The 66,863-nt window shown below is 43.4% G+C and overlaps 1 long non-coding RNA gene and 1 pseudogene across 1 annotated transcript; both read right to left on the bottom strand.

Moving 5' to 3' along the window:
• Nucleotides 1-1,035: 1,035 nt before the first annotated feature.
• On the bottom strand, nt 1,036-6,326 carry LOC144455023 (nucleolin pseudogene; annotated as a pseudogene).
• Nucleotides 6,327-17,403: 11,077 nt separating this feature from the next.
• On the bottom strand, nt 17,404-32,739 carry LOC144454959 (uncharacterized). Its single transcript, XR_013483505.1, has 5 exons — nt 32,179-32,739; nt 31,913-31,973; nt 28,359-28,685; nt 24,587-25,941; nt 17,404-18,597 (listed from the first exon to the last, which is right to left on the bottom strand). It is a non-coding gene; the product is annotated as an uncharacterized LOC144454959 (long non-coding RNA).
• Nucleotides 32,740-66,863: the final 34,124 nt, after the last annotated feature.

The raw sequence follows: 66,863 nt of genomic DNA on the forward strand, positions 1-66,863 counted from the left end.
TTTTCCTGCAACATTCTCATTTCCTTTCTTAATTTTTCGCATACTTCTCAATTTTTGATTTTTTCAATATGTTTTCCTAAGTGTGAGGCCACCTCAATCTCTTCTGTGCGGATTTGCATTCTTATTATATTGTTTGGTGTGTTCTTCAAAGTTGTGTTCCTAGTTTCATTGTCTCTATGGAGAAGTTTTTTCCTTCTTCATAAGTTTTGTGACTTATTTCTTGACTCCAGTGTTATGTCCAGTTGGCCTCTTCTCCCCATTTAGATAATGTTCCATGTTTCACATATTTGTACTTTTGTTTTCGAGGTACCTCGAGTGATCTGTAAGTTGTTTTGTTTCTCCAGAGAGGTATGATCTAAGCAGAGGTGTGCTCCATGTTCTCCTGGCCTGTCCCCTGTTATCTGATCCACCACAAGCCCTATTTTCTGCCTTGTAACTGTGCCCAGGCTCCCCGCTTCTGCTAATTTTCCTCGTTGCTATGTCATTGTGCCCTTGAATTCTGTATGGGCAGTCAAGTCCTAATCCCGGTGCCAACTAAGGTTTGCTTGTATTCCCCTTCTGACCAGATGTCAGAGCCCCTTACTTTTTGTGGCTTGACAGTTCCTGAAAGTGCCACCACTCACTCAGCCATCCCATGATGGCCCCTTTGTCCTCCAAAACCACCAGTCTTGGCCTAGTTACGTTGTGTCCATCGATCTCCCTGTCTTCCATGCACTCTGTTGCAAATTTAGGTTCTTGTTTTGAGTTGATGTCCATAAAATTTAACCCTTTAGTTGACCCTATCCTCCTCTCTGTGACTATCCTGGCAGCCACAGAGCTGTGAAATGAATCATTCATATTTTCTTCTGTCTTGTCTTCATACAGTCCTTTGAAGAACAAGATTTTGTTGGAATGTCTCCTTGGTGGTGTGTTAACTGTCTTGTTTTCCTTTAGTTCCAGCTGATAGCTCTGCCTTCAGTTACTCTGTTGTTCCAGGAATTCAAAGCTCCTTTCACATCTTCCACAGAGGCAAATTCAATGAATGTGTGCCTTTTGGGTCCTCCTTGGTTTTTCTGGGGCAAGCTGAGGAACGCTTCCTGTGGACTTTCTTCAGCTGAGCTCATGGTGGGGCTATTCATCACCATTTTCTTTCAGTCTCCCATGCAGCGCTTATTCCTTCTTCAGGAATTTTTCTCCCCACACCTCTTGAGTTCTCTTGTCCTTGACTTTTCTTCCCTTTGTATTCCAGAATAAGCACTTGACTGTCAATCTCAGTTCCTTGTTTCTCTTCTAAGGCCTTGTCCATGTCTGCTTTTGACTCAAATTCTATCTTAAATAGGCAGTTTTGGGGATGTCCCATCCTTGGTGCATACAAGTGTGACTTTAGCAGAATCTTCAAAGACTTCCTGGAGTTCTTTTATATGGCAGATTCTTGACAAAGAGTGTCCTTGTGTCACAATCTTTCTTGTTGTCTTTTGCTTTTTCTACCTTCATTTCAGAGCTTAGCACTTGGAGCCACTGAGTTCCAGAGCCTTTTCTGTGTCTTCAGTGGATTTGAATTTCACATAGCCAAATTTCTTGGTGGTACCGATGGTGAGCTCCTTTTTTGCAAAGATATCCGTGATGCCAGTTTTAGCTCCAAAGTGGTTTTGTTGAAGTTCAGGTTACGAGCAAAGAGATTGAAATTAGTAGACACTTCAGCTTCCAATCTCTGTCTCTTGGCTTTGGGAGGTTTCTGCCTGTCCTTTTCCTTTTCCTCTTTCCTGGCGCTTCTTTGACAGGCACTTTGTCGTCGTAGTTGTCCTCCTCCTCCTCTTCCTCTGATTCTTTGATGCTCCCAGCTTTCCCAGTGTGACCCCCATAGCGTCTTCTTCAGCCTCATTACTATCATCTTCCTCTTCATCCTCAGATGTGTGTTTGGCTGGAGCCAGTCCCATTTTGGAGGCTTTGGGTGGCTCACATTCTTTGTCCTCTTCATCTTCACCATCCTCTTCTTCAGATTCAGTGTCTTCTTTCTTGGCATTCCTTCCATTTTTTTGCCCTTTTCATCAGGGGTGGGCGGGGGTCGGAGTGGCTCTTGCCTTTGCTAGGATGGCTGCTGCGTTAGCTGGAGTGGCTCCTTTCTTGCCCGGTGTGATGCCAGCTTTGGCTGGGGTAGCCACTTTCTTGGCTGGTGTGGTGGCAATGATAGCTTTTTTTGGCTGGTGCTACCTTCTTTGCTGGTGTAGCCACAGCCTCTTTCCCTTCTTCTGAAGGATCACAAGCTCTTCTCCACTGCTTTTTTTCATCTTTTGCCATGTCCCCATACTGATTGTCTTCTTTCTTCTTTGATTTTTAGCAGCCTTCCCAAACTTCACCATGATGGTGGCACATGGCTAGGGGGCAGAGGCCCAGGCAATGTAGCTGGTGGCAGAGAGCTTGAGGAGGAGCCTCCCATTGGTGTCCCAGTGCTGAAGTTTCTACATTAATAAATCTCTCACAGTCTAAGTCTTTCTACTCCTCCATCACTCAGAGATTAGCTTTCTCTCTGCATATAGCTCCTACTCTCTCCATTAGTTCACCCATTCATCCCTCATACAGATGGTCTTTCTAAGCAGCCAAACATCACTTATATTTATCTCCCTCACTGGATCACTAGAAATATTGCATACTTAATTCTCAGCATTTCCCTTCCATCCTTTCGGGGCTTTTGCTACATTCTCAGGTATCCATTCATCCTTCGCTGCTAAGGCTTCTGCTTTCACACATTCCATGTCACACATGCAGCACTCTCATGCAATGTGGTTCTCTTTCCTTACACCTTTTACACTCTTGGTCTCTTTCCAGCCATCTCTCATTTGCCACTTTCTCCATTCATCCATCTCTTCCTCTTTAGGTCTTTCTTACACTTGTTCTTTACCTTTATGTTCTAAACCTAGGTTCATCTCTTCCCCTCTAGATCTATACAATCATTTTTCTCACGATGCTGAAGTATCTCCATTCATACAGTCTCTCACTCTTTAGGCCTTAACCTGCAATAATTTCTCCCACTCTGAAACTTTGAAACAGCCTGACCCACATTCCTCTTTGGCTGCCTCTCCCCAGTCATTCTTCGCTTCCTTGCTTCTTCTCAATTCAGACACTTCACATTGTACACTTCTCATTATTCATCCATTTCTTCCTCTCTGGCTTTGACTCTCAATTCACCTATCAGCTTTTGGATCTCCTTCCACCCTTTTTTGTGCCTGTGTATCACCCATACTCACCCTTTTCCCTTCTCAATCTGTTCTTCTCTCTGTGTTTCTCTTCATTCCTTCATTTATCACCTTCTATTGATACCTATTCATCCAGCATTCTGAGATTAGCTTTCTCTCTGCATGCTGTTCCCACTCAGAACATGAGCTCGCCCCTCCATGTCTCACTCAGTTGGTCTTTCTAAACAGCTAAGTATCACCTGTGCTCATCTTGATTCACTTATATCGCACTCAGTGGTTCACTAGAAATATTACAGATCTGATTCTCAACATCTCTCCTTACTCTTTCCTGGTTATCTCATGTTTTCTCAGCTGTCCATCCTTCATTCCTAAAGTTGCTTTTTTCATGCATACCTGAATGTGCAGGTGTTTCTAGCCATGAATCTAACGTTCTCTCCATATGTCTCTCACTCTCTTGGTCAAATTTACCATCAGTCTCTCTTTTCCCCTCCTTTCTCCATTCATCCATTTCTTATTGTCTGTTTCTCTCTCATTCATTCTTTGCTTTTGAGTTCTAAACCCGGATTTAGCTCTCCCTGTCTACATCTATACAACCGTTCATTTCACAATGCTGAAGTGCCTACATTCATCCATCTCTTCCGTTTGAGGCCTCAGCATGAATTCCTTCCTTCCTCTCTGTGAGTTCTCCTGTTGCATCTTGCCAATACAATTTCACATGTCATACCTTCATACATCAGAGTTTGCTTTTCTCCTTTTTTCTTGCCTGTGCATCACCCCCTTTCACCCTTTCCCTTTTTGCCTGTCTCAGTCCATTCTTTTCTTCCTGTTTCTCTTCATTCATTCTCTCACTGCCTAGGTATACTCATTCATCCACCACTCAAGTGATAGCTTTCATCATGCATACAACTTCCCCTTGGTACAATAATTAACCCACTCATCTCTCACTCAGGTGGTCTTCTTGGGTATCCAAATATCACTTCTACTTATGTCTACTCAGGTGTCTCTTACTCACTGGTTTGTTCTGCACATCGTTTATCTAAATTCCACCATCTCCACTTTCATACTTTCCTGGCTTTCTCTGTTTCCTGAGCTGTTCGTGCTTCACTGCTAAGGCTTCTCCTTTGAAACCTACCTCAGTGTACAAGAATTTATAGCCAGGAATCTGTCTCTACCTCAAAACCTATCCCATCCTTCTCTCACTTTCCCTCTTTCTCCATTCATCCTTCTTTTGCTCTGTTGTTCACTCTTGTTTGTCCCCTTTTCGTCTGGGACATTCATTATTCTCTGCCTCTGTAAATCGATGCCACCATTAGTCTCCTTAGCTTTGTGACCCTGAACAATCACAGAACCTCTGTCTGCCTCAGTTTCCTCATTCCAAAATGAGGATGATAGTAGCACTTGCCTTACGGGTTTATTTGAAGATCTAATGAGATAATACTTGTAAAGTGTTTATCACAGTGCCTGGCACATAATAGGTTCTTAATCAATGCTTATTTCCTTTTCTCCTCCTTCCCTCTCCTTCCATTTCTTTTGACCCTGTTACATTCTGTGCACATTTATAGAGTTGACTCTGTGATGTTGTAGCAATTCCAGATGACATCAGTGTTTGTTTCAGGAAGTTCCATATCTGATCGACATTCCAAGTCACTAATCATAAGAGAAATACAAATTAAAACACCTCTGAGATTTCATTGATTAACAAAGATGAAAACAAGACAAAAATGCTGAATATCACCAGATTGTGTGTGAGAAGCCAAGCAGTGAGTAGAGCTGTGAGGCGTTTCTCATGATTTGAGGAAACATTTTGCAAGTATCAGATAAGTCATTAAACCATACATACCGTGTGAGCTAGATATACCAGCATTAGCCATATAAATGTACGATCTATAGATCCACCTCCCAGGCATATATTCACATGTGTGTGTGGTCACACACCCTACAGATATGAAAGAGAGCCAAGGAGAAAGTACCCATTCTCATGGTAGCAGAGCAGGGGAAAGAAAGTCACACAGTCTTGGGAATGGCCATGGGGTGCGGAGGTCATGGAGTCTCATTATTCTGTTAAAAAAAAAAAAAAGGAGGATTCAGAGAAAATGAAGAAGCTTTGTATGAATGAGCTGGTGCAGAACAAAGTAAGCAGAAAGTAGGAGAGTACATTACATGATGGCCACAAGAATATTCAGTAAAACAACACTGAAAAACTTCCGAGTTCTTCAGTAGCTCAAAAGAAATGTGAAATGCTCAGACTTAGAGACATCCCCATCCCAAATACTCAGACTCTTTGTACCTGGCCTGTGGTAGAGCCTTCTGAGCTCACACTGGTCTGATCAGCTACAGCTGGACCCACTGGACCTTGATCCCAACACAGTGAAGTCATTTTGGTCCTTTCCGAGCGCGAAGGACAACAATCAGTCCACATCTGTATTTCCCCTCAGGTATGTATCCCTCCATCTGTGTACATTCCTGTAGTCTGTGTGTGTCCCCCATCTGCATCTTTTCATCTGTCTGTTTGTGCCCATATCTTCATTGTTGTCTGTGACCCTGTCTGTCTTCTCCTATTTGTTCATATGTCTGCATCTGTGTGTCTACATGTTTCTATGTTCACCCTTCCTGTCTGTGTCCCCATCTATGTGTTCCATTCTGTTGGTACATGCCTATGTGTCTCTCTCTCTCATTTCCCCCACCCGTGTCCCCCAGCTATCTCTGTCCTATGTCTGTGTATCCCCCATTTGTCCCCCATGTGAATGTTTCCCATATATCTCTGATATGCTTGACATGTCTCCCATCTGTCTGTCTGTATCTCACTACCAGTGTGTGTGTGTGTCTCCATCTGTTTGTTTTCCCATGTATGTGTTTTGTTCTATCTCTGTGTTCCCCCTAGTCTGCCTGTGTATCTATCTGACCCGCCATCTGCCCATAGGTCCCCATTGCCATGTCTCTGTATTCACCCTACTTGCCATGTGTCTACCTGTCTTTGTGTGTAACACCATGTTTCTGTGTCCACTTTGCCTATCTGTGTGTCCCTGTGGCTCCTCATCTGTGCTGTTCTCTGTCTTTCGGTCTTCTTTGTTCCCATCCATTGTGTATGTCCTCATCTAAGTCCCACTCTCTGTGCATCTCACTTGTCTGTTTATCTTCCTTCTGTTCGCGCATGTCTTCATCAAAGTCCCTCTGTCTCTGTATCATATCTGTCTGTCCTCCATCTGTTTGTCTCCAAATTCCACTATTAGAATCTGTTCCCCATCTGTCTGTGGCCCATATCCGTCAGTCCCTCCTTCTGTTTGTGTGTCCTTATCTCTGAGTATGTTTCTATCTGTGTTCCTTTCCCCCAATCTGTGGGTACCTCTGTCTGTGTTCACTCTTGTCACTGTGTGTCTCTCCTCTGTATATACATGCAGGTATCTGCCATCCGTGCACGTCTCCCTCTGTGTCTGTTCACTGTGCCTGTTTGTGTGTGTGCCCCATCTTTCTGCACGTTCCCCTGCTTGTCTCTGTGTGTGTTTCATTGCACTGTATGCCCTTCTCTCTGTTCCTGTCTGCGTATATATTTCTGTCTCTGTCTCCCATCTTCCAGTCCCCCCCATCTGTCTGTGTCCCCCATCTGTATCCCCTGGTCTGTCTGTCAGTTCTTCTCTCTGTCTAGATGGAACCGCATCTGTTCACTCCTCTGTGTGTTCTCATCTGTCTCTGGATTCCCTCCATCTCTGTCAGTGTCTCCCCATGTCTGTGTCCTCATAGTGTCTTTGCTTCTGTGTGTCCCCATATATCTGTTCACTTCTCTCTGTAGTGTCCTAGTTTCTTTGTGTCCCCCAGATGTCTTTTGCCCCCCCCCATTTTTCTGGGTTGTCTGTTTGCCTGAATGTCTCCATCTCGTTGTGTATCTCCAGCTAGATTGTTGTCCTGCCCAGTGTGTGTCCCTGTCTCTCTGTGTCCTTCTGGCCATCTTCCTGTCTAGTTCCCTCATGTCTGTTCAGGTCCTGCTCCCCCTCCACACTAGTGCCTTCCCTCTGGTGTTTGGTGCCATTTTCCCCATCTACACCTTGTTTATATATAGTTGTTTTCTTGTTGTCTCCCCCTTTAGACTGGGAGCTCCTGGAGAGCAAGGGCTGGCTTTTACCTTTCTTTGTATCCTCATTGCTTAGTACAGTGCTTAACACCTGCTTCCTTCCTTCCTTGGGTCCCTTTCTCTTCTCATCTCTGTGTGTCCCTCATCTCTTTGCATCCTCACCTTCCATCTTTGGTCTCCATGGCCTCTTCTGTGTTTCCCTATCTGGCCACATTACAACCTGCTTTGCTTATGTGTTCTCCTCTGTCACAACTACTGACATGTTTGTCAATGTCATCCCGTCCCTACATCATGTGCCTTCTCCATCTGTTGGCGACTCCCTTCTGTCTCTGCATCCCTTGGCCTTTCTGTCACCTTAGTCTTGTCCCCCATCAATCTGTGTGCACCCAAATATGTGTTTACTTTTTTGGGGGCAAGGCAATTGAGGGTTAAGTGACTTGCTCAGAGGCACACAGCTAGTACGTATCAAGTGTTTGGTCTGAGGCCAGACTTGAACTCAAGTTCTCCTGACTTCAGGGCTGGTGCTCTATCCACTTGCTACTATGTGTTTACTTCTGTCTGTGTCCCACATGTCTTTTTGGCCTCTCATCTGTGTCCCAGTCTCTGTTTGTCCTCATCAATGTATTCGTTTCTGTCTGTCAGTCAACAAGCATTAAGTGCTTACAATGTGCCAGGCACTGTGCTAAGCCCTGATGATTACAAAGAAAGGCAAAAACAGGCCCTGTCCTTAAGGGACTTAGAAAGAGACAACATGCAAGCAACTATATCCAAACAGGAGAGGTACAGGACAGATCAGAGAGAATCTTAGAGGGAAAGTGCTAGCAGCTGGGGAGACTAGGAAGGAGCTGCAGAAGGAGGGATATGAGCTGAGGTGAAGGAAGGTAGAGGTCAGGAAGGAGAGCAGTCCAGGACTGGTGCATAGACAGTGCAAATACATGGAGATAGAAGATGGAGTATGGTATGGGCCAGGCTGGATAGCTGAGTGTGTGGAGAGGATTAAGTCAAAGATTGGAAAGGGTCTGTGTAGTTTAAATGCTCAGCAGAAAAGTTGATGTGATCTTGGAGGTGACAGACAGCTTCTGGAGTTAGTTGAGTAGGAGATAGCATGGTCAGTGGAATGGTGGATGGATTGGAGTGGGAAGAGACTTGAGGCAGGAAGACCAACCAGAAGGCAACTGTAATAATTCAGGAGAGGGTGAAGAGGGCCTCAACCCAGGTGCTGGCTATTTGAGAGGAAAGGTGACAATAGAAACAAGATTTCCCCATGGATTGGGTTGAGTGCAAGCCTGGAAGACTGAGAGCGTGATACGGAGGTTAAGACGAGGGGAGAGATCATAAGTTTTGTTTTGGACATTTTGAGTTTGTGATATCAATGCAGGATATTCCTTAAGAGGTCAGGAGAAAGGTTAGGACTGGGTATATGGATCTGGAAACCATCTGTAGAGACAGGTTTGTGAAGTACCTACTTATGTTATCTCATTTGATCCTCACGACTTTAGCCCCATTTTACAGAAGAGAAAACTGAGGCTAGCAAGGTTCAGCGACTTGCCCAAGGTCACACAGCTGGTAAGTGTCTGAGGCAGGATTAGAACTCAGGTCTTTCTGGTTCCAAGTCCGACACTCTACCCACTGCAGCCCTTAGCTGCCTTGATGAATGATAAGTGAACCCATGGGAACTGATGAGATCAGGAGACCAGAGTGCCAACAGAGCCTTGGGGGACACCCAGAGTTACTGATGAGCCAGCGAAGGAGACTGAGGAGCAGCAGTCGGCTCAGTTTGCCTGTCCCCATCGCTCTCTTTCTCTCCGTGTGGTTCCAGCAGCCTGCATGCCCCTGCACGTCCATGTCTGTGTCTGTCTCCTGTTCCGTCGGCCTTCCGTCTGCTTTCTTCCCATTCTGTGTGGCCCTTGTACACCTGTCTTATGTATATATGTACGATCTCAGTCTGGACGCTCTGCTGTCTGTGCATCCCTTTTGTCTGGGCCCCATCTGTTTAAGATCCACCATCTGTCTCGGTGTCCTCTATTTCCTCCTCTGTTCCTGTATGTCCGTGTTTCCTCATGTATTAACGTGTTCTCACTGTCTGTGTGTGCCCTTGTCCAGGTCACCTCATCTCTCTGCCCCCATATCCACCGGTCTGTCCCTCTATCTGGCTGTGTCCCCCATCAGTCCATGCGTTCCTGGGTGAGTTAATATGGATTGCTCTGTAGGTCTCTGCTCCTCTAGTTGCCCGCCATCCCACTCCACATCTGTATCCACATTTAAGTGTTCCCCTTTTTCTCTCTGGCCCTTTCTGTCTCTGTCTCGCAAGTGTTTGTTTCTGTGTCATCCCTCTACATGTCCTGCTACCTGTCCATGATTCTCCTTGTCTGTCTGTATGTTCCTGTCTGTCTTCTCTCTCAAAGTCCCCTCTATCCATCTGTCTGTGTCTCGTCCTTTTGCTCCTCAGCTGGGTCCATTTCATCTACGTGTCTTCTCTTTGTCTGTAGGTAGAACCCTTCTGACTGTATGTGTGTTTCATCCTCAGCCTCTGTCTGTCAGTCTTTGTCTCCCCAATCTGCATGGGTGCCTCTGTCTATCTGCGTGTGCTCCCCACTTGTTTCCTTATTTGTGTCTCCCTGAATATCCATATGCCCACTCCCATTTAGGTGTGTGTCCACAGTGTGTCTATATGCTCCATATTTCTGTGTCTGCTCTCGTATGTGTGTGCTGCCCCTATCTGTCTGGGTGTCCCTGTCCGTCGGTGTGTTCCCATCTCTGTATTCACTTCTGTTACCACTTAGATCTACTTGCTTCTCCGCCTCCATCTCTTTTTGTCCCCCAATATGGATGTCCCCATACATCTGTGCCCCCTGTTTAAAGCCCCCCATCTCTCTGTGTCCCCATCTCAGTCTGTGTTTTATCTCACATTTATCTGTGTCTACCTCATGTTTGTGTGGCCCAGCCTCTATGTGTCCCCACTGTCTGTCATCCTCTGGCTCCTTGTCTGTCTACCTGCCTTTCCCTCTGTCCTTCACCATCACTGAATCTATCTGGGTGGGCTTTTACGTTACTTCATTTTTGTCTGTGTCTCCCCCACACATATTTATATATGTATATATATATATATATATGTGTGTGTGTGTGTGTATATCTGTCTCCATCCATACATTCTCATGTTTGTATGTGTCCTTCTGTACAGCCATCTCCCAGGCTGTCAGCTTCCAGCCTGCCAGCCTTGTCTGGGGCGCCAGCTGTGTGCAACACTGTCTCTACGTCTCTCTGTCTTGGGCCCCCAGTCTTTCTGCATGCCCCCATCTATGGCCTTGCTTCCATGTGTCCCCATCTGCCTGTCTGTCTGTCCCTGCACCTCTGTGCTCCTTCTTTCCATGCTTCCCCTTGTGTGTCTTTGTGTCTGTGCTCTCCTCTGTCCACATGGTGCCCTTTCTGTCTTGGTTCCCCTATTCCTGTGTCTGACTCATCTTTGTTCCCCTCCTGCTCCATATGGCTCTTGTGTGTGGGGGTACTACAGCTGTCTGGGTTCCATCCTCCCCCCTTCTCTTTGTTCCCTCTCCATGTTCCCAGCGTGTTTAGGCTCTACAGTGAGGCTGTATATCTCTTCTTAGGTGCCCCTTTCTACCTACGTGTCTCCAGGTCTGTTTCCTCACCTGTGTATCCCTGTGTCCATTCCCATCTGTGTTTGGGTCCCCTCTTCTCAGTGTGTCCCCATTTATATTCCCCTTTCTGCTGGGCCCCATCATCTGTCCCTCTAGGTATCTCCCTGTCACTTTACTGTCTCTTCTGTGCCTGTCACCCATGTGGGGCTGTCCCATCTGTGTGCCTTTGGTCACTCTGTGGGTAGACCTTCTTCCTGTCTGTCCCATCAGCTGGGCATGGGCCCCCATCTAACTCTGGCCCCTGGCTGTGTCTCTAGTGTGTCCACGTCCTCCAGGCAAACCTTAACTCCCCATGTGGGCATCCCTTATTGTCTGTGTGTTTGCTCCCATCTATGTGGGTCCCTGCCTGTCTTTGTGTTCTCCTGTTTATCTCTGTAGATGTGTCCCTGTCTGTGTACCCCATCTGGCTGTCCTTTTGTTCCCCTTTTTTGTGTCCCTGTCTCTATGACCCACATCAGTCTGTGTAACTCCACCTGTCTGTCCACGTATCTCTGTTTCTTTCTCTGTGCCCCCAACTATATCTTTCCTTCTGTGTATCCCATCGGTGTCTCATTGTCTGTCCGTGGTTTCTCTTGTCTGTCTGTTGTTCCTTGGCTGTATGGCACTGTGTCTCTCCCATCAGTGTGCCCAGTCCCTTCTCTGGCTGTCATGTCTGTGTGGCCCTTGTCTATGGATACACCCATTCTGGCCATGTGTCCCTCCTCATTTCTGTGTTTTCCTGTATATGAATGGGTGTGGCCCCATCTGTGCAGACCTCCTTGTCTGGGCCATTCCCTAGTTCTTGGCCTCCACGTGCCCATGTTTCCACCTGTGTCTCTAGTCATCTTAGCTTCACTGCCTATGTTGATCCCTACATTTTCCCCTTTCCTCTGTAGTCCCATGTGTGTCTTTAAGGGTCCTTCTGGTATGCCTTTGGCCCCTGTGTGGTCTTTGTCCCATGTCAATCCACAGATCATCTCTGGGCCCCCGTGTCTGTGTCCCCTCTGTGTGTCCCTCTCTCGTTCCCTGTCTTTCAGTTTGTGTTCCCATCTGTCTATGTCCTTGTCTGGGCCCTTCCACATGTCCCTCTCTGGGTGTCTCCCTCTAGCCGTGTGCCATCCCATCTTGTGTCTCCCATCTATGTGTTTGCTTATGTACATCCTCTCCATTTGTCAGTGCCCTTCTCACATAGCTAAAGATCCCCATCCACGTGGCCTCACCCATCCATGTTTACCCTTGTCTTTCTCTATGTCCCCCCAGCTCTGTCTCTTTCGTCTGTGTCATATCTGGGGCCCTGTGTCTGTGGATCCCCCTGGCTATGTATGGGAACCTCAGTTACATCTAGGTCCTCCTGTTGGTTTGTGTGGCCCCTGTTTATCTCTTTTCCCTTCCTTGGATCCCTGTCTACGTATTCACTCCCAACTACGTGGGTGTTTCCCATCATGTGGGTGTTTACTGTGCATGTGAGCCCACCCTGAGCACTCTCATTTCCAGTCTAAGGACCCCCAGTTCCTTTAATCAGGTCTTATATGGTATGGACTTGAGACCTTTTACCCTACTGGCTGCCTTCCCTTAGACACTTTCCAGCTAATCAACATTCTTCATAAACAATTGGGGCCAGGATCAGGTGTGGTGAGGGCAGAGGATCATGGGGTCTACCGCTCTCCATTCCTAGAAGCTATGCCTCTCTTAATGTAGTGCCTCAGCTTGTTTGGCTTCCTCATCACACTCCTGACTCACATTGATTGCAGACCACTAAAGGCTCTGGATCGTTTTTATCTCTATCTCTCCAGCCTTTTTGTGACTCTCTTCACTCTGTGTGTCTCCCTACTACTGTGACTCCCATACCTCTCTGTGTCCACCCATGTCTCAGTGTCCTCTTTTGCTATAGGCTCCTTTCTGTATGTCCTCCTGTCTCCCACCCTCTGGCTACCCTCTCCTTCCATGTCTCTGCCTATCTCTGTGTCCCTCATGTGTTCCTTTCTATGTCCCTATCTGAGTGGCTGCCTTTCTCTGGGAGCCCCTCTCCCACCAGGCACAAAGCATTTTGCAAACCTTAAATACCTATATAAAGGTGAGATGTTATTATTTTTGCTATGGTCAGCATCCCTAGGACATTCCACTCAAAACTTCCAAATTGGTATCAGCCCATTCATGACCCCTACTTTGCTCTTGTCATTCAACCACTTTGAATGCACCTGATGATACCATCACCTAGTATATCCATCACTCCATCTTTTCCCCCAGAGCAGCATAAGATACTTGGTCAAATACAAATACATGGCTAAAATATAAGTAAATTATAAATTACATGCCTGGATTCAGCAATCTAGTAACCCTTTTCTCTGTTACCTGATTTACCTTGTGGGTTCCAGTAGCCTGAATGTACCTTTGGAGATTTGGCCATGAGACACTGTTGTTGTTCAGTGACCCCTGAACTCCAGCATGCCAGGCCCTTCTGTCCTCCGCTGGCTCCCGAAGTCTGTCCACACTCACGTTTGTTGTTTCCAGATGCTCTCTATCCAGCTCATCCCCTGCCGGCCCCTTTTCCTTTGGCCTTCAATCTTTCTCAACATCAGGGTCTTTTCCAGTGAGTCCTGTCTTCTCATTATGTGGCCAAAGGATTTAAGCTTCAGCCTCAGTGTTTGTCCTTCTAAAGAAAGACATTACAGAAAGAAGCAAAGCTAGTTCACAGAGATGACAGGTTAGAGGGGACATTCATTTCATCCTCTCCTTTTTAAGGGAACTCTTTGATAAGGTGAGTGGCAGGGCCAGGATCAGAGGACCTGACCGAAGCCATCTTCCCGAGACAAGTGTGCTTGAGAGGCTCTGTCACCCACTTAGTTGCCAGCTGATATTCTCAAGTCCCATTGAAGCTCCAGCCTTGTATTTCAGACCTCCAGGAGAAGATTCTAAGTGGCACAGAAGGAGAGAACACCTCTGGATTGGAGGGATTTGGGGGAACTTTGGTCACTTGGACGGCAGCTTTCCTGAAAATCTGTCTCCACTTCAAAGTGGAGTAAGAAGGGAAGCCCTGGCCAGAGGAAGGGGGTGGAGGGAATCCCATTGAATTCTAGTGTTACCCAGCCAACTGCAACAAGGAGCCACTGCAGCAGCCAGGAGAAATCTTTCACTCTTAGTCTCCTAACAGCTGCTTTCACTTGGGCTCCTCCCTGAGCTCTCTGTGCCAAAGCTGCTACTCACTGCAAGCGGCCAGTGGGGCATGGCAGCAATCAGGAGAATGGGTAACTGTCCAACGTGGCAAAAGCTTTCCACCTTCATAGGAATTGGATCAAAGTGAACTCCAAAGGCGATTTGGAAGTCCATAGGGAGAAATGTGATACCGAAGCTTCTCTCCATCTGGATTATGTGAACCAATGTTCAGAATCACTAATAATAAGAAAAATACAAATGAAAAGTTTTAAGGACTGACCTCACACCCATGAGATTAACAAAGATAACAAAATGTGAAAACAATAAATTGCTAGACAGGCACACTAATATACTGTTGGTGCACCTGCAGATTGCTACAACCATTCTGGAAAACTATTTGGAATTATAGTAAGTCCCTAAACTGTACATTCCCTTAGACTCAGACGTACCATTCACTACTAGGCATGTTGGTTGTTGTCCTTTGTTCTCAAAGAGAACCAAAATGACATCACTACGCTAGAGTCAAGTTACGGAGTGTCGGATTGTGGCTGGTCAGACCAACATGAGCTCAGAATGTTCTACCACAGGTCGGGCACAAAAAGTCCATGTGAACATTTGGGGTGGGTTCTCTAAATTTGCGCATCTCACATCTCTTGTGAGCTACTTCAATTCTGCTTTGCTCATAGAGCACAGCAACTTCTCTGATGTGGGCATACCATGCTGAGTGGTCCTGTGCCAGTGTCTCCTATGTCACACAGTCAGTTCCAAAGTTGGGATGCTGGGCATGGGCACTTCCTTTTCTTAACATTCATTTTTAATTTTCAGTTCCAAATTCTCTCCTTCCCTGCAGCCTATCTCCCACACCTTGAGAAGGCAAGCAATATGATACCCACTATATGTGTAAAGTCATGCAAAACATATTTCCATTTTGGGGGGAGGGGAAACAAGAAAAATAAAGTGAAAAATATGCTTCAATCTACACTCAGTTCATTGTTCTGTCTCTGGAGGTAAATAGCATTTTTCATCACAAGTCTTTTGGAATTGTCTTAGATCATCGTGTTGATCAGAATAGCTAAGTCTTTCATAGCTGGTCGTTACTACAATGTTGCTATTACTGTATACAGTGTTCTGGTTCTGTTCATTTCACTTTGCATCAGTTCATATAACTCTTCCCAAGTTTTTCAGAAACCATCCTGCTCATTATTTCTTATAATAGTATTTCATTACAATCATATATCACAGCTTGTACAACCATTCCCCAAATAATGGGCATCTCCTCAGTTTCCAGTTCTTTGCCACTACAAAAAAAAAGAGCTGCTATAAATATTTTTGTATTGTGGCAGGTGAACTTAGCCATAAATTCCCTTCTCCTAAAGGACCTCTCTCCATTAGGATCTGCCATGGTACACATAGGTCCTTTCCCTTTCTCTTTGAGATACAGACCTAGTAGAGGTATTGCTGGGTCAAAGGATATGCACAGTTTTATAGCCTATTGTTCATGGTTCCAAATTGGTCTCCAGAATGGTTGGACTAGTTCACAACTCCACTCATAGTGCATTAGTGTCACTATTTTTCCACATCCCCTCCAGCATTTGTTCTTTTCCTTTTCTGTCATATTAGCCAGTCTGATAGGTGCAAAGTGATACCTCAGAGTTCTTTTAATTTGTATTTTTCTAATCAATAGTGATTTAGAACATTTTATCACATGACTATTGATAATTTTGGTTTCTTCTTCTGAAAATTGCCTGTTCATATCCTTTTACCATTTATCAATTGGTGAATGGCTCATATTTTTATAAATTTGGCTCAATTTGCGATGTGTTTGAGAAATGAGGCCTTTATCAGAGAAATTTGCTGTAAAATCCCCCCCCACACCCTAGTTTCCTGCTTTCCTTCTAATATTGGCTGCATTTTTTTGTGCAAAAGCTTTTTAATTTAATGCAATCAAAATTACCCATTTTGCCTCCCGTGATCCTTTTCATCTCCTGTTTTGATCATAAATTCTTCCCTTATCCATAGATCTGGTGGGTAACTTTTTTCTTGCTCTCCTAATTTGCTTATGGTATCACCTTTTATGTCTAAATCATGTATCCATTTTGACCTTATCTTAGTTTATACAGTATGAGATGTTGGTATATGGATCTATACCTAGTTTCTACCAGACTACTTTCCAGTTTTCCCAACAATTTCTGTCAAATAGTGAGTTCTTGCCCCAGATGACTGGATCTTTGGGTTTATCAAACACTATATTACTATTGTCATTTACCTCTGTTTATTGGGTTCTTAATTTAGTCTTCTAATCAACCACTTTATTTCTTAGCCAGTACAAAATGGTTTTGATGATTACCACTTTGTGTGGTGTGAAATTCAGTATGGCTAGGCTGCTTTCACATTGTTTTTCATTGATTCCCTTGATATTTTTTATTTTTTGTTCTTCTAGATGAATTTTGTTCGTTTTTCTAGCTCTATGAAATAAATGTTTTTGGTAATTTGTTTGATATGGCACTGGATAAGTAAATTAATTTAGGTAGAAATGTCATTTTTATTACATTGGCTCAGTCTTTGTTGTTGTCTAGTTGTTTCTGACCCTTTGTGACCCCATTTTTTGGGGGGGGAGGGGTTTTTTAGGGGCTCATTGATGGCTTGTTAAATTTCTTTTTCTAAGATAGGGTTATTTAAGTATTCCATTTCCTCTTCTGTTAATCTGGGCAATTGATATTTATTGGTTCAATTTTTTAAAACACTTTTATTAATTTAATTTAATTTTATTAATCCTTTGGTTTTTAGGATTCCTATTATGGTGTTTAATTGGAGATTTTTAATATGTTCTTTCTCTGTTTTTTTTCCCTTTGGTTCATGCTGAATTCATTGATATGGTTTTGTTCTCTTTTTTATTATTTATAAGCCTTTAGAGATATGTTTTTTTCTTAAGTATAGCTTTGGCTACATTCCACAACTTTTGGTATGTTGTCTCATTGTTATTACTATCCTTAATGAATTTATTGGTTCTATGGTTCTTTGGCTCACCTAATTCTTAGGACTGGATTATTGAATTTCCAATTAATTTTTAATCTATGCTTCCAAACTCTTTATTGAATGTAATTTTTACTGTCTTGTGATCCAAAAAGCCTACATTTGACATTTCTGAGTTTCTGCATTTGTTTGTGAGGTTTTTATGCCTTTTCTGCCTGTCAGTTTCTGTGAGGGTACCATATATAGCTAAGAAAAAGGTATATTCTTTTGTGTTCCCATTCACTTTTCTCCAGAGATATATCAAACTTAACTTTTCTAACATTCTGTTCATCTCCTTAACTTCTTATTTATTTTATGGTTAGATGTATCTAGTTCTAAGAGGGGTAAATTAAGGTCCCCCTAGTGTAGTTTTATTATTTCCTCCTGTAACTCATTTAACTTGTCCTTAATCCGGAGAGGCCCCTGCTATCTTGCAATGTCAAGTGCTAGTGTTCACCTTTTTACCATGAAGTAGGGCCCCTGTTTTCTCTCTCTCTGCCCTGGAACTGTGACCAGGGACCCTATTTCCTTGTGACGACAGATGTTTTTCTCCACCCTGGAACTGCAACCAGGGCCTCTGCTCCATTGTGATGGCATCTGTGTCCTGGAACTGGGTAATGGTCAATGGAGTTGCCAAGTAGTACCCAGTCCTGTGCCCAGTGCCCACACAGAGGTCCTCTGTAATCTCTTTCTGACTAGTTGTTCAATCCTCTTACTGCCTATGGGCAGCGAGAGCTTCTAGAACTGTTGCAGCTGTTGCTGCTGCTATCACCACAGCTGCCATAGCCTTCAAGGTCCATAGCAGGTGTTGACCACCACATCACCCTCTGAGCCAGGCTCCACCCCAGTGTCACAAACCTCTCCTTCTAATGTCCCAAGTTATTTTAGGCTGGAAAAATTTTTGTTTGCTGTGCTGTTCCAGAATTTGATTTTTTGATGTGTTATTTTCAAATTGCTTGGAGGGGCATATTGGTGGAGTTCAGCTGGAATGTTCCTTCTACTCTACCATGTTGGCATTTTCTTTGAGCAAGGGTTTTTCTGCCAGAAACAAGTTAAAGCAGTTCTCCCTAAGAATGAGGACAAGGGGATATGATGAGGAAACTGTGTCAACATCTATAGATGCATCTGAGTGACCTGGCATTCTTTGTCAGCTATGTTTGAGGAAGTACACCATGGGGAGGAGGTCTCACACCAGCCATAATAGTAATTTAGCAGTGTTTGTTTTAAGAAACTGTTAGAACAATTGACTCTGGACACTGGGTGCAAAAGCTGGGAATGCTGGGTTCCATTCTTGAGTTTGGCCCTCAGGTTTTTGTCAAAGTTTTCCTAGACAGAAGGCTTCACCTTAGGGAAAATGGAAACTCAAGACAACTGGCTTGAATCTCTAGGGAGTTTGTAGACTGGAAGGTAAAACAGAACTTGCCCAAGCCCAGTAGGCAATCTCAAGTAGTTTAGAATCCTAATGGCACTGGCAGTGTTGAGCAGCATCGAATGTCCCTTTGTGACCACAGGTCATGCTACTTCTGTAGATGTGACTACTTGACTTCAGAAACAGGACCTAGAAAAACAGAAGCAAGAGTCACAAAGTTAAAATCTACAAACCAAAGTAGTTAGCCATTCACTTCAAAATTCTAGGATTGCATATGTGTATTCACTAAGAACAAGTTATACATCAAAGGAAGCTTGAGATCATCTGCTCCTACCTTTTCATTTTTTTAACTTTCTGTTTTATTATGAACTTAGTGAACAAAAACATTAACATTTCAATAGAGGAAGAACAAAAAAGAAAATTGCATATGAAGCTGTGAATGTTTCACATTTCTGAATACGTCCCTCCCAGCACAAAGCTTTCCCCTGTAACAAATATAAAAGAAGGAAATAAAGCAGTATAGGAGAGCCAAGCACCATCTCGATCTGACTATGCAGCATTCCACACTGATATATTCCTTTACCTGTAATCATGATGAGGGAGGTATATTTTCTAAATTTTTCTCTGTGCAACCCCTTTGTTTTCATGCCATGCTAACTTCCTTTCCTTGTTTTTCCCCTAACAGGGTGACCTAGACTATCTCTCTATAGCCATAGTGTATCTGGATTTCAACCAGGCATTTAACAGGGGCTCTTGTGACAGCGCTGTGGAAAAGCTGAAGAGAGAGATGTGTGCTGCAGAGATTTCTGGGGGCAGAGCCAAGATGGCAGTGTAAAAGCAGTGACTTGCTTGAGCTCTCCCTCCAAACCCCTCCAAATACCTATAAAAAATGGCTCTAAACAAATTCTAAAGCAGCAGAACCCACAAAAAGAGTGAAACAAATTTCCAGCCCAACACAACCTGGATGGTTGATCGGAAAGGTATATTGTGCTGGGAGAGGAGCTCAGTTAGGTGTGGGCGTGCAGGCCTCAGTGAACCTGGACCAGTCCTCAGAGGACTGAATTGCGGGCAGCTGTGGCGGTTTCCAGAATGCCAGAGAAAACTTAGAAGGTCAGTGGGAAAAGTCTGTGTCTACGGTGAGAGAGAGAGAAGCGTGGTGGTCTTAGCTCCAGTCCCCAAGCTTGGCCTCGGGGTGGCAGCTGTTTCCTGAGCTTCCCCCGGCCCACAGACTGAGGGGGAATCAAGTGGCTGATCAGAGGGGGATTGTAGAGATCTCTTTGCTGGTGCAGGATTCTCTTGCTTTACCTGTGCTTCGATCTGAGTCACAGTTCTGGGTGGCGGTCCTGGGGTGAGGAGGAGCACTGGCATGGTGGAGCTTGTACTGGTGGTGAAGAGAAAATCCTCCTCACAGTTCCAAGACAGAAAAGAGTGCTTGTGGTCACTCATAGACCAGAGCACAGGCCAGGAAAGGAGTAAACACCTTGCCCTTGATCATAACACCTTGGAAGAACTGAAAATTTTCAGGACCCTAGAAGTATCTCTGAAAATAGCTGCACAAAATCCCTGAAGCTTGGGACAGTACATTCTCCACACTGGAAACAGACCCCTACTTTAATAAAGAGATGTTGAAATAGAGAGGAGGATTTGGCAAAGAAAAAGAGTTGGTCATTAGAGCCCAATGACCACCTAGTTGGTGTGGTCACTGATCTCAGCAGTCTCAGGAGAGTTGATGAGTTACCTTCATTTTATTTCCTCACCCCAGGGGAATCAATCAGCCCTCCCCACCAGACACTTCACTAGGACCAGAGAGATGGAAGCTGGTCCAAGGACTTCAGGTGAGGGTAAAGGGGGTGAGAGATCCAAGGGACTTTTTCCCTTTCCAATCTTGGCTCTCCTGGTACTTATCCTCCCCTCCCACTGCCTCCTTCCCCCCGCCCATCTGGCTCCTGTGCCCTCCCTCTCTGATCTCTGTGCTCCTGGTTCCTACCCCTCCCATCTACCTCCTTCTTGCTATCCTCTCCCCCCATCTCCTTCCAGTTCATCTCTCCTCTTCTCCTTCCTACCTCATTTCTCCCCCTCCCATCTAGTTCCTGTCGCCTCTTCCTTCTCCTTCCATCTTCCTCTTCCTGTCTTTCTTTCTCATCTAGCTCCTTCTGGCTCCTCTTCCCAGCTGCCTCTTTTCCCCTCCCTCCCACTTCTGTTCTCCTATCAGCTATCCCTTCTGCTCTCCCTCCTAGCTCCCTCCTCCATCCAGCTCCTGTTGTCTCCTTTCCCATCTACTTCCTTCTCCCTCCCGACATCATCTCTGCAATAGAAGGTGGACTCTTCCCTCAGTCCCAAACCATTCTGAGCCAAGGTAAGCCCCCATATCATTGGGGAAGTTGCAGCTTTTACTTGTCTGTTTGTATTTGTGAAAAAATCAGCAATAGAAAACTTGGGAAATTCCCCGAAGGGACTGAACCCTTAGAGAATTTTTTCCTTCTTCAAGTGGGGCTCCTGTTTTAAATGATGAGGGTTCATAAGGCATGCACTATCAATGCCCCTTCCGGGAAGTAATTACTGAACCCTTGGGAAATTTTCTCTTATATGGGGACTCTTGGTTCAAGCTGGAAGGGATATTGAACCCTTGGAGGAATATTTCCTCCTTCGAGGGGGGGGTTCCTGGTCCAAGCCCAAATTGTGTGCACTGATTTTATTGAATGGTTTTGTGTCTGTCTTGTCACTGGTATTTAATGTCTATATCTGTCTTGTGGCTACAATCCCTCATATCATTATATTTGATTACTGTGAAGAGTGAGACATTCTTCAGGTTTTGCCATCATGCTATTCTGTCTTAGCCATAAACTGGGTACCTAGACAGGGACTTAATCTTTTGGCAGCTGCACCTAGACTGGGGGGATATGGCACTGTAAACCCAGCTGAAGAAACCAAAGATCCACAGAGGAACCCAACCACCTCCCAGGAGGGTATCCTTTGTACCCACAGGCCTTTCTTTAGGCATAAGCAGATAACTTGTTCTGGCACTATGATTGGCAGCAGCCTTCCTAAGGCTGTTTTGAGCATGGCTCTGTGATAGACGTCTCAAAAGCAAGGGCTGCCTATTGAAATGCCATGAACTGTCAGGAGGGATTTCCTGTTAGAATTTCCTGGATTTCTTCTGGAATTATGAACCAAGAACCAGGTCTGTGACTGGGCTACTCAGCTGAACCACATGACCCCTTAGCAGGGATTCCTGGGGAATGAGTAAAACCCTAGCAGGGCAATTCTGAAAGTCATGTCCCTCTTTATAAATAGCTACACCAATCTTTTCAATGGCATTGGTGAAGATTTTTGCGAATAAATTTTGTAGTAGAAAAATAACTTCACCAGACGAGAGAGTACTTTGCCTAAAAGGAGAAGTAAAGTTGGCCCAACATCATTAAGTTATCCTCAATAAAGGATCCTTGCATTTGTTACCTTGGCTGGGACTTGTAGGGGACACCCTACAGAAGTCCATCAGCCTTGTGCCTGTTTATTTGTGTTTCTGTCTGTGGTTTTATACCTTATATACTTTGTTTTCCTTTTCTGTTGCCTGACCTTAGAAATCATTTAGAATAATAGGAAATAATAATAGCAAGCTAGATTATAGTGTGCCAAAAGAAATCCTCTTTGAAAAATTTCTCATAGCATAGGACAAAGGGGAGCTCCCAGGAGAGCCAGTAATGACAAAGAAGCACACAATTAAGTTATGTAAAATCTGGTCTAAATCTGTTAGAGATCTGGCTGATAATTTGTTTTGGCCTCAATTTGGTACCTTTGAGGATTATAAATTGAAGGACTTAAGGCTCACTATAAGGGTCATTAAAGTCAGATCTCCATTACTGGTACCTTCTCTCTACTCTGCCTTGTCTGCACCTTCTCCTGCTCTTTTGCAGCCTCTTTTGGCTACTTCACCTTGCCTTCCTTGCCAGCAGCTCTTTCTCCTCCTCCTCCCCCTCCCTCTTCTCCCCCCACATCACCTTCTATGCCTCCATCTTATTCTCCTCTTGCAAAAGCTGGGGATTTAGTTTCTTCTGAAGTTGAGGGAGAGCCTGCTAGTATTTTTCCCTCTTCAGGAAAGGCTTAGTTTTGACCACTCTACCTGGAGGAGAGACACCCAAAATCTGATGAAGACCCTGGGGTGGTTATTACCCAATTTCAGGCCATTTTAGGGGTTATAACTCCATTGGGGAGATGTTACCAATCTTATGGAAACTATTCTTTCCTCTGGAAAAAGAGCTGCCATCATAGAGGCAGTTAGGGGATTGTCCCTTATTCTAGAAGGCCCTCCAGACCCTGCAGGTCTTCCTAATTGGCCACTATAAGATCCCTGTTGGAATCCCAGTGTTCAGGCCCATTACACTAGGTTGGCACAAGCCAAAGATACCTTGAAACTGGCAATGGACGCTTGTGTCACCAGACCAGAAAACTGGGTAAATTCCGAGAGACATTACAAGAAGAAAAAGAAACCCCTGTTTTTTATGCTGGATTGTGCCTGAGTACTAAGTGGTATGCAAGAGGAGAGCACTCCAGCCCCGAGATGCACATATCATTAGTACACATTTTATTAGTCAATCCCTGCCTGAAATATGAAAACATCTCTATAAGACATGCTCTCAATGGCATGAATTGACTACTGACCAACTTAAGAGCATTGGCCTATCTGTTTATGAAGGAAAGGATAAGGAAAATGAAAAACAAGTAGAGGAGAAACCTACAGAGAAAGATCAAACCATTCTTGCTCCCGTGCAGGCTATTTCAAAGCCCTGTGACCTGCGTAAAACATGTGAAACACACTAATCTTTTTACTGCAACATGAAGGGTCATATTGTCCATGACTGTAACAAGAAAAAAAAGTGATCTCTGGAATAACAGGAAGGGTGGACCTAGAACTTCCCAGGGAAGTTTTGTTGCATGAAGGTGTGGGGGAGGGGCTATGGATTCTAGAGAGGACTCTTTGGTTTTCCTTGATGCTGCCATCCTGGCCTCAGATTGGTGATACAATCTATGATTGCTTCCTGGATGATAGAGCCTCTAATTCAGTTGTAATGAGTAAGCCTGATTCCAGCTATACCTCTATAGGGTCTCTGAGTGTGGTCAGAGTCTCAGGAAAGCCTCCAAATGTTTTGGAGTTGTCCCATCTCGCTATTCCCATCGGCCCCCTTTTGTTGAATATGCATTCCTCTTCATGCCCAAATCCCTCATGAAAGGGGCAGCTAGGTGACGCAGTGGATAGAGCTCCAAGCCTTGGAGTCAAGAGGACCTGGGCTCAAATCCGGCCTCAGGCACTTGACACTTACTAGCTATGTGACCCTGGGCAAGTCACTTAACCCTGATTGCCTCACCAAAAAAAAAAAAAAAAAGAGTGGGGACTGTTTGGGGCAGCTAGGGGGCACAGTGGATAGAGCACTGGCCCTGAAGTCAGGAGGTCCTGAGTTCAAATCCGGCCTCAGACCAAACACTTGACACTTACTAGCTGTGTGACCCTGGGCAAGTCACTTAACCCCAATTGCCTAAAAAAACCAAACCAAAACAAAACAAAAAAAACAAATCCCTCATGAATCGGTTGGGGCATGATCTCTTAAGCAAATTTAGGGCTACTATTACCTGTTCTCCCAATGGTTTTCTTTCCCTGCAGCTGCCTGAAGATTCCCTCTCCTTATTCCCCATTGTTATTCAGAATGACCAAAAGACCCTCAGGGATGCTTTTAGCATCCTATCTGACATCCCCCACTCCCTATGGGTCTCTTCATTTTCAGATTTGGAACTCCAAAAATCTGCCATCCTTATTACCATCCAAGTTAGGGGAGACCCTCCACCCAGTACCCTTTATCCAGGGAGGCTATCGAGGGCATTTCACCTATCACTGACTCTTTAAGAGACCAAAGTATTATTGTACCCTGCAAATCTCCATGTGACATGCCAATCCTCCCTTTTAAGAAACCCAAACCAGGTCCCTCTGGCAAGCCTTTTCATCATTTTGTGCAGGATTTGCGTTCCATTAATGCTTACATTATACTTAGACATCCAGTGACACCTAATCCTACTTCCATGGTTTCCCCAATCCTCGTGAGGCTACCTGCTTTACGGTAGTAGGTCTTTGCTCAGCAGTTTTTCCAGTTCTCATTCACCTAGATTGCCAGTACCTGTTTGTTTTTACCTTGAAGAGTTCGCAGTGGACGTGGACTTGAGGCTTCAATGATATGTAGCAAGCCCCATTTTATTCTTGCCAATTTTATCGCAGGATTTTGGTTCCATTATTTTTAAGGGCACCACCTTGGTTCATTACGTGGTTGATCTGCTTCTAGTTGCTCCAGATGCTGAGGTTTGTCATCATCTATTACTTGAGCTTCACCCAAGGGGCCAGAAAGTCTGTAAGTCAAAAGTCCAGTGGTGATTTCCACAGATGGAATGTTTCGGCTTTATTTTGACTGCTGGGACTCATTCTGAATGGCTTTAGGCATTCAGACCATTTAACAACTCTGCACCTACCACCAAGTGGCAGCTGTATGCCATGCTTTGAGTGGCCAGATCCTGGAGGCAGTGGATTCTTTCCTTTGGTGAGATTACCAAGCCCCCTGTCTCTCTGACTAAAGACTCTGTTCTGGAACCTTTGCAGCTCAACACTCAACATCTCTCTGCCCCTGTGGGCCTTGGCATCTGCACGAGGGCTCGATTAGAGTAAGTCCTTTTCTCTTTTTATACACAAGCAAAAGGGGTGGCTTCTGGTGTTCTGACTCCAACATTCGGACCCACTCTGTGCCCACTGGATTATTATTCTACCCAGCTTGATTCTGTGGCTGCTGGAGCACCACCCTTTTAGTAGAGAAGGCTTGTGATTTGGTTTGGGGTTCCAAGTTCATAGTGCAGTGACCCCATGAAGTAGAGGCCTCCTTACTTTGACACTGAGCTTAGGCCTTTTCAGATCAGAGACCTGCCAAATGTGAAGTGTCCTTGCTCAGCAAAGAAAATCTCCCACAAACACTGTGCCAGTCTCGGGGGAGCCACTCCATGACTGTGCCTTAGTAATAGACTTGGTCACTTTTGGATCGCCCCTTGCACGATCCTGATTATGTTTTGCATGCCAATGGGTTCTCTTTTATGAGAGATGGTGCTGGCCTTTCTGACTATGCCACTGTCCGAGCACCTTTGCTGCCTCTCAGTCTCAGCATCCAAGCTGTTGAGTGTGTTGCCTTGCCAAAGGCAAAAGCACCATCGTTTATATTGATTCACAGAATGCCTTTGGTGGCTGGCAGCCTGTTGGGATGCTTTGGTTATGGAGGGCTTTTTTGACTTCTGCTGCGAAGGTCAATGCAAATGTAGATTTCATCTCTTCTGCTCTGAAACTCCCCACTGCCTTGGCCATTGGCCATTGCCCTGTCCACACCATTTTGCAAGGAAATGACTGTGCTGATGGCACACCACAACTTGCAGCCCTGGAAGGCTCTGCGCAGATTTCCAATTTCTTGCCTTCTTGTGATGACAATATTTCTCTTTCCTATAATGACTCTGAAACTGAGAAACAGATACAAGTTGAAGGTTAGACAGGGTGATGATGGAGGGCAAGCCTCCGCCCCCCGAGTTGCTGTCACCAGGTATGTCTGTCTGTTCAGAAGAGGAGCTATGCTGGCCCTCAGGGAGTTGGGAAACCAATGAGGAGGTGTCCCCAGTGCAGCTGCCCCTGCAGGTGCCTCTTGCCCTACTTGCCTGACATATGATCAGCATGCCTTTTGTGCTGTTGTCAAGGTGGGCATCCCCTAGCTTATATGCCCTTTGAACACTTGCAGAGCGATTTCATTTGTATGCCTAAGTCTGGCCACTATAGGCTCTGTCCCGTTAATGTTGACCAGCTAACCTGGTGGGTGGGGGCCTCTCCTGGCTGTCAGGCAACAACTGAATTTCTTGCTAAGGATCTCCTAAAAGAAATTGTTCCTCACTTCAGTCCACTGGCATGCACCAATTCTGACAAGGGCAGCCACTTTGCCAACTGTATTCTGCCCAGGTCTACTCCTGCCCATGGAGTAGTTCCTCAATTTCCTATACCCTCCACCCCCAAAGCTCAGGCCAAGTTGAGACTTTGACTAAGGAGGCGAAATAGCCTGATGTCCTTCCTCTGGCCTTGTTCTCATCTCTGCAGCTACAGACCAAGGCAGGAATGACATATATGGCATTTGGAAATGCTCCTCCCCTTCCAACTCCCTAGCCTGGTCCTGCCCCCTCCCCACCCTAGCTCCTTCCCGTCTCCTGCTGGCTTCCCCTCTGCTCTAGTCATGCACCCAGAGGTCAGAGCTGCCTCCTCCCATCTCTGGCAGGTCCTTCCACCTCTGTCTCACCCCCACCCCACCCTATTTCCTGCTCCTGCCACCAAGCTGTCATTGCCCGATGCCCTCTCTCTCTCTTTAGCTCACAGCCCAGCCAAGCTTCTCTTTCTCACTCTGTTTTCCTGCTTCTTCTGCTCACTCCCTTTTCTTTATCATGTAGCTCTCTCCTCCTACCTTCTGTCCTTGCCAGCACTCCCTCTCTCCTCTCAGTCTCACTCTGCTGCTCCGAGGCCCTGCCCTCTTCCTCCAGCCTCCAGCCTTCTGCGCTGCCTCTCTCCAAACCTTCCCTCCCTTTTATGACCCTAACATTTCTGCAAGCATTTCTGCCTATGGTTTTTATTGTTGTACTTCAGCTAGTCAGTCATCTCTGACTCTCTTGACCCATGGGTTTTCTTGGCAAAGATGCTGGAGTGGTTTTCTGTTTGCTTCTCTAGTGGATCCTTTCTGTAAGGCAATCAAAGGTGAAGTGACTTGCCCAGGGTCACCCAGCTAGGAAGTGTCTGAGGCTGGATTTGAACTCTGGTCTTCCCGACTCCAGGCCCAGTGCTTTAGCCACTGAGCCACCCACTGCTGTACTTCCCCCGCTCCTTGGTCCTCTCTCCCTTCCCTCAGTCCCCTCCTTCTTCGGATCTGCCCTCTGTCTGCCTTTCTCCTCTCATATTCCTTAACCCGTCCTCCTCTCCCCTGACCTCTCCTGACCCCCTCCCCCCACTCAATGTCTCTGCCCCAGCTCTAGGAGGCTCTGCTTATCTGCTTCTCCATGGCCTCCCCCATCAAGTACATTTCTCATGCAGCCTTGATTTGCTTGAATTAAATTACATTTTTCATGAATTTCATAATTTTTAATCACTTACTAGCTAATATATTTTCAAATGAAGTATTTTACACTGCATATAAAATCATTTTTGTTGGACTACCATGGTTCTTTTGTGCAGAATTAAACTTGTCCATAGCCTTGAGTGGAGTCACCATCTGCCACTTTGTAGATTAGGCAGCCTGTCTGCAGATAGGCTCATTTCCTACATATCGGCAGATGCAGACATGTTTGTCCATAGCTAATGTACAACATACATAGTTTGTACATCGACCCAGAGCCCTGAATTTAGGGAGCAAACAAGACACTGGGGTTACCACCTGCCTTCCCAAGGGGATGGGCTGGCTGGGTGTGGGGGGGGTAAGAAATCACTGTGGCTCAGTGGCAGAGAATGAAGCTTTTTACCCACCACTCTCCACTATGGACACTGGGCTCCAGCCTTCTCCCCTTTCCCTCAGTAGACCACCCTAACTCTTAATAATGTTCCCCCTCACTGAGCAGGCCTTCTCCCTCTACTTCCAGGTCCCGCTCATTCCCAGAAGGCTTAGGCAGCCCCCTGAGGCCCACTCAGATCTCCTGCCCTCCTTTGCCATGACTTTTGTCTGTCCTGCTCCTTGAGGAACTTCGCCTCATACTTCTCTGCCCTCTGACTCCCCTGTTTCATGCAGACCTGCAGTCCCGTACCCTCAGCTAGACTGTAAGCCCCCAGAAAGGGGGAACCATGTCTAATTTTCTGCCAGATCACCTGATGAGTACCTAGGGGCTACATAAGTAGCAGTTGTTCAATGTTACCTTACCAAAGAAAGCTCACACTGACCTGGAACAACATGGTGGCAGTGATGACAGCGATGACAACTTTTATGACGACGGCAGCATCGACGGTGATGATGACGATGATGATGGCAGCGATGACAACGATGATGACAACAGTGGTGACGATGACGGCAGCGATGATGACGATGACAGCCGCGATGATGCCAACAATGGCAGCGATGACGACGACGACGATGACGACGATGACCACAGGCCCAAGTCACCACAGAAAGCACTTTCTGAGACCCATGTTCTCATGCTGGTGTCCATTCCCTGGCTGCGGATCCTGGAACTCTGTGGTTGGGCAAACACTATCAAAGGCCAAGGCAAGACACAAATCCACAGCAGTCAGTCAACAAGCATTATCGGGCACCTGCCATGAGCTGGCACTGTGCCGAGCACTGGGGAAACAAAGAAGGGAAAAAACATGGTCCCTGCCCCCTCCAGAAGCTCCCACTCTAATGGGGGAGACAACATGCAGAAACTGATAGACGCAGAAAATATCTACAGTGTAAAGATGATAGGACATCTCTGAGGGAAGGCACTGGAAGCTGGGCTAATGAGAAAGGCCTCTTGTAGAAGGTGGGATGTGAGCCAAGTCTTAAGGGAGCCAGAGAAGCTAGGTGCCAGAGGTGAGGGAGGACAGCATTCCAGGCATGGGGCACAGCCAGTGCAAAGGGCTGGAGGTGGAGTGTCATGCTCGAGGAACAGCCAGAAGAGGCCAGTAATGCTGGGTGACAGAGCATGAGAAGGGGAGTAAAGCATAAGAAGGCCAGCAAGGTCAGAGGGGGCCAGGATGTGAAGGGCTTTAAAGGCCAAACAGAGGGTTTTAAACTTGATCTTGGAGCTGATAGGGAGCTGCTGGAGTTTATTGTGGGAGGAGGCGATGACTGGTCAGACTGGCGCAGATCACTTTGCTATCAGACAGGAGGCTGGACTCTAGTGGGGAGAGGCTGGAGGCAGCCAGACTCCCCAGCAGGGTATTGTGATAGTACAGGTGTGAGGGAAGGAGAGCCTCCACCTGGGTACAGGCCTTGTCCGAGATGACAAGGAGGCATATTCAAGAGATGCTGGAAAGGTAGAAAGGACAAGACTTGGCAGCAGATGGCAGTGTGGGGTCAGTGTGAAAGAGGAGACCAGGATGACCCTGAAGTTGTGAGGCCTGGTGACTGGGAGAATGGGGGGGCTTCCTTCAACAGTAATAGAGAAGTGGGGAAAAGGGGAGAGTTGGGGAAGAAAAATAATACTGCTTTCAGTGTAGGACCTGTTGCCTTTGAGATGTCTCTGGGCCGTCCAGGTCAAGATATCCAAAAGGCAGCTGGGAATGTGAGACAGGAAGGATCTCAGAAGGCAGGGGAGGGCCAGAGAGGGAGATCTGGGAATCATCTGTGTGGGAAGATGGTGAGCAAAGCCATGGGAGCTAATGAGATCCATGGGCAAGATATGAGAGAGGGAGAAGAGATGGGGGCCCAGGACAGAACCCCAGGGGACCCTCCCCACCCTGTGGGCATGACCTTGAGGAAAATCTGGCAAATGAGACGGAGAAGGAGCTGCCCGAGGAGGAGAACCAGGACAGAGAGCAGGGCCTAGAAAACCTGCAGAGGAGCCACACATTTCTCTAGTGCTATTCCCCTCGACTGCCCTGCTCTGGTGGCCAGGCAAGTAATACTATCCTCGTTGGACTGATAAGGAAACTGAGGCTCGGCAGTGAGGTTGTAAGGGAGGTCCCATTGGAATTTCTGAAGTGCTGGCCTAAAGTTCAAAGCTAATGAAAAGAGAGAGGGGAGGGAACTCCTCATCCCAGGTCCTTCAGCTTTGGAAGTGTCAGAAATAGTACTGAAAGCCAGACTTTGTGACACTCAGGGCTGCTCCCACAGCCCTTCTCACTTGCCCAAGAGGCTACAGCTAGAACCCAGTGAGGACGAGCCTTGCCAAGTGAAAAAGAACATGTATGAAAGCAGCAAGGTGTTGGGGCAAAGGACAGAAGCCCATCCAGGGGAGGAGGCTGAAGGAGCTTCCAGGCTCTTAGCGCTGGAAGAGGGGAGCCAGGAGGGGCTCTTGTCCTGATTTATAAGAAAAGAGGGGCGATGGCTTTATCTAGCCATTGTGTACCTCCACCTCTTTTTTTTTTAACTTATCATCTAGGTCTGCCAGAGAAGAGATTCCCCTCAGTCCAGGCTCAGGACACAGAAGAGGTCAGTGGAGGAGATGGCCTGTTTGCCAGGAGGGGCATCGTGAAGAAAAAAAAGAGTCCTCATCCACAGAATTTCACAGGAATGGGTCCACTGCCCCACCTCAAGTGTGTGAATTCCTGTGGCACTGGAAGGTAAAGGGGGGGTGGCCAGGGGTAAAGGGAGAGGTCAGTGGACAGGCCACCTGGCTAGGTGGGCAGCTATGAAGGATGGGCTTTGGAGGACCCTATCAGAAGCTGTTGAGTAGATTGGTCCAGGCTACCGAGTCCAGCCTGGCCCCTCTACAAGGGAATACGTGGCATGCATGGCCACTTCAGGGGGGGCAGAGGCTGGAGTGTAGGCAAGGACATCCACCTATCTCTGTGTCTGGGAAAGGCAGGGCAAAGGAATAGAGAGTGTCCCTGGCAGGAGCAGGGGGAAAGATGGAGGCAGGAGGCCAGATGGCTGGGAACCCACGAGGGAGAAGCCAGCTGAGTGCTGAGGAAGAATGAGGCAGTAGGGGACAAAATCTCTCCTGCCATTAACGTGCCATCCTAGCCATAATCCAGTGTGCCTCAAATTGAATAATTATTAGGATTTGCACTATTAACAATGGCGGTGATGATGGTGATAACAATACCTTAATATATACATACAAACATACATACATACATATATACGTATATATACGTGTGTTTTTGTTCATTTTTCAGTCGTGTCTGACTCTTTGTGACCCCTTTTGGGATTTTCTTGGCAGAGATACTGGAGTGAATTGCCATTTCCTTCTCTAGCTCATTTTATAGATAAGGAAGCTGAGGCAAACAAGGTGTTGTGACTTACCCAGGGTCTCACAACTAGTAAGTGTCTGAGTCTGGGTTTGAACAAACTGCAGAGCATCATAAAGGAATGGGTGTTGGACACAGAGAGGCCAAGGAAGATCAGGACAGAAGCAGGCCATTGGATTTGGAGATAAGGAGGTATGTGGTGGGGATTCTTAATCTGGTCCAGACTAGACTAAAAAGCCTTTAAAGCCCATTCCATCTCTGAAATTCTGGGATTCTGGGAGGTTATTAGTGCCTTTCTCTGAGCTGTTTACAAGTGGTTAAGGAATTAAATGGTGGTGAGGAAGTGTCCAATTGGCCAGTAAAAGGAAAGAGTGATGGAATCTATACTGAGACTGGGGCAGGAACAAGGGAAGGTGTTTTGCACGTTGGTTTTGTTTTTTTTTTTTTGAACAAGAGGGGCTGAGGTGAAGAACCCAAGAGTGAGAAATCAGGGATGCCTGAGAAAGAGGTACTTTTCTTGTCATTTTGATCTTTATTTAAATACAACCAAATATACAATAGGAATCAGTAAAATAACCCTACCTTCTGTAGACTGAAGAAATCAGGTTTCCAGATTTGATGATTTTTCAAGTGTCGGTAAATTCTGTTGTGATAAAATACAAAGCTTTTGTCCAAGTGTTACTGACCTCATAGAAGCTTCTTGTCATCGATTTTCTTTCTTTTCAGAATTATTTTATTGATTTGTGTTTTATACTCCTGCCATATGCCAATAGCTGCTCTGTCCTGCCCCCCAGCCCACCCCCATGACAAAGGAGGATTGCGGCCCAGCAAGTGCCACCATTCCATACCTGGCATCTCCATTTCTGATTTGAGATGGCCTGGGTTCCATCCTCACGCGCTGGATTTCCTTCACGTTCTAATGTGCTTTAGTGCTGGCTTTCACATACATTATCAAAGTCATTGTATATGTTCTCCGGCTTCTGCTTTCTTCACTTAAATCTCAGTTCAGACAAGTCTTCTCATGTTCAGCAATTTCCAAGTCATCCTCAACATTATTTCTTATTATTCTTATTTCTGTTGCGGTCACCACCCAGGTCTGCAAGCCTTGCAAGTCAGCCTTGCCCCTTCCTTCACTCTCACTCACTCCTCATATTCAATCAGTTTAAAATCTCATCAATGCCCCCCCACCCCCAACCCTTTCCTCCATTCACACCACAGCCATCCTTGTTCAGGCTCCCTAGTATCCCACTCAAAGGGGTCAGTCAGCCATAAGGCAGGGACCTGGATCCTTAAGCATGATCTTCCCCTGCTCAAGACACCTTGGTACTTTCCTGTCGGCAATGGTCCTCCACAATCTGGCTCCAGCCCAGCTTCCCACAGGCATTCCCCGTTACAGCCAACCTGATTGCTTGTTCCCTGTACTCTCCCCTCTCCCTCCCACCTTCATTCCTCTGTACCAGGAAGGCATCCCCCCCACCCCACCCCCACCCCCAGCCTGGAATGCTCTTTGTCCTCACCTCTGCCTCTCAGGACCTTTCTTTCCCTTTAAGGCTTAGCTCAAATGCCTGCTTCTTCAAGAGGCCCCTCCCTCTCCTGATTACCCCAATGGTTAATGCTTGGATTGATTTTGTATCTAGCTTGTAATGGCTTATATGTGTACAGGTTATATGGAACTCCTCAACAGAACTCGAGTAACTTGGGGGTAAGAACTGTCTTATTGGTGCACCGAGCACAAAGCCTTACACATACTAATGTGCCCAGATAGCATTGCTTGGAATTCCTCATCTTTGTCATTTCTCAGGCCGTAATGAATACTCTCTTATGTTTACATGCCACAATTTGTACAGCAATTTATTCACCTACCAATGGGCACCCACTTCAGTTCGAGTTTTTTCTTCTACAAAATGAATATTTTGGTATATGCAGAGCTTTTCTTTTTGTCTTTGTCCTTCTTGGGGCATATATTGGACACAGTGCCCAGCACCTCGTCCCTTGGATGCCCTGTCTTCATGCTGGCTCCTTGTCCTCCTTCCATTGTATAAATAGCAATATTCCCCAAGGTTCTGTCCTGGACCTTCCTGTCCTGTCCTCTTGTATTCTCTCCTCGGGATGGGGGTGGGGGAACAACTAATCTGCTAATTACATTTTCTGTGCAAGTGATTACACTGAAATCCACATATCCATCTATGCCTTCTCCCCCCAGCTTCAGTCCAGGATTTCTTACTGCCTCTTGGATATCCTGCCAGCATCACAGAGTCAACATCTCTAATAATCAACATCCTCCCCCCTCCCTCCAAACCTGTGCTTTCCCATAAGGCCTTGATTTCTGTTCATGGCACCACTACCATCTTCACAGTCACACAAGCTTCTAACCTCAGAACCATCTTGGACTCTTCCCCATTCCTGATAAGCCCCTCCCCCTATCCAATATACTGCCAAGCCCTCAAAGATCTCTCCCATCCTTCTCTCCAGTGCCAATACAACCAACCATCCTCCTTCAGGTCCTCATTTCTTTTGGTGGAGACTACAGAGATAACTTCCTAATTGGTCATCTTCCTTTGAGTCTCTCCTCTAATCAATCCATCTTCCCCACTGCTTCCCCTCCCCCCTTTTTAAATTTTTTTATGATTTCATTAATTTATTTTGATTTATCAGCAATCACTTCCATAAGTTTTTGAGTTTTAAATTTTTCTCCCCCTCCCTCCCCAAGACGGCGCACAATCTGATATATGCTATACTACATTCCTATTAAATATATTTTTACATTAGTCATGTTGTAAGTAAGAATTACAGTCAATAGGAGGAACCACCAGAAAGAGGAAACAAAACACAACAGAAGAAAAAAAAAATAGCAAATAATCTGCTTCAATCTGCATTCAAACTCCATAGTTTGTTCTTCATATGTGGATAGCATTTTCCATCATGAGACCTTTGGAGATGTCTTAGATCCTTGCATTGCTGAGAAGGGCTAAGTCTATCAACGTTAGTCATCGAACAATGTGGCTGTTACTGTGTACAATGTTCTCCTGGTTTTGCTCACTTCAGTCAGTATCAGACCATACAAGTCTTTCCAGGTTTTTCTGAAGTCAGCCTGTTCATCATTTCTTGTAGCACCATAGTATTCCATTCCATTCATATACCACAACTTGTTCAGCCATTCCCCAATGGATGGGCATCCCCTCAATTTCTAATTCTTTGCCACCACAAAAAGAGCTGCTATACATATTTTTTTACATGTGGGTCCTTTTCCCATTTTTGTGATCTCTTTAGGATATAGCCCTAGAAGTGCTATTGCTGGGTCAAAGGGTATGCACATTTTTAGAGCCCTTAAGGCATAGTTCCAAATTTCTCTCGAGAATGGTTGGATCAGTTCACAACTCCACCAACAATGCATTAGTGTTCCAATTTTCCCACATCATTTTCCTGTTTTGTCATATTGGCCAATCTGATGGGTGTGATGTGGTACCTCAGAGTTGTTTTGATTTACATTTCTCTAATCAATAGTGATTTAGAGCATTTTTTTCATATGACTGTAGATGGCTTTAATTTCATCATCTGAGAACTGCCTGTTCATATCCTTTGACCATTTATCAATTGCTCCCCCCTTTTTTAAAATAAAGTTTACTTCTTTTTCAGTTAAAAAAAAATGTTTTCTTTCTCTCTCTCTTTACCCCTCCCCCACCCTATTTGGAAAAAAAGCAAAATTCTTGGAACAAATATGTATAATCAAACAAAACAAAATTCTACATTGGCCATGTCCAAAAACATTATCTCAATATGCAGCTTGAGGTATCACTTCTCTGTCAGAAGGTGGGTAGAATGTTTCATCATAGGCCCTCTGGTATCATCATTTACTGTGATGATCAGATTTCTTAAGTCTTTCAAATCTGTTTGTCTTTATAAAGTTGTTACTACTGTATGAATGGTTCTACTGGTTTTGCTCACTTCACTCTGCATCAGTTCTTACACATCTTCCCAGGTTTCTCTGAATCTATCCCCTTTGTCATCTCTTATTACACAGTAATACTCCATTACGTTCATATAGGGCAGCTGGCTAGAGCACCAGGCCTGGAGTCAAGATAGATCTGAGTTCAAATCCAGCCTCAGACACTTACTAGCTATGTGACCCTAGGCAAGTCACTTAACTCTTTTGCCTCTGTTTCCTCATGTGTAAAATGAGCTGGAGGAGGCAATGGAAAACCACTCTAGTTTCTTTGCTAAGAAAACTCTAAATTGGGTCACAGAGAGTCGAACGTGACAGAAGAATGACTGAACAACACCTTCATATAGCGTAATTTGTTTAGCCATTCTCCAAATCATCGACGCTCCCTTAGTTTCCAGTTTGTTTCTTCTGCCACCACAAAGAGAGCTGCTATAAATACTTTTTGTACATATGGTCTTTTCCCTTCCTTCCCGCCTTTTTTGCACCAGTGTTCGTTAGGGATATTGATCTATTTTTCTTTCTGTTTTTACTCTTTTTTGGTTTAGGTTAACAAGCCCACATTTACATCAGAAGATAAATTTTGTTGAACTCTCTAATTTTTTCAAATACCATATGTAATACTGGAATTAATTATTCATTGAATATTTTATAGAATTTACTTATAAAGTCATCTCATCCTAAGGATTTCCCCCCTTTGGGAGGTCATTTATGGCTTAATTTCTTTTTATGAACGATGTTATTTCAGCCCTTTAGTTCTTGTTCTGTTAATCTGGATATTTTATATTTTTGTAAATATTCATCCATTTTATTTAAAGTTGTCAGTTATACTCACATGTAATTGGGCAAAAATTCATTTCTATGACTTCTCCTTTTTCACTTTCAGTATTGGTAAGTTGGTTTTTCTCTCTTTTTAAAAATCAAATGAGCTAAGGGTTTATCTATTTTGGTTTTTCTTCTTTAACAAATCAGCTTCCAGTTTTACTTATTAATTCACTGAACCTCTTCCTAATCATACCAGTTGTTTGGCTAAAAACATTATGAAATGATCTGTAGGTGTGTGGGGGGGGCGGTTATTGCTGTAATGACATACTTGACCTTTGACTGTACAGGGTGTCCCAAAGGTCTTACTGTAGCTTTCATCTATTAAAGCTTAAAACTGCCGTAAGATTTTTAGAATCCCCTGTACATGGCATACAGAAATCCCACTGTTCTTAGATGTCTGTTCTCTAATAATATATTCTAAGAATTTTTTCAGGAATTGAAATGGCACTCACAGGCTTACAGGCTGCCGACTCCATAGGGGAGCATGGAAAAATCAGGCCAATGTCTAACCAACACCAGTTCTGCAGTGCCTTTGTTTTCCAGGATAGACCACTGATACTGGTTGGGGAATCCCATAGAATAATTCTTTCAGAACTGCACCCAAGAATGTCATTTATTTGGGCCAAGTCATTTGGACTCATCAAGGGTTCTATGTGATTGCTTTTATGTCCTTTCTTAAGTATCAAATCTGCAGTATCCACTTCGAGGCTGTCCTTTCCAATCCAAAGTTCATTCTTTTTTGCAGAAAAAGGAGAAGCAAAGTCTGAATTGCATAATTCTGTATTTTCTTATCAGTTATCGTCCCATCTCCCCCAAGCGTTGGTCATATGTACATCCTCTTCTTTTCTCAAGTATAGCTTCCCCAAATCCCTGGTTATTATCCTTAGCTCTCCTTGCCATGAGGTTCTAAACCTCATTCAGGGGTTAGGGAATGCCAGACAGTCATCTTAAAAGAATGTGCCACATTTTGGATCCATCCTTCAATTACCTTCCTTGTCCTTAAAAAAAATCATTTAAAATGAACAATCAACAAATATTAAATAATTGGTGCTTTTATTTGTGCATCGAAATCATGTCTCGATATATCCTGTCCCCCACCACCTACCCCCCCCAATCCCTTTGGAGTAAAAGAAAACAATTCAACAAAACAAATTTGCACAGTGGCTGCATCTGATAGTGTATGTAATCGTCCACACCTGTAGCCTCCTACCTCTCTAGTGAAAGGAAGGTACGTTTCATAATCTGTTCTCTAGGGCCAAGGTGAGGCATTACAATTACTCAGTATCTGGCTTCATTTAAATATTTGACATTATTGTAGTCTGTATATGTGTTGTATATTTAGCAGTGCAGGATGTGATAGAGTGTTGGACCTGGAGTCAGGAAGACCTGAGTTCAAATCTGGACTCAGATACTTACTAGTTTTGTAACCAGGGCCAAACCTTGGTCTGACTGTTTCCTAATGGGTAAAATAGGGGTAATATTAATAGCACCTCTCTGCAGAGTCATTATGAGGATAAAATGAGATCGTATTTATAAAGAATCCTGTAGACTTTAAAGCACTAAATTATAGTTACCATCATCATCATTATGATTGTTCCCATGGCCCATGTTTCAGAATTTTACATATTCATCATTTTTATAATAAATAATATCCTGCTACATTCATATATCACATTTTGTTTATCCATTTCCTAAGAGAGGAGTAGCAGTTTCATTTTGAGAATTTCCTCCTAGAAAAAAGACTAGGAATATTTTGGTATACATGGAACCTTTCTGCTCCAATTTTTATGTGACCTTTTATATTAATGGCATATAGCCATTTCAGGCTACATGGTTGGTTACATGGTATAAAATGCTGGTCCAAAGCTATTTCCCAGTTTTCCCAAGAACTCTTGGAAAAGGACTATATACTATATCCAGTATTTGATTTTCTTGGGTTTACAAAACACTGGACAATGGTAACCTTTGCTTTTAGGTCCTGTTTGTTTAGTCTGTTACATATATCTACTGTCCTTTTTCTTAAGCCATATCAAATAGCGGCTATTACAAATTGCTTTGTAATATCATTTGAGATCTGGTAATGCTAAGCTCCCTTCATTATTAGATTTTTTCATTGTTTCCCTTGAAATGAATGAACTTTCATCATGACTTTATCTGGTCCTATAAAGTAACCCCTTGATAGTATATTGCTTAAAAAACCCTCAATTTACAAATTACTTAAAATAGTATCATAATTTTTAACATATTGGCATGCTCCAACCATGAATAATGACTCTCTCTCCCATTTAATTTTCTTATAGAACACTGTCAAAAATGCTTTCTGGCAGTATTTCAATCACTCAGAAGTGTGTCTCAGTCTCTTAAATCCCAAACTTTTTTATGCATCATAGAGGATTTAGTAGAATTTATCTGTCCATCTCTTCCTCTGATGTAGACAAGGGGTGATGACTTTTGGAGTTTCATTTTACATCTCCCTACTTTAATGGGGCTATTATTTTAATGAATGTTGTTCCTGAAACCCCAGAGTTCTTGAAGTAAAACATCATTTTGTCTGCCAATGGAAGCAGTCTTATTCCTCCTTGTTAGACACCTGCTCCCTGAGCCACTTTTCATCATCAATGCTATAGGAGCATTTCTAGGAATAATAATGGAGACAGTAATCTCATATGATCTCATTGGGAAAGCCACTGGTGTTACTCGATTACAAATAAAACTAGCTCTTGATTTTATAGACTTTTGATGACATTAAGGAAATGTAATTTATGTTATCACTGAAAATCAGAAATAAAAGTCGATTTTCCAAGAGGCCTTTTTGCCTCGGAATTGAAATGATCACGTGATTTTATTTATTAATATATGTCATAAACATGCATGTATAGTTTTCCAAATATAGGGCATTTTTGAGGCAACCTTCTATTTCTGGTGTAAATCTAACCTGGTCATAGTGAATCATTTTAAATCTATTATGACTCCTTGGCTAGTATTTTTGCATCAATATGCATTAGTGATATTGGTCTGCAGATTGCTTTATTGGCTTTAACTATCCCTGACTTGGTTTGATTCTCAGGACCATATTTGTCTCATAGAAGGATTTTTGGAAAGGTGACATATTACTCTTTTTTTGTGAATAACTTATGTAGCAGAGTGATTAACTGTTCTTTAAATGTTTGATAAAATTCACAATTAAACCAAAGGTCTTGCTTTGGATTTCATTTAGGACTTATTCAAATTTTCAGTCTGAGATAAGCTTGTTTATATTTGTTATTTCTTATATTTTTATAAATATTCATCCATTTCATTTTATTTTCAGTTTTGTTGGCATGAAGGTAAGAGAGTTTCTAATAATTCTATTTCATCTCCATTTATTGAGAATTTCACCTCATTTCCAGTTTTGGTTCTCATGCTCTCTGTGTGTCTCTCTGTCTCTTTCTTTCTTTCTCACCAACTCTCCTTTTCTCTCTTCCTCTCACACAATTTCTGTTTTTCACTCTCTCACCTCTTTTTCACTCTTTTGCTGTCTCCCACTCTTTTTCTCTCTCAGTCTCTCTTTCTGCCTTGCTTTCGCTCATTCTTTCTCTCTTTCCCTTTCTCTCTATTTCTGTCTCTTTCTTTATTTCTCCTCTTCTCTCTCTCTGTTCTCTCTCTCCTAATCTATCTCTTCTCTTTTCTCCCTCTGTCCTCTTCTTCACTGTCTCTTTCTGTTTTTCTTTCTTTCTTCCTCTCTCCCTTTGTCTATTTCTTTCCCTCCTCTTTCACACTCTCTATTTTTGTCTCTCCTTCTCTTTCTCTCTCCTCCTTCTCTGCCTTTCTCAGTTTCTCTTGCTCAGTCTCTCTCTCTTTCCCACTCTTTTTTTACTCTCTTTCTCTCTCATTCTCAGACACATTCTATCTCTTTTTTCTCTCATCCTCTTTTACTTTATCTGTCTCACTCTCTCATCCTCTTTCTCTTTCTCTCCGTCTCACTCTCTCCCATTTTCTTGCACTCTTTCTACCTCATTCATTCTTTCTCCCTCTTTCTCTGTCTCACTCTTTCATTTTCTTTCTCTGCCATTCTCCTACTTTCTCTCTCTCTCTCTCTCTCTCTCTCTCAATCTCTCACTTGCTTTTCTTGATTTTTCTTTCACTCTCTTTTTCTCTTTCCCTCTCGTTCTCTTCCTCATCCATTTCACTTTGATGGTTAGATTTGTTGGTATAACTGGGCAAAATAACTCCTAATAATTACTTTAATTTAATCTTCATTGGTGGTGAACTCACCCTTTAATTTTTGATACTGGTAATTTGGTTTTCTTCTTTTTTTAGATTCAAATTAACTAACGGTTTATGTATTTTGTTGGAGTTTTTCTGTAAAAACCAACTCTTAGTTTTATTATTAGTTTGATAGTTTTCTTATTTTCAGTTTTTAAAATCTCTTCTTTGATTTGCAGCATTTCCAATTTGGTGTTTGAGGTTTTTTAGTTTGTTCTTTTTCTAGTTTTTTTTTTTAGTTGCATGCCCAATTCACTGATCTGCTTTTTCTCTATTTTATTAATGTGAGTATTTAGAGACATAAATTTCCCCCTTAGTGCTGCTTTGACTGCATCCCATAAATTTTGGTATGTTGTCTCATTGTTGTCATTCTCCTTAATGAAATTATTGATAATTTCTATTTGTTCTTTGACCCACTCATTCTTTAGGATTGGATTATTTAATTTCCAATTTCTCACTTTTTTCTCACTCTCACACTCTTTCCCTTTCTCCCTATTTCCCTCTCTGTCTCACATTCTTTCTCTCTACCTGCCTTGGTCTCTTTCTCTACCTCTTTTTCTCCTCCCTCTCTCACTCTCTCATTTTCTTTTGTGCTCTTTCTCTTTATTTCTCTCGTTCTGTCTCCTATTCTTTTTTCTCTCTCCCAATCTTTTTTCTTTCCTTTTGATTCTCTCCCCCTCTTTCTCTCTTTCCCACTCTTTTCTCTCTGCCTCTTTTTTCTCTCTCCCTTTTTTTTGCTCTTTCTGTCTCTCTCCCATTCTCTCTTTCTTGATCTCTCTCCCTCTTTCTGTCTTATTCATTCTCTATTTCCCACTCTTTCTCTATCACTCTCTCACATTCTCTCCCTTTCTCTGTCTCTGTGTTTATCTCTCTCCCTCTTTCCCTCTTTTTCTCACTCTCCTTTTTATCTCCCTCTTTTACTTTCTGTCTCACTCTCATTCTCTATTTCTTTTTTTTTTTTTTTGGCTAGGCAGTGGGGTTAAGTGACTTGTCCAGAGTAACACAGCTAGTAAGTGTTATGTGTCTGAGGCCAGATTTGAACTCAGGTCCTCCTGAATCCAAGGCTGGTGCTCTATCCACTGCACCACCTAGCTGCCCCCTCTTTCTCTATATCTCTCACTCTGTTTTGGACCATCTCCTGCTTTTTTCTCTTTCTCTCTCCCTTTGTCTCTACTTCTCTCTCCCTTACTCTCTTTCTGTGTATCTCTCTTGCCTCTTTTCTTTTTCCTTTTATCACTCTTTCCACCTTTTCTGTGTCTTTCTCTGCCTCTCTCTTTCTCTTTCTTCCTCTTTCTCTCTATCTCTATTTCTCTTTCCTTTTTTCTCTCTCCCCTGGTCTTTCTCTCCTCCCTCTTTCTCATTTTCTCTTTCTGTGTGTATCTCCCCCCGTCACTTTCTCTATTTCCCTTTCTCTACCTCTTTCTGTATCTCCTCTATTTTTTTCACTTTTTTCTCTTTCCCTCTTTCTCTATCTTTCACATTCTCTCTCTTTTCTCTCTATCCCTTTCCCTTTTTGTCTCTCTCTCCTTCACTTTCTCTCTGTCTCCCTTTTTTGCTTTCTCCATCTCTCTCTCTGTCCTATTTCTTTCTCTCACTGTCAATTTGTCTGTCTTTCTCTCTCCTGCCACTGTGTGTCTCTCTCTCTGTTTCTTATTCTCTCTCCTCTTTCACTCTGTCCTTCTGTCTCTCCTGTGTCTCTCTCTTACAATTTCCCTCATTCTTTCTTTGGCCCTCAATCTTTCTCTATCTATCCTACTCCTTTTCACTTTCATACTCTTTTGATCAATCTCTTTCTCCCTTCCCTGCCTTCTCTCTGCCACTCTCTCTTTTTATCAGTTTCTCTTGCTCTGTCTCTCACTCTTTTTTCTCTGTCTCCATCTCGCTCTCTCATTCTCTCTCCTATTTTCTCTTTTTCTCTTTCACTCTATTTCTCTTTCTCACTCTGTCCCTCATCCTCAGTTTCTCTCATTGTCTTTCTTTCTCTGTCTCCCACTCTTTCTTAGTCTCCTCTCCCATTCTCTTTTGCTCTTGCTCTCTTTCTCACTCTCATTCTTTCTTTCTTGCTCTATTTGTCCCTCTTTCTCTCTCTTTCTCTTGATGTCTCTTTTTCTTTCTCATCTTATTCCTTTCTCTTACCCTTTCACTCTCTCCCACTCTCATTCTCTTTCCTTCTCTATTTCTTTCTTCCTCTCTCCATCTTTTGCTATCTCTCCCACTCTGTTTCTCTCACTGTTTCTGTCTTTCTGTCTCCTACTCTTTTCTCTCTCTCTCCCACACTTTTTCTTCCTCTCTTTCCTATTTTCCTCTCTCTCCCTCTCTTCCTCACTGTCATTTAGTCTTTCCATTTTTCTCTCTCTCATTCTGTCATTCCCTTTTTCTTTCTCACTTTTTCTCTCCCACTTTCACTCACTGTGTCTATCTCTTTTTCTCTGTCTCACTCATCCTCTTTCTCTCTCTTGCTTTCTAATGTTCTCTCTCTCCTCCTCATTCTCCCTCTTTTGCTGTCTCACTCTCTCATTCTCTTTCTTATGCTCATTCTCTCTCCCTCTTGCTCTCACTCTCAATCTTTCTCAACCTTTTCTTGCACTCTCTCCTTCTTACTCTTTTTCTCTTTCACTCCCTCTTTTTCTCTCTCACTCTCTGACTTCTCTGTTTCACTGTTTCTTTCTGTCTCCCACACTTTTTTCTCTTGCTTTCCCTTTATCTCTATTTCTCTCTACCCTCTAATTCTCTCTTCCTCTTTTTTCCTCTCATTCTCTTTCTTTCTGTCTCTTATTTTCTCTCAATTTCTGTTTTTCTCTTCTAATCTTTCTTTCTCTCTCATCCTCTCTCACTCAATCCCTCTCTAACTCTGTCTTCCCCTCTACCTTTCTCTCTTTCTCAATTTCTCTCACTGTCTCTCTTTCCCTCTCTCTTTCTCCCTCTTTCCCATTCTTCTCTCTCTTCCTTGCTGTCACTCTCTCTGTCTACCTTTGTCTCTCTTTCACTCTGTCGCTCTTATTCTCTTTCTCTCTCCCACTTTCTTTCTCTGTCTTCCTTTCTCTCTATTTTTTTTTTGTAGTTCTCATTTATGTTGCCAATTATAGTTTTTAAAGTTAAGCTTCGGGACTTGGAACTGAATTCTCATCTGGTCTCACTCTCATTCTCTTACTCTTTCTTTTTCTTCCCCTCTATTGCTTTCTCTCTTTCCCTCTCTTTCACTTTTTTCCCTTCTTTTGTTGTCTCTCTTTTTCTCCATTTCACTCTCTGATTCTCTTTCTCTGTTACTGGTTTTCTCTTTGTCTCCCACTCTTCTCTCTCTCTCCCTCTCTCCATTTTTTCTGTGTTTTCCCCCCCTTCTCTTGCCTTGTCTTAATATTCTCTTATTTTTTCTCTCTCTCCTTGACTCTTTCTTACTGCCTTTCACTTTCTCTTTTTCTGTTTCAGTCTGTCTCCCATTCTTTCTCTTTCTCTCTCCCTCTGTGTCATTCTCTTTCTCTCCTCCAATCCCTTTCTCTTACCCCTTACTTCCCTCTTGCTCTCTGTCTCTCATTCCCTCTTCATCTTTCTTTTGCTCTGTCTCACTTTCTCTCATTCTCTCCCTCCCCTTCTTTTCCTTGCTGTCAGCCACTCTTTTTTTCTCTTCTCGCTTTCTTCTCTCTCTCATTCTGTCTCTATCTCTCCCTCTGGCTCTCTCTCTATCCATTTCTCTCACTTATTTTGTCTTTCTATCTCCCACTCTTCTCTCTCTCTCTCTTTTCCTGTCCCTCTTTCTTTTGCTCTGTCTCATCTTACTCTCTCATTCTTTTCTCTCCAATTCTCTCCCTCTCCTTCTTTGTCCTTCTGTTCTCATTCTTCCTTTCACTATCTCACTCATACTTTCTCTCTCCCTCTTTTTTCACTGTCTCATTCATTCATTCTCTTTCTTTCCTCTACCTTCTCACTCTTTTTCTCTTTAACTCTGTCTCTCTCTCTCATCTCACTCATTCTCTTTCTCCCTCTCTTTTTATCTCTCATGGTTTCTCTTGCTCTGTCTCACTCTCTCATAGACTTTCTCTCTGTCTTACTCTCATCCTCTTTTTCTCTATCAATTTCTCTCACTCCCTCTCCAACTCTCATTTTCTTTCTCCCACTCCCTCTTTCACTCTCTCTCATTCTCTTACCCACTCTCTCTTTCTCCATTTTTCTTTTTTGTATCCTTTTTCTCTCTCATTCTCTGCTCTCAATTTATCCACCTTTCTTTTGTCTTCTTTCTTACCTTCTCTCTCTAGCTCACATTCTTTTTTTCTTTCCTCCACTCTCTCTCTAGCCATGTCTCTGGGTGTGTCTTGATCTCACTCTCCTATCCTTGCTCTCTCTCCCCCTTTCTCTGTCTCACTCTCTCTTCTCCTTTATCCCCATCTCATTCTCTCTCTCTCTCTCTCCCCTTTTGTCTCTTTATGTATCACATTCTCTCTCTCTTGCTCTATTTCTTTCTGTCTCCCTCTCTATCTCTTCCTTTCTCCCCCTCTCACTGTCTCACTCTCTGTCTCTTTTCTTTCCACTTTTCTTGCTGTTTCTGTCTCCCATTCTTCTCTCCCCCTTTGTCTCTATATCTCTCTCACTGTCTCTTCCACTCTTTCTTTCTCACACATTCTCTGTCTCGCTCTCTCTTGTTTTAAATGGCATTTATTTTTTCCTAATTATATGTAAAGATGATTTTAACTTCATTTTTTAAAATTTCAAGTTCCAAATTTTCTCCCTCCCTCTCCACTCTCTAAGATGGTACCCAATTTTATACAGGTTATATATGTACAATCACGTAAAACATTTTTCTGCATTAGTCATATTGTGAAAGAAACAGACCAAAAGGGAAAAAACGCAATAAGTGAAAAAGAGTCGGCTTCGATGTGCATTCAGATGACATCAGTTCTTCCTCTGGAGGCAGACAGCGTTTTCCATCCTGAGTCCTTTGGAATGGTCTCGGATCGTTGAACTGCGAAGTCGTTCATAGCTGCTCCTCGTTCTGTCTCAGTCTCAGTGTTTTTCTCTGTGTATCTCTCTTTCTTCTCTTTTCTCTCCCCTCCCTCTCTTTATGTCTCTCTTTCTTCTTCTCTCACTGTCTCTGTCTTTCTCTCTCACTCTATTTCTCTGTCTCCTACTCTCTCTCTCTCTTTCACTGTCTCTGCCTCCTTATTTTGTTGTCTTTTTCTCTCTCTCATTCTATCCCACTCTTTCTTGCTCAGTCTCTTTGCTTTTTTCTCTTTCCCTTTTCTTTTGCTGTCTCTCTCTGTCTCATTCTCTCACACTCATTCTCTCTCTCCCTCTTTTTCCCTGTCTCACTCTCTTTCTCAATTTCTTTCTCTCTCCTCCTTTTCTCTCATTCTTTTTCTCTCTCCCCTTCTGTGTCAGTCTTTTTCTATCCTCTTCTTTTTATTCCTCTCCCTTTTTATCTCACTATTTCTGTTGCTCTCTCTCATTCTTTTTCTCTCACTCTCATTCATTCTCTCTCTCATTCCTTTTTTCTTGCTCTGTCACTAATTCTCTGCCTTTCTCCCCCTCTATTTCTCACTGTTTCTGTCTCCCATTCTTTCCTCTTTCTCCCATTCTTTCTCTTTCCCTTTGTCTCCATTTCTCTCTCTCCCCCACTCTCTTTCGCTGTTTCTTTCTCTTTTTCCTCCCCTCTGCCTTTCTTTCTCCTTCTCCCTCTATCATTTTTCTCCCTCTCCCACTTTCTTTTTCCTTTTTTATATCAACTTCTCCCATTCTCTCTACCCTTCTTTCTCTTGCTGTCTCTCTGTTTCGATCTTTCCTTCTTTGTATCGCTCAGTCTCTCTCATTCTCCGTCTCCCAATGTCTTTCTTTACCCTCTGGCTCTTTCTTCTTTCTTTCACTCTCTTAGTCTTTTTCCCTTTGTCTTCCTCCCTATCCCTTTTCTATCCCTGTGTCACTCTCATTCTTTCTCCTCCGTCTCAATATTCTTCTTCCTCTTTCTGTCTCCCAATCTTTTTTCTATTTCATCTTTTCTCTTCCTTTTTCTCTCTCCCCGACTCTTTTTCTCTGTCTTTCTTAGCCATTCCTCCCACTTTATTTCTTGATCTATTCGGGGCTCTCCTTTTCTTTCTCTGTCTCATTCTGATTCATTTTTCCTCTCTATTTCTCTCATTCCTACTCTCTACCTTTCACTATTTCTCTTACTCTCTTTCTTTCTCTCTCTGTTTCAGTGTCTCCCATTCTCTTTTCTCCCTGACACTCTCTCTCACATTCTGTTTCTCTCTCCCACATTTTCCTTTTTTCTCTTTCCCCTTTTTTGCACCGTCTCTCCCTCCATCTCTCATTCTCTTTCTCACACTCATTCTCTCGCTCCATCCCCCACTCTCTTTCTACATCGCTCTATACTTTTCTCTCCTTCTGTCTCTCTCTCTCACATGTTTCTCTTTCATTCTGTCTCACTTTTCTTCTTTTTCTAGCTCCGCTTTGTCTATCTCTTTTTCTCTCCTCTTCTTTTTATACCTCTCATTTTTTTCATTTCCTATGTCTATTTGTCTCCCTCTCTTTCTGTTTCCCATTCTTTTTTACTCTCTCTCCCTCCTTCTCACTCTCTGTCTCTCTCATTCTCTTTCACTATTTCTTCCTTTCTCCCACTCTTTTTTACTCTCTCTCCCTCCTTCTCACTCTCTGTCTCTCTCATTCTCCTTCACTGTTCCTTTCTCTTTTTTCTTTCTCTCCCTCTGTTTCCATCTCCCAATCTTTTTTGCTCTCTCTCCCAACTTCTTGCTCTATATTTCTCTCATTTTCTTTCACTGTTTCTTTGTTTCTCTTCCTCTGTTTCTCTCTCTCTCGTTCTCACTCTCTGTCTCTCTCATTCTCTTTCACGATTTCTTCCTTTCTCCACTCTTTTTACTCTCTCTCCCACACTTCTCCCTCTCTGTCTCTCTCATTCTCTTCACTGTTCCTTTCTCTTTTTCTCTCTCTCTTGTTTCTATCTCCCACTCTTTTTTGCTCTCACTCCCTGTATCTCTCATTCTTTTACTGTTTCTTTCTCTTTTGCTTTCTCTCCTCTGTTTCTATCTCTCACTCTTTTTTGTCTCTCTCCTCCAACTCCCTCTGTCTCTCATTCTCTTTCACTGTTTCCCATCGATTTTCTTTCTCTCCCTCTTTTACTATCTGTATCCCAATCTTTATTGCACTGTCTCATTCCTTCTCACTCTCTCTCTCTCTCCTTCTCTTTCACTGTTTTCTTCTCTCCCTCTGTTTCTTTCTATCTCCCACCTTTTTTGCTCTTCTCTCCCTCCTTCTCACTCTCTGTCTCTCTCATTCTCTTTCACTTTTTCTTCCTTTCTCTTCCTGTTTCTATCTCCCACTCTTTTTCTCTCACTCCATGTATCTCTCATTCTATTACTGTTTCTTTCTCTTTTCTTTCTCTCCCTCTGTTTCTATCTCTCACTCTTTTTTGTTCTCTCTCCCTCCAACTCACTCTCTGTCTCTCATTGTCTTTCACTGTTTCTTTCTCTTTTCTCTTTCTCCTCTGTTTCTATCTCCCACTCTTTTTGCTCTTCTCCCAACTTCTTACTCTCTATTTCTCTCATTTGCTTTCACTATTCTTTCTTTCTCTCCTTTGTTTCTGTCTCTCACTCTTTTTGGTCTCCCTTCTTCTCACTCTCTGTCTCTCCCATTCTATTTCACTGTTTCTCTCTCTTTTTCTTTCTCTCCCTCTGTTTCTATCTCCCACTCTTTTTTCCTCTCTCTCCCTCCTTCTCACTCTGTCTCTCTTCTTTCATCGTTTATTTCTTTTTCTTTCTCTCCTCTGTTTCTATCTCCCACTCTTTTTTGCTCTCACTCTGTCTCTCTCATTCTATTTCACTGTTTCTTTCTCTTTTTTCTTTCTCTCCCTCTGTTTCTATCTCTCACTCTTTTTTGTTCTCTCTCCCTCCAACTCACTCTGTCTCTCAATCTCTTTCACTGTTTCCCCTCGATTTTCTTTCTCTCCTCTTACTTCTGTATCCTAATCTTTATTGCACTGTCTCATTCCTTCTCACTCTTTGTCTCTCTCCTTCTCTTTCACTGTTTTTTCTTCCTCTCCCTGTTTCTTTCTATCTCCACTCTTTTTGCTCTCTCTCCCTCCTTCTCACTCTCTGTCTCTCTCATTCTCTTTCACTTTTTCTTCCTTTCCCTCTGTTTCTTTCTCTCCCTCTATTTCTCTCTCTCCCTCCTTCTCACTCTCTGTGTCTCTCATTCTCTTTTACTATTTCTTCCTTTCTCTCCCTCTGTTTCTGTCTGTCTCCCACTCTTTTTTGCTCTCTCTCCCACCTTCTCCCTCTCTGTCTCTCTCATTGTCCTTCACTGTTCCTTTCTCTTTTTTCTTTCTCTCCCTGTTTCTGTCTCTATTCCACTCTTTTTGGCTCTCTCTCCCTCCTTCTCGCTCTCTGTCTCTCTCATTCTATTTCACTGTTTCTCTCTCTTTTTTCTTTCTCTCCCTCTGTTTCTATCTCCCACTCTTTTTTGTTCTCTCTCCCAACTTCTTACTCTCTATTTCTCTCATTTGCTTGCACTATTTCTTTCTTTCTCTCCCTTTGTTTCTGTCTCTCACTCTTTTTTGGTCTCCCTTCTTCTTACTCTCTGTCTCTCCCATTCTATTTCACTGTTTCTCTCTTTTTTCTTTCTCTCCCTCTGTTTCTATCTCCCACTCTTTTTTACTCTCTCTCCCTCCTCACTTTCTGTCTCTCTCCTATTTCACTGTTTCTCTTTTTTCTTTCTCTCCCTCTATTTGTCTCCCACTCTTCTTTGCTCTCTCTCCCTCCTTCTCACTCTCTCTCTCTCTCTCATTCTCTTTCACTGTTTCTTTCTTTCTCTCCCTCTATTCTCTCTCTCTCCTTCCTTCTCACTCTCTGTGTCTCTCATTCTTTTAGTATTTCTTCCTTTCCCTCTGTTTCTGTCTGTCTCCCACTCTTTTTGCTCTCTCTCCACTTCTCCCTCTCTGTCTCTCTCATTGCCCTTCACTGTTCCTTTCTCTTTTTCTTTCTCTCCCTGTTTCTGTCTCTATTCCACTCTTTTTGGCTCTCTCTCCCTCCTTCTCGCTCTCTGTCTCTCTCATTCTATTTCACTGTTTCTCTCTCTTTTTTCTTTCTCTCCCTCTGTTTCTATCTCCCACTCTTTTTTGTTCTCTCTCCCAACTTCTTACTCTCTATTTCTCTCATTTGCTTTCACTGTTTCTTTCTTTCTCTCCCTTTGTTTCTGTCTCTCTTTTTTGGTCTCCCTTCTTCTCACTCTCTGTCTCTCCCATTCTATTTCACTGTTTCTCTCTTTTTTCTTTCTCTCCCTCTGTTTCTATCTCCCACTCTTTTTTGCTCTCTCTCCCTCCTTCTCACTCTGTCTCTCTTCTTTCATCGTTTATTTCTCTTTTTCTTTCTCTCCCTCTGTTTCTATCTCCCACTCTTTTTTGCTCTCTCTCCCTCCTTCTCACTCTGTCTCTCTCCTTCTCTTTCACTTTTTCTTTCTTTCTCTCCCTCTGTTTCTGTCTCTATTCCACTCTTTTTTGCTCTCTCTCCCTCCTTCTCGCTCTCTGTCTCTCCCATTCTTCTTCACTGTTCCTTTCTCTTTTTTCTTTCTCTCCCTCTGTTTGTGTCTCCCACTCTTTTTTGCTCTCTCTCCCTCCTTCTCAATCTCTGTCTCTCTCATTCTCTTTCACTGTTTCCCCTCGATTTTCTTTCTCTCCCTCTTTTACTATCTGTATCCCACTCTTTTTTGCACTGTCTCCTTCCTTCTCACTCGTTCTCTCTCCTTCTCTTTCACTGTTTCTTTCTTCCTCTCCCTCTGTTTCTATCTCCCACTCTTTTTTGCTCTCTCCCTCCTTCTCACTCTGTCTCTCTCCTTCTCTTTCACTGTTTCTTCCTTTCTCTCCCTCTGTTTCTGTCTCTATTCCACTCTTTTTGCTCTCTCTCCCTCCTTCTCGCTCTCTGTCTCTCCCATTCTTCTTCACTGTTCCTTTCTCTTTTTTCTTTCTCTCCCTCTGTTTCTATCTCCCACTCTTTTTTACTCTCTCTCCCTCCTCACTTTCTGTCTCTCTCCTTCTATTCACTGTTTCTCTTTTTCTTTCTCCCTCTATTTGTTCCCACTCTTCTTTGCTCTTCTCCCTCCTTCTCACTCTCTCTCTCTCTCATTCTTTTCACTGTTTCTTTCTTTCTCTCCCTCTATTTCTCTCTCTCTCCTTCCTTCTCACTCTCTTGTCTCTCATTTCTTTACTATTCTTCCTTTCCCTTGTTTCTGTCTGTCTCCCACTCTTTTTTGCTCTCTCTCCCATTGCCCTTCACTGTTCCTTTCTCTTTTTTCTTTCTCTCCCTGTTTCTGTCTCTATTCCACTCTTTTTTGCTCTCTCTCCCTCCTTCTCGCTCTCTGTCTCTCCCATTCTTCTTCACTGTTCCTTTCTCTTTTTTCTTTCTCTCCCTCTGTTTGTGTCTCCCACTCTTTTTTGCTCTCTCTCCCTCCTTCTCAATCTCTGTCTCTCTCATTCTCTTTCACTGTTTCCCCTCGATTTTTCTTTCTCTCCCTCTTTACTATCTGTATCCCACTCTTTTTTGCACTGTCTCCTTCCTTCTCACTCGTTGTCTCTCTCCTTCTCTTTCACTGTTTCTTTCTTCCTCTCCCTCTGTTTCTATCTCCCACTCTTTTTTGCTCTCTCTCCCTCCTTCTCACTCTGTCTCTCTCCTTCTCTTTCACTGTTTCTTCCTTTCTCTCCCTCTGTTTCTGTCTCTATTCCACTCTTTTTTGCTCTCTCTCCCTCCTTCTCGCTCTCTGTCTCTCCCATTCTTCTTCACTGTTCCTTTCTCTTTTTTCTTTCTCTCCCTCTGTTTCTATCTCCCACTCTTTTTTACTCTCTCTCCCTCCTCACTTTCTGTCTCTCTCCTTCTATTTCACTGTTTCTCTTTTTTCTTTCTCTCCCTCTATTTTTCTCCCACTCTTCTTTCTCTCTCCCTCCTTCTCACTCTCTCTCTCTCTCATTCTCTTTCACTGTTTCTTTCTTTCTCCCTCTATTTCTCTCTCTCTCTCCTTCCTTTTCACTCTCTGTGTCTCTCATTCTCTTTTACTATTTCTTCCTTTCCCTCTGTTTCTGTCTGTCTCCCACTCTTTTTTGCGCTCTCTCCCACCTTCTCCCTCTCTGTCTCTCTCATTGCCCTTCACTGTTCCTTTCTCTTTTTTCTTTCTCTCCCTGTTTCTGTCTCTATTCCACTCTTTTTGGCTCTCTCTCCCTCCTTCTCGCTCTCTGTCTCTCTCATTCTGTTTCACTGTTTCTCTCTCTTTTTTCTTTCTCTCCCTCTGTTTCTATCTCCCACTCTTTTTTGTTCTCTCTCCCAACTTCTTACTCTCTATTTCTCTCATTTTCTTTCACTGTTTCTTTCTTTCTCTCCCTCTGTTTCTATCTCCCACTATTTTTTGGCTCTCTCTCCCTCCTCACTCTCTCTTCTTTCATCGTTTCTTTCTCTTTTTCTTTCTCTCCCTCTGTTTCTGTCTCCCACTCTTTTTTACTCTCTCTCCCTCCTTCTCACTCTCTGTCTCTCTCATTCTCCTTCACTGTTCCTTTCTCTTTTTTCTTTCTCTCCCTCTGTTTCCATCTCCACTCTTTTTTGCTCTCTCTCCCAACTTCTTGCTCTCTATTTCTCTCATTTTCTTTCACTGTTTCTTTGTTTCTCTTCCTCTGTTTCTCTCTCTCTCTCTCTCGTTCTCACTCTCTGTCTCTCTCATTCTCTTTCACGATTTCTTCCTTTCTCCCACTCTTTTTTACTCTCTCTCCCACCTTCTCCCTCTCTGTCTCTCTCATTCTCCTTCACAGTTCCTTTCTCTTTTTTCTTTCTCTCCCTCTGTTTCTATCTGTATCCCAATCTTTATTGCACTGTCTCATTCCTTCTCACTCTCTCTCTCTCCTTCTCTTTCACTGTTTTTCTTCCTCTCCCTCTGTTTCTTTCTATCTCCCACTCTTTTTTGCTCTCTCTCTCCCTCCTTCTCACTCTCTGTCTCTCTCATTCTCTTTCACTTTTTCTTCCTTTCTCTCCCTGTTTCTATCTCCCACTCTTTTTTGCTCTCACTCCATGTATCTCTCATTCTATTTTACTGTTTCTTTCTCTTTTTGCTTTCTCTCCCTCTGTTTCTATCTCTCACTCTTTTTTGTTCTCTCTCCCTCCAACTCACTCTCTGTCTCTCATTGTCTTTCACTGTTTCTTTCTCTTTTCTCTTTCTCTCCCTCTGTTTCTATCTCCCACTCTTTTTTGCTCTCTCTCCCAACTTCTTACTCTCTATTTCTCTCATTTGCTTTCACTATTTCTTTCTTTCTCTCCCTTTGTTTCTGTCTCTCACTCTTTTTTGGTCTCCCTTCTTCTCACTCTCTGTCTCTCCCATTCTATTTCACTGTTTCTCTCTCTTTTTTCTTTCTCTCCCTCTGTTTCTATCTCCCACTCTTTTTTCCTCTCTCTCCCTCCTTCTCACTCTGTCTCTCTTCTTTCATCGTTTATTTCTTTTTCTTTCTCTCCCTCTGTTTCTATCTCCCACTCTTTTTTGCTCTCACTCTGTCTCTCTCATTCTATTTCACTGTTTCTTTCTCTTTTTTCTTTCTCTCCCTCTGTTTCTATCTCTCACTCTTTTTGGTTCTCTCTCCCTCCAACTCACTCTGTCTCTCAATCTCTTTCACTGTTTCCCCTCGATTTTCTTTCTCTCCCTCTTTTACTATCTGTATCCTAATCTTTATTGCACTGTCTCATTCCTTCTCACTCTTTGTCTCTCTCCTTCTCTTTCACTGTTTTTCTTCCTCTCCCTGTTTCTTTCTATCTCCCACTCTTTTTTGCTCTCTCTCCCTCCTTCTCACTCTCTCTCTCATTCTCTTTCACTTTTTCTTCCTTTCTCTCCCTCTGTTTCTGTCTCTCACTCTTTCTTGCTTTCTCTCCCTCTTTCTCACTCTCTGTGTCATTCTCTTTCAGTGTTTCTTTCTTTCTCTCCCTCTGTTTCTGTCTCCCACTCTTTTTTCCTCTGTCTCCCACCTTCTTACATTCGGTCTCTTTCATTCTCTTTCATTATTTCTTCCTTTCTCTCCCTCTGTTTCTGTCTGTCTCCCACTCTTTTTTGCTCTCTCTCCCACCTTCTCCCTCTATGTCTCTCTCATTGTCCTTCACTGTTCCTTTCTCTTTTTTCTTTCTCTCCCTGTTTCTGTCTCTATTCCACTCTTTTGGCTCTCTCTCCCTCCTTCTCGCTCCTGTCTCTCTCATTCTATTTCACTGTTTCTCTCTCTTTTTCTTTCTCTCCCTCTGTTTCTATCTCCCACTCTTTTTGTTCTCTCTCCCAACTTCTTACTCTCTATTTCTCTCATTTGCTTGCACTATTTCTTTCTTTTCTCCCTTTGTTTCTGTCTCTCACTCTTTTTGTCTCCCTTCTTCTTACTCTCTGTCTCTCCATTCTATTTCACTGTTTCTCTCTTTTTTCTTTCTCTCCCTCTGTTTCTATCTCCCACTCTTTTTTACTCTCTCTCCCTCCTCACTTTCTGTCTCTCTCCTTCTATTTCACTGTTTCTCTTTTTTCTTCTCTCCCTCTATTTGTCTCCCACTCTTCTTTGCTCTCTCTCCCTCCTTCTCACTCTCTCTCTCTTCATTCTCTTCACTTTCTTTCTTTCTCTCCCTCTATTTCTCTCTCTCTCCTTCCTTCTCACTCTCTGTGACTCTCATTCTCTTTTACTATTTCTTCCTTTCCCTCTGTTTCTGTCTGTCTCCCACTCTTTTTTGCTCTCTCTCCCTCCTTCTCGCTCTCTGTCTCTCTCATTCTATTTCACTGTTTCTCTTTTTTCTTTCTCTCCCTCTGTTTCTATCTCCCACTCTTTTTTGTTCTCTCTCCCAACTTCTTACTCTCTATTTCTCTCATTGCTTGCACTATCTCTTCTTTCTCTCCCTTTGTTTCTGTCTCTCACTCTTTTTTGGTCTCCCTTCTTCTTACTCTCTGTCTCTCCCATTCTATTTCACTGTTTCTCTCTTTTTTCTTTCTCTCCCTCTGTTTCTATCTCCCACTCTTTTTTACTCTCTCTCCTCCTCACTTTCTGTCTCTCTCCTTCTATTTCACTTTCTCTCTTTTTTCTTTCTCTCCCTCACTTGTCTCCACTCTTCTTTGCTCTCTCTCCCTCCTTCTCACTCTCTCTCTCTCTCATTCTCTTTCACTGTTTCTTTCTTTCTCTCCCTCTATTTCTCTCTCTCTCCTTCCTTCTCACTCTCTGTGTCTCTCATTCTCTTTTACTATTTCTTCCTTTCCCTCTGTTTCTGTCTGTCTCCCACTCTTTTTTGCTCTCTCTCCCACCTTCTCCTTCTCTGTCTCTCTCATTGCCCTTCACTGTTCCTTTCTCTTTTTTCTTTCTCTCCCTGTTTCTGTCTCTATTCCACTCTTTTTGGCTCTCTCTCCCTCCTTCTCGCTCTCTGTCTCTGTCATTCTATTTCACTGTTTCTCTCTCTTTTTTCTTTCTCTCCCTCTGTTTGTATCTCCCACTCTTTTTTGTTCTCTCTCCCAACTTCTTACTCTCTATTTCTCTCATTTGCTTGCACTATTTCTTTCTTTCACTCCCTTTGTTTCTGTCTCTCACTCTTTTTTGGTCTCCCTTCTTCTTACTCTCTGTCTCTCCCATTCTATTTCACTGTTTCTCTCTTTTTTCTTTCTCTCCCTCTGTTTCTATCTGTCTCCCACTCTTTTTTGCTCTCTCTCCCTCCTTCTCAATCTCTGTCTCTCTCATTCTCTTTCACTGTTTCCCCTCGATTTTCTTTCTCTCCCTCTTTTACTATCTGTATCCCACTCTTTTTTGCACTGTCTCCTTCCTTCTCACTCTCTCTCTCTCTCCTTCTCTTTCACTGTTTTTCTTCCTCTCCCTCTGTTTCTTTCTATCTCCCACTCTTTTTTGCTCTCTCTCTCCCTCCTTCTCACTCTCTGTCTCTCTCATTCTCTTTCACTTTTTCTTCCTTTCTCTCCCTGTTTCTATCTCCCACTCTTTTTTGCTCTCACTCCATGTATCTCTCATTCTATTTTACTGTTTCTTTCTCTTTTTGCTTTCTCTCCCTCTGTTTCTATCTCTCACTCTTTTTTGTTCTCTCTCCCTCCAACTCACTCTCTGTCTCTCATTGTCTTTCACTGTTTCTTTCTCTTTCTCTCCCTCTGTTTCTATCTCCCACTCTTTTTTGCTCTCTCTCCCAACTTCTTACTCTCTATTTCTCTCATTTGCTTTCACTATTTCTTTCTTTCTCTCCCTTTGTTTCTGTCTCTCACTCTTTTTTGGTCTCCCTTCTTCTCACTCTCTGTCTCTCCCATTCTATTTCACTGTTTCTCTCTCTTTTTTCTTTCTCTCCCTCTGTTTCTATCTCCCACTCTTTTTTCCTCTCTCTCCCTCCTTCTCACTCTGTCTCTCTTCTTTCATCGTTTATTTCTTTTTCTTTCTCTCCCTCTGTTTCTATCTCCCACTCTTTTTTGCTCTCACTCTGTCTCTCTCATTCTATTTCACTGTTTCTTTCTCTCCCTCTGTTTCTATCTCTCACTCTTTTTTGTTCTCTCTCCCTCCAACTCACTCTGTCTCTCAATCTCTTTCACTGTTTCCCCTCGATTTTCTTTCTCTCCCTCTTTTACTATCTGTATCCTAATCTTTATTGCACTGTCTCATTCCTTCTCACTCTTTGTCTCTCTCCTTCTCTTTCACTGTTTTTCTTCCTCTCCCTGTTTCTTTCTATCTCCCACTCTTTTTTGCTCTCTCTCCCTCCTTCTCACTCTCTGTCTCTCTCATTCTCTTTCACTTTTTCTTCCTTTCTCTCCCTCTGTTTCTGTCTCTCACTCTTTCTTGCTTTCTCTCCCTCTTTCTCACTCTCTGTGTCATTCTCTTTCAGTGTTTCTTTCTTTCTCTCCCTCTGTTTCTGTCTCCCACTCTTTTTTCCTCTGTCTCCACCTTCTTACATTTGGTCTCTTTCATTCTCTTTCATTATTTCTTTCTTTCTCTCCCTCTCTTTCTCTCTCTCTCCGACTCTTTTTTACTCTCTCTCCCTCCTTCTCACCCTCTGTCTCTCTCATTCTCTTTCACTCTTTCTTTGTCTCCCTGCTTCTCTCTCCCACTCTTCTTGCTCTCTCTCCCTCCTTCTCACTCTCTCTCTCTCTCTCTCATTCTCTTTCACTGTTTCTTTCTTTCTCTCCCTCTATTTCTCTCTCTCCCTCCTTCTCACTCTCTGTGTCTCTCATTCTCTTTTAGTATTTCTTCCTTTCTCTCTCTCTGTTTCTGTCTGTCTCCCACTCTTTTTTGCTCTCTCTCCCACCTTCTCCCTCTCTGTCTCTCTCATTGTCCTTCACTGTTCCTTTCTCTTTTTTCTTTCTCTCCCTGTTTCTGTCTCTATTCCACTCTTTTTGGCTCTCTCTCCCTCCTTCTCGCTCTCTGTCTCTCTCATTCTATTTCACTGTTCTCTCTCTTTTTTCTTTCTCTCCCTCTGTTTCTATCTCCCACTCTTTTTTGTTCTCTCTCCCAACTTCTTACTCTCTATTTCTCTCATTTGCTTGCACTATTTCTTTCTTTCTCTCCCTTTGTTTCTGTCTCTCTTTTTTGGTCTCCCTTCTTCTTACTCTCTGTCTCTCCCATTCTATTTCACTGTTTCTCTCTTTTTTCTTTCTCTCCCTCTGTTTCTATCTCCCACTCTTTTTTACTCTCTCTCCCTCCTCACTTTCTGTCTCTCTCCTTCTATTTCACTGTTTCTCTTTTTTCTTTCTCTCCCTCTATTTGTCTCCCACTCTTCTTTGCTCTCTCTCCCTCCTTCTCACTCTTTCTCTCTCTCATTCTCTTTCACTGTTTCTTTCTTTCTCTCCCTCTATTTCTCTCTCTCTCCTTCCTTCTCACTCTCTGTGTCTCTCATTCTCTTTTACTATTTCTTCCTTTCCCTCTCTTTCTGTCTGTCTCCCACTCTTTTTTGCTCTCTCTCCCACCTTCTCCCTCTCTGTCTCTCTCATTGCCCTTCACTGTTCCTTTCTCTTTTTTCTTTCTCTCCCTGTTTCTGTCTCTATTCCACTCTTTTTGGCTCTCTCTCCCTCCTTCTCGCTCTCTGTCTCTCTCATTCTATTTCACTGTTTCTCTCTCTTTTTTCTTTCTCTCCCTCTGTTTCTATCTCCCACTCTTTTTTGTTCTCTCTCCCAACTTCTTACTCTCTATTTCTCTCATTTGCTTTCACTGTTTCTTTCTTTCTCTCCCTTTGTTTCTGTCTCTCTTTTTTGGTCTCCCTTCTTCTCACTCTCTGTCTCTCCCATTCTATTTCACTGTTTCTCTCTTTTTTCTTTCTCTCCCTCTGTTTCTATCTCCCACTCTTTTTTGCTCTCTCTCCCTCCTTCTCACTCTCTCTCCTTCTCTTTCACTGTTTCTTCCTTTCTCTCCCTCTGTTTCTGTCTCTATTCCACTCTTTTTTGCTCTCTCTCCCTCCTTCTCGCTCTCTGTCTCTCCCATTCTTCTTCACTGTTCCTTTCTCTTTTTTCTTTCTCTCCCTCTGTTTCTATCTCCCACTCTTTTTTGCTCTCTCTCCCAACTTCTTACTCTCTATTTCTCTCATTTTCTTTCACTGTCTCTTTCTTTCTCTCCCTCTGTTTCTATCTCCCACTATTTTTTTGCTCTCTCTCCCTCCTCACTCTGTCTCTCTTCTTTCATCGTTTCTTTCTCTTTCTCTCCCTCTGTTTCTGTCTCCCACTCTTTTTTACTTTCTGTCCCTCCTCAGTCTCTTTCTCTCTCATTCTCTTTAACTGTTTCTTTCTTTCTCTCCCTCTGTTCCTCTTTGTCACCCACTCTCTTTTGCTCTCTCCCTCCTTCTCACTCTCTGTTTCTCTCCTTCTCTTTCACTGTTTCCTTCTTTCTCTCCCACTGTTTCTCCATCTCTCCCTCCTTGTCACTATCTCTCTCATTCTCTTTTACTGTTTCTTTCTTACTTTCCCTGTTTTTGACTGTCTCCCACTCTTTTTTGCTCTCTCTCCCTCCTCACTGTCTGTCCCTCTCACACTCTTTCAGTGTTTCGTTCTTTCACTCCCTCTGTTTGTCTGTCTACCACTCTTTTTTACTCTCTCACCCTCCTCCTCACTCTGTCTCTCTTCTTTCACCATTTCTTTCTTTTTTTCTTTCTCTCCCTCTGTTTCTGTCTCAACTCTTTTTTACTTTCTTTCTTGCCTCCTTAGTCTCTGTCTCTCTCATTCTCTTTCACTGTTTCTTTGTTTCTCTCCCTCTGTTTCTCTCTCTCACCCACTCTTTTTTGCTATCTCTCCCTCCTCACTCTCTGTCTCTCTCCTCTTTCACTGTTTCCTTCTTTCTCTCCCACTGTATATCCCTCTCTCCTCCTCACTCTCTGTCTCTCTCATTGTCTTTCACTGTTTCTTTCTCTTTTTTCTTTCTCTCCCTCTATTTGTCTCCCACTCTTTTTTGCTCTCTCCCACCTTCTCCCTCTGTCTCTCTCATTCTTTCACTCTTTCTTCCTTTCTCTCCCTGTTTCTATCTGTCTCCCACTCTGTTTTGCTCTCTCTCCCTCCTCACTCTCTATCTCTCTCATACTCTTTCCCTGTTTCCTTCCTTCTCTCCCTCTCTTTCTTTTTGTCTCCACTCTTTTCCTCTCTCCCTCCTTCATTCTCATTCTCTTTCACTCTTTCTTTCTCTCCCTCAGTTGCTTTCTGTCTCCCACTCTTTTTTGCTCTCTCTCTCCCTCCTTCTCACTCTGTCACTCTCATACTCTTTCCCTGTTTCCTTCCTTCTCTCCCTCTCTTTCTTTTTGTCTCCACTCTTTTCCTCTCTCTCCCTCCTTCACTCTCATTCTCTTTCACTCTTTCTTTCTCTCCCTCAGTTGCTTTCTGTCTCCCACTTTTTTGTTCTCTCTCTCCCTCCTTCTCACTCTGTCACTCTCATACTCTTTCCCTGTTTCCTTCCTTCTCTCCCTCTCTTTCTTTTTGTCTCCACTCTTTTCCTCTCTCTCCCTCCTTCACTCTCATTCTCTTTCACTCTTTCTTTCTCTCCCTCAGTTGCTTTCTGTCTCCCACTCTTTTTTGCTCTCTCTCTCCCTCCTTCTCACTCTGTCACTCTCATTCTATTTCAGGTTTCTTTCTCTTTTCCCTTTCTCTCCCTCTGTTTCTGTCTCTGTACCACTCTTTTTCACTCTCTCTCCCTCCTCACTCTCTGTCTCATTGTCCTTCACTGTTTCTTTCTCTTTTTTTCTCTCCCTCCGTTTCTGTCTCTCTCCCACTCTTTCTTCTTTCTCCATTTCACTGTGCCTATGTCTGCTGCTCTTGCTCTCACTCTCTCATTATTTTTTCCAGTTCTTTCTCACTCACTTTTCCTTCTTTATTTTACTCCGTCATTCTTAGTCTCTCACTCTCCTACTTTCTTTTATTCTTTCCTGTATATTACTCAGTCTAGTTCTGTCTCATTCATTCTTTTTCTCTTTCGTCCACTCTTTCTTTCTCATTCTCTTTGTCTTTTTCTTTGACTTCCTCCTTATCTTTCCCCCCCCCATTGTCTCACTCTCATTCTTCCTGGCTTCTTGTCTCTCACTCTCTCCCCCTCTCTCTTTCTCTCCGTTTTCTATTCTGTCTCAGAATTTCTCTCGGTGTTTCAATGTCTCCCATTCTTTTTTCTCTATTGCTTTCTCCCTCTCTCACACTGAGTCCATTTCTCCCGCTCTGTCTCTCAATCTCTCCCTGTATTTCTCACACTGTTTCAGTGTCTCCCATTCTTTTTTCTCCCTCTTTCTTTTGCTGTCTCACTCTCATCCTTTTTCTCTGTTTCCCACTCTGTCACTCTCTTTTTCTCCCTCTATTTCTCACACTGTTTCAGTGTCTCTGTGTCTCCATTTCTCTCTCCCTCACTGTTTGTCCCCCTCTTTCTTACTCTCTTGGTTTCACTTTCTCATTATTTTGCTCCCTCACTCTTCTTTTTCCTCTCCTCCTCTCATTCTCTCTTTTTCACTCTCTCTCTCCCCTTCTCAATTTCTCCTATCTTTTTTCTTTCTCTCTCTGTCCACTCTTTCATCCTCCTTGTCTATTCCTCTCTCCCACTTTCTCTCTCCTTCTTTATATCAGCCTCTCTCATTGTCTATCTTTCTCTTACTATCTCACTCTCTTTTCTTCCTCTCTCTTTCCTTCTTTATCTCACTCTGTCATTCTCTCTCTCCTACTTTCTTTCATTCTTTCCATCGCTCAGTCTTATTCTTTCTTTCTCACTCTCTTGCTCTATTTTTCTCTCTCACTCTGTCTTCCTCCCTCTCTCTCTCTCTTCGTCTCTTTCTCATTCTTTCTTGCTTATTTTCTTTCTCTACTTCTCTCACTCTCTTTCTCTCTGTCTTCTACTCTTTTTTCACTTTCTCTGTCCCCCTCTCACTGTCTCACTATTTCTCTTGTTTCTGTTTTTCTTTCTGTCTCCCATTTTTTCTCTCTCTCTCCTTCATCTCACTCTGTCTGATTCTCTCCATCCACTACTCCTTTGCTCACACTCTCATTCATTCTGTCCCACCCTACTTCTGTCTCTCCTCTCTCATATTCTTTTTCTCTCTCTGCCTCACTCATTCTTTTCCTCTTTTTCTCCCTCATTCTATACCTCTCCCTCTACTTCTCTCACTGTTTTGGTATCTCTCTGTCTCCCATTCTTTTTTTCCTTCTACCTCTCTGTATCTCAGTCTCTTTTTCTATCTACTTTTTTATCACTCTCCCTTTTTCTCAATTTCTATTTCTATTTGTCTTGCTCTGTTTCTATCTTTCTTTCTGTCTCCCATTCTTTTTGCGTTCTCCCCCCCACTTTCTCTCTTTCTCCTTCATCATCTTTCTCTTGCTCTGTTTCTCTTTCCATCCTTCTATTTCTCACTCCCATTCCCTTTCTTGCTGTCTTTGTCACTCTCATTTTCTGTCCCTCTCTCATTCTTTCTTACCCACTCTTTCTTTTTCACTGTTTCTATTTCTTTTTCTCCCTCTCTGCTCTCTCTTTCTTTACCTCTTTCTCTCACTTTGTCTCTCTCTCTCCCTCTATTTCTCACTCTGTTTCTGTCTTTCTGTCTCCCACTCTTTCCTCTTTCTCCATTTCTTTCTGTGTCACCTCTCTTTCTGCCTCTCATTCTCTCTCTCTCTCTCCTTCATTAACTCTTTTTTCGCTTATTCTTTCTCCCTCTGTCTCCTGCTCTTTCTCTTGCTCTTACTCTCTTGGCCTCACTCTCTCATTATTTTTTTCCCCTCACTCTTTTCCTCTTTTCCTCTCTTCTCCCCCTCTCAATTTCTCTCATTGTCTTTTTTCTCTCTCTCTGTCCACTCTTTTATCCTCTTTATCTCTTCCTCTCTCTTTCTCCATCTTTCTCTTACTATCTCTTTCTCACTCTCATTCTTTTTCTTCTCCTCTCTTTCCTTCTTTATCTCTGTTATTCTCATTCTCTCTCTCACTCTCTCCATCAGTCTCATTCTCTTTCTTTTCTCTCTCTCTCACTCCCTCTCACTTTTTTCTTTTTCACTCTCTACATCTTCCTCCCTATCTCTCTTCATCTCACTCTCATTCTTTCTCACTTATTTTCTTTCTCCATTTCTCTCACTCTATTTCTCTCAATCTTCTACTCTTTTTTCACTTTCTCTCTCCTCCCTCTCACTCTTTCTTTTTCTCCTTTTCTCCCTGTCTCTCTCTCTCTCCCTTTTGTACTCTGCCTCACTATTTTTCTTGTTTTTGTCTTTCTGTCTCCCATTCTCTATTTCCTCCTCTTCTTTGTCTCTGTCTCATTCTCTCCACCCCCACTTTTTTCCTCACACTCTTATTCTCATTCATCCTCTCCCTCTTTCTTGCTCTATTTGTGACTCTCTTTTTCTGTCTCGTTCTCTTTCCTATACTCTTTTTCTTACTCTTTCACACTGCTTCTATCTCTCTTCCAGTCTCTCCCTCTGTTTCTCTCACTGTTTCAGTGTCCTCTCTTTTTTTTCTCCCTTCTCTCTTCTACTGTGTATATCTTTCCTTTTCTCTTTCCCCTTTCTTTCGATATCTTTTTCTGTCTGCCTCACTCATCCTTTCTCTCCCTCTCTCTCCTCTCCGATTTTCTTTTTCTCCCTCTATTTCTCTCACTGTTTCAGTGTCTCTCTGTCTCAGTCTCTTTTTCTATCCTCTTCTTTATCCCTCATTCTTTTTCTCTCACAATTTTTTTCACTGTCTCCCATTCTTTTTTCACTCTCTCTCCCTCCCTCTCCCTCTGTATCTTGCTCTTTCTCCCATTCTTTTTTCTCCCTCTGTCTTGCTCTCTCACCCATTCTCTTTTTCACTGTTTCTCTCTTTTTTTCTCCCTCTATTTCTCCATTTCTGTCTGTCTCCCACTCTTTCTTCTTTTTCATTCTCTCACTTTTTTCTTTCTTCTCCTACTCTTTTTCACTTTCTCTCCCCCTCTCAATTTCTCTCACTGTCTTTTTTCTTTCTCTCTTTCTCGGTCTACTCTCATCCTTTTTATCTCTCACTTTCTCCCTGTCTCCCACTTTCTTTCCTTCTTTATATCAGGCTCTCTCCCTCTTGCTATCTCTGTCTCATTTTCTCCTCAGCTGCTCTCTCTGTCTTCCTCCCTTTTTCCCCTCTCTCTGGCTGTCTTGCTCTAATTCTCTCACTTTTTGTCTCTCTATTTCTGCCTTTCTTTGTCTCCCATTCTTTTTTTTTCTCTCTATTTCCTCCTCATTCTCTATTTCTCGCGCTCTGTTTCAGTGGCTGTCTCCCGCTCTCATACTCTATCTCTTTCACTATGTCTATCTTTCCTTCTCTCTTTCTTTTTTTCTCACTCCATAATTCTCTCTCCCTTTGTCTCTACTTCTGTCCTTTTCTCTCATGCTCTCTTCTTTATCTTTCTCCTTTTATTTTTTTACTCTCTTTCTCACTGTCATTCATTCTCTCCCACTCTTTCTTTCTTGTTCTATTTCTGACTCTCCCCCCTCTCTAGTTTTCTGTTTCTTTTTCTCTCTCCTATTCTTATCCTTTCTTTCTCACTTTTTGTTTTTCTCTATTTCTCTCATTCTGTCTCACTCACATTCTTTTTGCTCTCTTCCACTCTGTCTCTCTCTATTTCGCTGTTTGGGTCTGTGTCTCATTCTCTCAATTTCTATTGCTGTTTCTTTTTGTCTCTACTCCTCTCTCCTTCACTCTCTCTTTTCTCTCATCCTCTCTCTGTCCCTCTATTTCTCACTCTGTTTCTGTGTCCCATTCTTTTTCTCTTTCTCTGCATTTCTCTTTCCTTCTTTCACTCTCTGTCTCATTCATTCTCTCCCACTCTTTGTTTCCCTTTTCTTTTGCTGTCTCTCTGCTTCTCACACTCAGTCTCTTTCCCTCTTTCTTACTCTTTCTTTTTATCTCTCACTTTGTATTTCTCTTGCTCTGTCTCTTTCCATCTTTGTGTCCCCCTCTCTCATTCTCTCACCCACTCTCTCTTTTTTCTCCTTCTATTTCTCATTCATTCTCTCCCATTTTCTTGCTCTATTTGTGACTTTCTCTCCCTCTTTCTCCCTCTCCAACCTGTCCTCCACCTCACCTTTCCAATCTGCTGACCATTGACATTGCTCCAAGGTCTCTCTGATCCAGTAGAGCTAGTCTCCCTTGGCATTCTCAAAGACTATTCTATCCTCAGATGACATTTTCCTCTGGTTTCCAACCTGGCCTAGTCTTGGCCTGATCTTACTGTCCCAGCTAATCTGTCTTGCTTCAAGTCTTGACTCCGATGTCACCCCCTGGCAGTGGCCTTTCTCTGTCTCCCACAATGCCAATGCCTTTGCCTCTCAGATGACCTTCTGTTTACCCTGTAAATATGCTAACTGTCCATAGTTGCTTGCATGTTTAAAATATGACATCTTTAAAGCCCTGATACTTAGCACATTACCTTCTACTTACTGAACTCTCAATAAAGTTTAGTTGACTTGAGTTTTTGAATTCCTTATTCAGGGCACCATCCTCCTTCCAGTCTATCTAGAAGACAAATTTCCAAACATCTCCAATTCCTGGCTTAGTGTAACTGTATACACATAGCACCTAGTACCGCACAGTTTCCTTTCTGTCTTCCCAGTGTATCTTGGTTCTTCCTTAAGCACATCTCTCACACATACCCCACCCAGGTGCAAGGCCTCATTACCTCTATTCTGGACACCAGTAAAGCCTTCTGCTTGTTTTCTCTACCTCAGATAACTTCCCATTCCAATCCATTTTCCATTCATCTGCCAAAGGAATCTCGCTAAAGCTCATGTCTGACCTTGTCAATCCCCCTACTCCATAAATACCAGCACCACCCCCCTATTAACCCAAAAATCCAATATAAAAACCTCTCTTTAGCTATTAATGTTCCCCTCAAACTGTCTCATTCATGTGTTTCCATTCATGGACTCTGAACCAACCCCACTGGTCTCCTTGCTGTTCTTCCATCTCCAGACCCTACATTTTCTGGGGCTTTTTCCCTGGTCTAGTCTTATATCTGTGTCCTAGCTTTCCTGGATTGCATCAAGTCTCAACTAAAATCCCACCATGCAGAAGCAGCCTTCCTATTCCCCCTCTATGCCGGTCTCTTTCCCTCTCAGATTTCTTTTCCTTGTCCACTGTTGCTTGCATAGTGCCCCCTCCAGTTCTAATGTGAGCTCCCCAAGAGCAGAGCCTCTTCTGGCCCTTCTTTTGTCCCACACTCTCAGCACAGTACCTGGTACTCAGTATTTATCAAATGTTTTTTGACTTTTCCATTACCCTCTGAGGCATCATCACCCTCCCAGTCAGCCTGGTGGACAACCTCTGTATCATCTCCAACTCCTTGATGGTCCTAACTCTGCATAGAGCATCGATTGCCATCTTTTGTCTGTTCTAGCTTCCCAAATATGTCTTGGTTCTTCCTTCACACCATGTCTCAGACACATCCCATTTTCTCTTCTCCTACAGACCCTGTCCTGATTCCATTTCTCATCATTTCTCCTCTGGTCTCGTTGCTCTCCCACCACTCTAGTCCTTCCTCCACTCAGCTGCCCAACTTAGATCCCTAAAGTTCATGTCTGAACCCATTAACCCTTCCTCCAACCCTCAGCCCCTCCTGAACAACTACTCTCAAAAATCTACTGTTTCCATATCACTTCCCAGATTAAAAATAAAATCCCCAGTGTGGCTTTTCGTGCCCTTAACTGCTTGTCTAGTGTACATGTCCCTTCTACGCACACTCCCAACTCCAACTTGGGTGCAGGCCCTCATCACCACTCCCTGGCACCATTACCATAGCCTTTGGGCAGTCTCCCAGCATCAAGGTACTCCCTCATCCAGTCCCTTTTCCACTCACCTCTCACAAGAACCTTCCTAGAGCTCAATCTGACAATCTCACTCCACTGTTCTGTAAACTCCAGCGCCTCCCTATTACACACGATGAAATCAAAAAGCCTTCTGTCTATCTCTTTGGTTCTCCCCAAAGTTGCTTTCTAACTTTCCTGGCTTCTCATACTCTATGCTGCTCCACGGACCCTCTGGTCCTCCAAAGGCCGTGCCATCTCTGCTCTATCCATTTTTTAGTGCTTTCTCTCATGACTACGTTTGGACTGTCTGCTTTCCCTTCTCCTTTTCAGTGTTCTACATCCCCAGGTCTTATCTCATTGTCTGTCAGAAAATCATCTCTCAAAAAATGCTTGTTGGCTCAAAATGGAGACATCCCTGTTACTGCAGAGTGGGCCACCATCCTCCTATGCACCCAAGATCCCCTCTTAACCTCAATGTTGCCCTCTCATCCCCTCTCACACTAACTCTCCATAACCAAACTACTGCCCAATGTTGTCCTTTCTACGTTCACAGCAATCTCCTATTGTCTGTTCCTTCTTTCCACTCATGCAGTCACCATCCTAGTGCAGCCCAGCATCACCTCTCCCATGGACTATTGCCAACAGTCTTCTCGTTGTTCTCACTGCTTCAAGCCTTTCCCTGAACCAGTCCGTTCTCTACTGAGCGGTTGAATTTGTCATCACAAAATGCAGCTTTTATCATTTCAGTGTTGTACTCAGTCATCTCCAGGATCAAATGCAGAATGCTTTCTTTTACTTTGAACACTCTTCACACCCTGGCCACTTGCCACCTTTACAGTCTTCTTCAACTTCACCTGCTCAGTGTATTATGTGACACCAGCCTCCTTGTTCTTCCTTCTACAAGACACTCCAACTCTGGGTATTTCAATGGCAATCCCCAAGTTCTGGGAGGGCAATGCTCTTCCATTCTCATCCCTACCTCTTGGTGGTTTGAACAGTAGTTCCCATACGTCTCCCCTCAGAATGTGACCTTCACAAGATCAGCAACTGTCCTTGCCTTTCTTTCCCTTTGCCTTTCCCATCGCTTAGCATGTGGCCTGGCACAAAGGAAGCTCTAAATAAAGGCTGGTTGACTTGACTGGTCTCTTTCCCCAGGGCTCCAAGTCTTGTTTATTCTACCTCCACAGCATCTCTCTTCGCAAAGGTTTCATTCATTCATGTTCTTCCATCCATCCATGCACACCAGCCCCGTGCTGGCCTATCCTCCTGACAGTCCACCTGTGGACTCTTTTCCTCTTTATTTCAAGCCATTTCTCCTGTCAC

Source organism: Phascolarctos cinereus, unplaced genomic scaffold (assembly GCF_003287225.1).
Source record: "Phascolarctos cinereus isolate Bilbo 61053 unplaced genomic scaffold, phaCin_HiC Scaffold_8;HRSCAF=390, whole genome shotgun sequence".
In the NCBI taxonomy this organism is placed as follows: Eukaryota; Metazoa; Chordata; class Mammalia; order Diprotodontia; family Phascolarctidae; genus Phascolarctos; species Phascolarctos cinereus.